This window comes from Nyctereutes procyonoides, unplaced genomic scaffold (genome assembly GCF_905146905.1).
Source record: "Nyctereutes procyonoides isolate TBG_1078 unplaced genomic scaffold, NYPRO_anot_genome, whole genome shotgun sequence".
Classification (NCBI taxonomy): Eukaryota; Metazoa; Chordata; class Mammalia; order Carnivora; family Canidae; genus Nyctereutes; species Nyctereutes procyonoides.
In genome coordinates, this window is record NW_026575047.1 from 45,286,720 (window position 1) to 45,358,808 (window position 72,089).

The window sequence follows — 72,089 nt, forward strand, 5'->3', positions numbered from 1 at the left end:
GGAAAATGATTCCCTCAACCCCCTGACCTTTTATTGGTTGCTGTCAGCCTGGGGCAGCACTTTGTTTCTAGCTGTTCTTAAAAGCTACTTGTCCAGCTTAACCCTTTGAAGGCTGGCAGGGGTGAACAGGGCTGGAGGATGGGAGTGGGGAGGATGAATTTACACATCTGTACCCCCAGGCCTTCAGGTCAGAGTGAGCCACCCTTGACACAGTGGCGGCTGAGAAAATTAGAGCATCCCCAACTTGTTCTGTTGCAAATAACAACAATTTGAGAAGCTCTAATGGGGGTCGATCTTTAATGTCCATACAAAAGGAGCTATGAGTAGTGAAAGCAATGCTGAATTACTGAGAAGAACTTTTTAGAGCTCGGATGTATTCATCCCAGATGTCTCATCTCCCCAGAAACAACAATTTTGAATTTCAGGATTCTTGGCATTCTTAGATGTCACCTAAGGCCGTCCAGAATCCTACTGGATTCATGAAATTCTGTATTAGTGAGGGTGCTTCTGGCTGTAAGCTACAGTAGATCCAAATCAAATTAGCTTAAAAGATAATAGGAATTTTCATGTAATTGGAGGGTCCAGAGATAGAGTTGATGCCCAACAAAGCTTGATCCGGAAGCTCAGCATGGTACCGGGACTGGATATTTTTTCTTTTCCTTTGCTTTCCATGGCACGCAGATAGCCTGCTTCACAGTCTGCCCCAAAGACACTCACCACTTCCTTTTCTTGTTTCCTGGATGTCTTATCTTTTCTTCCATCTTGCCACCTAATTGGGGGTGTCCTGTGTGCTATGTGACATGAATTTATCACAGTAGCAGTCAGATTCCTCTTTCTGGACAGAAAAGGACCCCTGAAGCTGAGCCTGAGCAGATCTCAGGCTGGGCACAGCACAGGCGGAGGGACAGCAGACAGTCAGTCTTTGAGGGGAAGCCAGATGGGGAACTCAGTGCCTGGTTCCAGGAAAAGGGAGGCTGAGGGCAGGGGCAGGAGGCAGCAGCCAAAGGATGGAGGCCTTGGTGCTAACTCTGGAGAACCAGCATTGGGTGGCCTTAAGGCAGGTGCTAGAACAACTCCCTGTGTCTCAGGGACATGGTGCATGTCTGCAGCCTGGAGAGGGAGCCCTCCTGACCGGAGCTACCCTCGCTTCCTCTGGAAGCCTGCGATTATGCCTAAAGGAACATGAGGCCCTGGAGGCCAAGAGAGAGAGTCAGGGCTTCTCCACCAGACTCTCCTGCCAGTGGCTGTGTGATCTGGGGAAGGCGCTTTCCCTTCCTAGACCTGAGATTCTCTGGGGGTTTGGAGGCCCGTTTGCTGAGAACTCTCGGAGTTCTGCAAGCTGAAAGCCTCTTCTGAGGGGTTAATTGTTAACTCAAGTGTAAACTGTTGATGGCAGTAGGTGTGACCCCCTCCTGGGTTATTTGCATTTTATAATGCACTCCTAGGAGACCAAAATTCTTTGAAGACCCTGAAAGAATGGAGTCTTAATGGTGGCATAAAGGGTGTGTGTGTGTGTGTGTGTGTGTGTGTGTGTGTGTGTGTGTGTGTGTGAACGAGGGTGGGGAGGGAGAGTTAAGAGATGGTTTTGTTTAAAATTCCTCACATCTCGGATCTGTCCCAGCTATATTGAAGGATCAAGTTTTTATGACTCATCTGTGATGTTCAGACCTAGGGGCACTCCTGGTGGGATGTGCAGCAACTGTTTAAAATATTTTACTGAACTGCAATAATTCTGTAGGAGCTAACTGAAGCATCAGGGATTGAGTCAAGGTGATCCTCATGTCACGGTCATTCGGGATTCCGGGGGTGTGGAATTACCAGGTGAGGGCCTGTAGGTGATGCCCCAAGTCTCTTCAGCAGTACGAGGTCGCCCTGTGAGCCAGGGCTGGCTGGCATTGGTTCTCTCCTTTCCTACCCCTTAGCTTCACCAGAGGGCCCCACATGTGTTCAACACCAGAACATAAGCGCTCTCAGGCCAAGCCTGGTCTCGCTGGTTTGCTGCTGGGACCTAGCGCCTGGCAGTGCTCAGTGAACCGTGGTTGAAAGCTGCTGCTACTCCCTGCTTCACAGGTGAGACATGGGAGCCCCCAGGAAGTTCCTTCAGCTGGAGAGTGGTCTGTGCAGGCAGCTCCCTGAGCTGGGAGGCCGGAAGGCCTCTCTCCCAGGCAGGTGGTCACAGGACAGGCCGAGCTTGCCCTCTGCTGCTGAGTGAGGGGCCTGAACCAGGGCTTCCCTCCCCTCCAGCTCTGGTACCTGCAGCCTGGCAGTGTCCGCTGCTGGCCTTGGTGGGTTTTCAGGACAGCCTTTGAGAATGAGAGTAAACCACTTTACCTACCTCCCATCCCAGCACCTCCCACCTCGCTTTCTCTGAAATGAATAAAGTGAGCTTGTCACTTCAAAGAAAAGGACTGAAGGTATGTCAGTGATATGATAACAATTCTTGCTTTCAAGCAAAAACGAGAATTTTGGAGAACTTGCATCCACCGTCGCGAGCTTGGTAGCTTCCTGATACTTCAAGAGTCTTCTGCGGAGATCGGTAGTGATATTGACAACGGTGTCTTTTTTGATACCGTAGAATGAGATATGTCAACATTTGGAAGATCTGTACAACTCTGTGAATTGATAATTTCCAAATGATCAATGAATGATGCTACAAAACCATGCACGGATAAAGATCCACTGCAAGTGTAAGACAGGCCAGTGAGATTTTACAGAACAGTGTACAAAAGCTCATCGCTATCATTTTGGATTCCACACTGCAAATAGCCTTTAAGAAGCTACTGTGTGTGAGCTGTGGTATGTTATCAAAGAAGAATATCTAAAATTATCAGCAAAGGCTATTAAAATACTACTTTCTTTCCCAACTACGTATCTTCATATATATATTCAAACAAAACCATACATCACGACAGACAGAATGCTGTATCTGTCTTTTACTAAGTCACACGTTAGAAAGATTTGGAAAAATGAAAACACAGTTCTCTCTCCTCATTAAATCACTTGTTTTAAAGAAAGGATACTTATTTCTTGTAAAAATGTTACTTATGTTTCTATATAATGAGTTTCTTATTGTTCTTTTTAAATGAGTTAAGAAATCTTTAAAAATGTCTTGTTTTATTTTCTAAAATGGTAAATATTGATGGACGTAACAAATGTAAACCAGACCTCTTATTTTAAGTTCTTTTTAAAAGCGTAACCAGCAGCTTATCCTCCTGCTCACGATTTGTGAACTACTGATCTAGAGTACAAAGAACGCCCTCAAATCAATAATGGGATAGGATCCCAGCAGAAGAAATGGGCCAAGGATTGAAACAGGTAATTTATAGAAAAAGCCAACAGGCATATGAAGAGTTGCTTGGCCTCATTATTAATCAGAAAAATACAAGCAAAATTGTGACATTACTTTTTTTTAATTGAAGTCTATTTGCCAACATATAGCATAACACCCAGTGCTCATCCCGTCAAGTGCCCCCCCCATTGCCTGTGACCCAGTCACCCCAACCCCCCGCCCATCTCCCTTTCCACCACCCCTTGTTCGTTTCCCAGAGTTAGGTGTCTCATGTTCTATCGCCCTCACTGATATTTTCACTCATTTTCTCTCCTTTCCCCTTTACTCCCTTTCACTGTTTTTTATATTCCCCACATGAATGAGACCATATAATGTTTGTCCTTTCCGACTGACTTACTTCACTCAGCATAATACCCTCCAGTTCCATCCACGTTGAAGCAAATGGTGGGTATTTGTCGTTTCTAATGGCTGAGTAATATTCCATTGTATACATAAACCACATCTTCTTTATCCATTCATCTTTCGATGGACACCGAGGCTCCTTCCACAGTTTGGCTATTGTGGACATTGCTGCTATAAACATCGGGGTGCAGCTGTCCTGCTGTTTCACTGCATCTGTATCTTTGGGGTAAATCCCCAGCAGTGCAATTGCTGGGTCATAGGGCAGGTCTATTTTTAACTCTTTGAGGAACCTCCACACAGTTTTCCAGAGTGGCTGCACCAGTTCACATTCCGACCAACAGTGTAAGAGGGTTCTCCTTTCTCCACATCCTCTCCAACATTTGTTGTTTCCTGTCTTGTGAATTTTCCCCATTCTCACTGGTGCGAGGTGGTATCTCACTGTGGTTTTGATTTGTATTTCCCTGAAGGCAAGTGATGCGGAACATTTTCTTATGTGCTTGTTGGCCAGGTCTATGTCTTCCTCTGTGAGATTTCTGTTCATGTCTTTTGCCCATTAATGATTGGATTGTTTGTTTCTTTGCTGTTGAGTTTGATAAGTTCTTTATAGATCTTGGATACTAGCCCTTTATCTGATAGGTCATGTGCAAATATCTTCTCCCATTCTGTAGTTGTCTTTTAGTTTGGTTGACTGTTTCTTTTCTTTCTTTTCTTTCTTTCTTTTCTTTTCTTTCTTTCTTTTTTTTTTGTTGACTGTTTCTTTTGCTGTGCAGAAGCTTTTATCTTGATGAAGTCCCAATAATTCATTTTTGCTTTTGTTTCCCTTGCCTTCATGGATGTATCTTGCAAGAAGTTGCTGTGGCCAAGTTCAAAAAGGGTGTTGCCTGTGTTCTCCTCTAGGATTTTGATGGATTCTTGTCTCACATTTAGATCTTTCATCCATTTTGAGTTTATCTTTGTGTATGGTGTAAGAGAATTGTCTAGTTTCCTTCTTCTGCATGTGGCTGTCCAATTTTCCCAGCACCATTTATTGAAGAGACTGTCCTTTTTCCAGTGGATAGTCTTTCCTGCTTGTCGAATATTAGTTGACCATAGAGTTGAGGGCCCATTTCTGGATTCTCTGTTCTGTTCCATTGATCTATGTGTCTGTTTTTGTGCCAGTACCACACCGTCTTGATGATCACAGCTTTGTAGTACAACCTGAAATCCGGCATTGTGATACCCCTGGCTCTGGTTTTCTTTTTTAATATTCCCTTGGCTATTCGGGGTCTTTCCTAATTCCACACAAATTTTAAGATTATTTGTTCCAAGTCTCTGAAAAAGTCCATGGTGTTTTGATAGGGATTGCGTTAAATGTGTAAATTGCCCTGGGTAGCATTGATATTTTCACAATATTAATTCTTCCAACCCATAAGCATGGAATATTTTTCCATCTCTTTGTGTCTTCCTAAATTTCTTTCAGAAGTTTTCTGTAGTTTTTAGGGTATAGATCTTTTACGTCTTTGGTTAGGTTTATTCCTAAGTATCTTATGCTTTTGGGTGCAATTGTAAATGGGATTGACTCCTTAATTTCTCTTTCTTCAGTCTCATTATCAGTGTATAGAAGTGCCACTGATTTCTGGGCATTGATTTTGTATCCTGCCACACTGCCGAATTGCTGTATGAGTTCTAGCAATCTTGGGGTGGAGTCTTTTGGGTTCTCTATGTACAGTATCATGTCATCTGCAAAGAGGGAGAGTTTGACTTCTTTGCTAATTTGAATGCCTTTTCTTTTTGTTGTCTGATTGCTGAGGCTAGGCCTTCTAGTACTATGTTGAATAGCAGTGGTGAGAGTGGACATCCCTGTCGTGTTCTTGATCTTAGGGGAAAGGCTCCCAGTGCTTCCCCATCAAGGATGATTTGCTGGGGGCTTTTTGTAGATGGCTTTTAAGATGCTGAGGAATGTTCCCTCTATCCCTACACTCTGAAGAGTTTTGATCAGGAATGGATGCTGTATTTTGTCAAATGGTTTCTCTGCATCCATTGAGAGGATCATATGGTTCTTGTTTTTTCTCTTGTTGATATGATCTATCACCTTGATTGCTTTACGAGTGTTGAACCAGCCTTGCATCCCCGGTTAAAATCCCACTTGGTCATGGTGAATAATCTTCTTTTTTTTTTTAATAAATTAATTTTTTATTGGTGTTCAATTTACCAACATACAGAATAACACCCAGTGCTCATCCCATCAAGTACCCCCTTCAGTGCCTGTCACCCATTCACCCCCACACCCCGCCCTCCTCCCCTTCCACCACCCCTAGTTCGTTTCCCAGAGTTAGGAGTCTTTATGTTCTGTCTCCCTTTCTGATATTTCCCACACATTTCTTCTCCCTCCCCTTATATTCCCTTTCACTATTATTCATATTCCCCAAATGAATGAGAACATACACTGTTTGTCCTTCTCCGATAGACTTACTTCACTCAGCATAATACCCTCCAGTTCCATCCACGTTGAAGCAAATGGTGGGTATTTGTCGTTTCTAATGGCTGAGTAATATTCCATTATATGCATAAACCACATCTTCTTTATCCATTCATCTTTCGATGGACACCGAGGCTCCTTCCACAGTTTGGCTATTGTGGACATGGCTGCTAGAAACATCGGGGTGCAGGTGTCCCGGCGTTTCATTGCATCTGAATCTTTGGGGTAAATCCCTAACAGTGCAATTGCTGGGTCATAGGGCAGGTCTATTTTTAACTCTTTGAGGAACCTCCACACAGTTTTCCAGAGTGGCTGCACCAGTTCACATTCCCACCAACAGTGTAAGAGGGTTCCCTTTTCTCCGCATCCTCTCCAACATTTGTTGTTTCCTGCCTTGTTAATTTTCCCCATTCTCACTGGTGTGAGGTGGTATCTCATTGTGGTTTTGATTTGTATTTCCCTGATGGCAAGTGATGCAGAGCATTTTCTCATGTGCATGTTGGCCATGTCTATGTCTTCCTCTGTGAGATTTCTCTTCATGTCTTTTGCCCATTTCATGATTGGATTCTTTGTTTCTTTGGTGTTGAGTTTAATAAGTTCTTTATAGATTTTGGAAACTAGCCCTTTATCTGATATGTCATTTGCAAATATCTTCTCCCATTCTGTAGGTTGTCTTTTAGTTTTGTGGACTGTATCCTTTGCTGTGCAAAAGCTTCTTATCTTGATGAAGTCCCAATAGTTCATTTTTGCTTTTGTTTCTTTTGCCTTCGTGGATGTATCTTGCAAGAAGTTACTGTGGCCAAGTTCAAAAAGGGTGTTGCCTGTGTTCTCCTCTAGGATTGTGATGGAATCTTGTCTCACATTTAGATCTTTCATCCATTTTGAGTTTATCTTTGTGTATGGTGCAAGAGAGTGGTCTAGTTTCATTCTTCTGCATGTGGATGTCCAATTTTCCCAGCACCATTTATTGAAGAGACTGTCTTTCTTCCAGTGGATAGTCTTTCCTCCTTTATCGAATATTAGTTGACCATAAAGTTCAGGGTCCACTTCTGGGTTCTCTATTCTGTTCCATTGATCTATGTGTCTGTTTTTGTGCCAGTACCACACTGTCTTGATGACCACAGCTTTGCAGTACAACCTGAAATCTGGCATTGTGATGCCCCCAGATATGGTTTTCTTTTTTAAAATTCCCCTGGCTATTTGGGGTCTTTTCTGATTCCACACAAATCTTAAAATAATTTGTTCTAACTCTCTGAAGAAAGTCCATGGTATTTTGATAGGGATTGCATTAAACGTGTAAATTGCCCTGGGTAACATTGACATTTTCACAATATTAATTCTGCCAATCCATGAGCATGGAATATTTTTCCATCTCTTTGTGTCTTCCTCAATTTCTTTCAGAAGTGTTCTATAGTTTTTAGGGTATAGATCCTTTACCTCTTTGGTTAGGTTTATTCCTAGGTATCTTATGCTTTTGGGTGCAATTGTAAATGGGATTGACTCCTTAATTTCTCTTTCTTCAGTCTCATTGTTAGTGTATAGAAATGCCACTGATTTCTGGGCATTGATTTTGTATCCTGCCACGCTACCAAATTGCTGTATGAGTTCTAGCAATCTTGGGGTGGAGGCTTTTGGGTTTTCTATGTAGAGTATCATGTCATCGGCGAAGAGGGAGAGTTTGACTTCTTCTTTGCCAATTTGAATGCCTTTAATGTCTGTTTTGTTGTCTGATTGCTGAGGCTAGGACTTCCAGTACTATGTTGAATAGCAGTGGTGAGAGTGGACATCCCTGTCTTGTTCCTGATCTTAGGGGAAAGGCTCCCAGTGCTTCCCCATTGAGAATGATATTTGCTGTGGGCTTTTCGTAGATGGCTTTTAAGATGTCGAGGAAATTTCCCTCTATCCCTACACTCTGAAGAGTTTTGATCAGGAATGGATGCTGTATTTTGTCAAATGCTTTCTCTGCATCTAATGAGAGGATCATATGGTTCTTGGTTTTTCTCTTGCTGATATGATGAATCACATTGATTGTTTTACGAGTGTTGAACCAGCCTTGTGTCCCGGGGATAAATCCTATTTGGTCATGGTGAATAATTTTCTTAATGTGTTGTTGGATCCTATTGGCTAGTATCTTGTTGAGAATTTTTGCATCCATGTTCATCAGGGATATTGGTCTGTAATTCTCCTTTTTGGTGGGGTCTTTGTCTGGTTTTGGAATTAAGGTGATGCTGGCCTCATAGAATGAATTTGGAAGTACTCCATCTCTTTCTATCTTTCCAAACAGCTTTAGTAGATGTAGAGGTATGATTTTATGATTTAGTAGAGGTATGATTTCTTCTTTAAACGTTTGATAGAATTCCCCTGGGAAGCCATCTGGCCCTGGACTCTTGTGTCTTGGGAGGTTTTTGATGACTGCTTCAATTTCCTCCCTGGTTATTGGCCTGTTCAGGTTTTCTATTTCTTCCTGTTCCAGTTTTGGTAGTTTGTGGCTTTCCAGGAATGCGTCCATTTCTTCTAGATTGCCTAATTTATTGGCGTAGAGCTGTTCATAATATGTTTTTAAAATCGTTTGTATTTCCTTGGTGTTGGTAGTGATCTCTCCTTTCTCATTCATGATTTTATTAATTTGAGTCTTCTCTCTCTTCTTTTTAATAAGGTTGGCTAATGGTTTATCTATCTTATTTATTCTTTCAAAGAACCAACTCCTGGTTCTATTGATCTGTTCCACAGTTCTTCTGGTCTCAATTTCGTTGAGTTCTGCTCGAATTTTAATTAACTCCTTCTTCTGCTGGGCGTCGGGTCTATTTGCTGTTTTTTCTCTAGCTCCTTTATGTGTAAGGTTAGCTTTACACTAAAGGAGTTCTTTCCAGTTTACACACTGAGTTACACACTTTACACACTGAGTTCTTTCCAGTTTTGTCGATGTGATTTCCCCCTCAGGACTGCTTTTGCTGCATCCCAAAGATTTTGAACAGTTGTATCTTCATTCTCATTAGTTTCCATGAATCTTTTTAATTCTTCCTTAATTTCCTGGTTGACCCTTTTATCTTTTAGCAGGATGGTCCTTAACCTCCACGTGTTTGATGTCCTTCCAAACTTCTTCTTGTGATTGAGTTCTAATTTCAAGGCGTTATGGTCTGAGAATATGCAGGGGACGATCCCAATCTTTTGGTATCGGTTCAGACCCGATTTGTGACCCAGTATGTGGTCTATTCTGGAGAAAGTTCCATGTGCACTTGAGAAGAATGTGTATTCAGTTGAGTTTGGATGTAAAGTTCTGTAGATATCTGTGAAATCCTATCTGGTCCAGTGTATCATTTAAAGCTCTCGTTTCTTTGGAGATGTTGTGCTTAGAAGACCTATCGAGGGTAGAAAGAGCTAGATTGAAGTCACCAAGTATAAGTGTATTATTATCTAAGTATTTCTTCACTTTGGTTAATAATTGGTTTAAGTATTTGGCAGCTCCCACATTCGGGGCATATATATTGAGGATTGTTAAGTCCTCTTGTTGGATAGATATGAGATAGTGTCCCTCTTCATGTCTCACTGTAGTCTTCGGGGTAAATTTTAGTTTATCTGATATAAGGATGGCTACCCCTGCTTTCTTTTGAGAACCATTTGAATGGTAAATGGTTCTCCAACCTTTTATTTTCAGGTTGTAGGTGTCCTTCTGTCTAAAATGAGTCTCTTGTAGACAGCAAATAGATGGGTCCTGCTTTTTTATCCAGTCTGAAACCCTGCACCTTTTGATGGGGTCATTAAGCCCATTCACGTTCAGAGTTACTATTGACAGATATGAGTTTAGTGTCATCATGATATCTATTCAGTCCTTGTTTTTGTGGATTGTTCCACTGAACTTCTTCTTAAAGGGGAATTTTAAGAGTCCCCCTTAAAATTTCTTGCAGAGCTGGTTTGGAGGTCACATATTCTTTCAGTTCCTGCCTGTCTTGGAAGCTCTTTATCTCTCCTTCCATTTTGAATGGGAGCCTTGCTGGATACAGTATTCTTGGCTGCATGTTCTTCTCATTTAGGACCCTGAATATATCCTGCCAGCCCTTTCTGGCCTGCCAGGTCTCTGTGGAGAGGTCTGCTGTTACCCTAATACTCCTCCCCATAAAAGTCAGGGACTTCTTGTCTCTTGCTGCTTTAAGGATCTTCTCTTTATCTTTGGAATTTGCAAGTTTTACTATTAAATGTTGAGGTGTTGAACGGTTTTTATTGATTTTAGGGGGGGATCTCTCTATTTCCTGGATCTGAATGCCTGTTTCCCTTCCCAGATTGGGAAAGTTTTCAGCTAGGATTTGTTCAAATACATATTCTGGCCCTCTGTCCCTTTCGGCGCCCTCGGGAACCCCAATTAAACGTAGGTTTTCCTTCCTTAGGCTGTCATTTATTTCCCTTAATCTGTCTTCATGGTCTTTAATTGTCTGTCTCTTTTTTCCTCAGTTTCCCTCTTTGCCATCAACTTGTCTTCTGTGTCACTCACTCGTTCTTCCACCTCGTTAACCCTCGTCGTTAGGACTTCTAGTTTGGATTGCATCTCATTCAATTGATTTTTAATTTCTGCCTGATTGGATCTAAATTCTGCAGTCATGAAGTCTCGTGAGTCCTTAATGCTTTTTTCTAGAGCCACCAGTAGCTGTAGAATAGTGCTTCTGAATTGGCTTTCTGACATTGAAGTGTAATCCAGATTTTGTAACTCTGTGGGAGAGAGGACTGTTTCTGATTCTTTCTTTTGAGGTGAGGTTTTCCTTCTAGTCATTTTGCTCAGTGCAGAGTGGCCAAAAACAAGTTGTATTGGGAAAAGGAGAGAAAGAGAGAGAAGGAAAGAAAAGAGAAAAAGAAAAAAGAAAAAGAAGAAAAAAAGGAAAAAAGAGAAGAAAAGAGAAAGAAAAAGAAAGAAAGGTAAAAAAGGGGGTGGGGGAAGCAATCAGAAATCAAAAGAAAAGAAAAAAAAAAAAACAAAAACACGGGGGAGTATCTTCTGATTCTGTAGACTTTAAGTCCCTTGACTTCCCCTGGAACTGGTCCGTCCAGCTGGTCTTCTGGGGGAGGGGCCTGCTGTGCTGATTTTCAGGTGTTAGCACTTGGGGGAGCTGCTCTGCCCCTGCCTGCTGCAGGGCTCAGCGGGGGTTGTTTACCCCGTGAGGCTCCAGGAGGAACAGCCACAGTGGCTATGGCAGCTCTGGAAGCCTGGATTCAGCCTCCGCAGGAACTACTGGGGCTCTCTCCGTCTGCAGGGCCTGGAGGCTCCGGGGCGGGGCCGCTGATCTGCTCAGCTCGGGGCAGGAGCGTCCTTGCTGTCCTGGGCCCTCCCGGCCTCTGCCTGTCCCGGGTGAGGCCGGATCCTGGGCTGTGTCCCGGCGCCCTGTGCTCCGGGGCCTGCGCTGGTGGATTCGCGCTCCCGCCCCGCAGCCCCCTCCCTGGAGCCGCCGCCCGAGCCCCTCCGAGCTGCTCCGGCCCCGCCGTGCGCGCTGCAGCCCTTAGGGAGCTCGGCGCACTCTCCCGGGGCGCAGGTGTCTGTTAGTGTCCCCGGGAGCCCGAGGGCATCCCCGCCCTCCTGGGTCCTGCTCCAACTCCCTGCGAGCCCCTTTCCGCCCGGGAAGGTTGGTGCAGCTCCTGCTCCTCCGGGACGGGGCTCTCCTGTCCTGGGGACACTCGCCCCGGCCTCAGCCCGGCTCCTCGCGGGGCCCCTCCCCCTCGGAGGCCTTTTGTTGCTTTATTTCTTTTCCCCGTCTTCCTACCTTGATAGAAGCGCGAACTCTTCTCACTGTAGCGTTCCAGCTGGTCTCTCTTTACATCTCAGGCCGAATTCGTAGATTTTCAGGATGATTTGAAGGTTATCTAGGTAATTTGGTGGGGACAGGTGATTTGGGGACCCTGCTCTTCCGCCATCTTGCCCCTCTCGTGAATAATCTTCTTAATGTATGGTTGGGGTCATGGTGAATAATCTTAATGTACTGTTCGATCCTATTGGCTAGTATCTTGAGAATTTTTGCATCTGTGTTCATCAGGGATATTGGTCTATGATTCTTTTTAGTGGGATCTTTGTCTGGTTTTGGAATTAAGGTGATGCTGGCCTCATAGAATGAGTTTGGAAGTACTCCATCTCTTTCTATCTTTCGAAACAGCTTTAGTAGAATAGGTATGGTTTCTTTAAATGTTTGTTAGAATTCCCCTGGGAAGCCATCTGGCCCTGGACTTTTGTGTCTTGGGAGGTTTTTGATGACTGCTTCAATTTCCTCCCTGGTTATCAGCTTGTTCAGGTTTTCTCTTTCTTCTTGTTCCAGTTTTGGTAGTTTGTGGTTTTCCAGAAATGCGTCCATTTCTTCTAGATTGCCTAATTTATTGGCGAATAGCTGCTCATAATATGTCTTTAAAATTGTTTGTATTTCCTTGGTTTGGTTGTGATCTCCCCTTTTTCATTCATGATTTTATTAATTAGAGTCTTTTCGCTTTTGTTTTTAATAAGGCTGGCTAATGGTTTATCTATCTTATTCTTTCAAAGAACCAACTCCTGGTTTTGTTGATCTGTTCTACAGTTCTTCTGGTCTCTATTTCATTGATTTCTGTTCAAATCTTTATTAACTCTCTTCTTCTGCTGGGTGTAGGTTTTATTTGCTGTTCTTTCTCCAGTTCCTGTAGGTGCAAGGTTAGCTTGTGTATTTGAGTTTTTTTCCAGTTTTTTGAGGGATGCTTGTATTGTGATGTATTTCCCTCTCAGGACTGCTTTTGCTGTATCCCAAAGATTTTGAACAGTTGTATCTTTGTTCTATTAGTTTCCATGAATCTTTTTAATTCTTCTCTAATCTCCTGGTTGACCCTTTCATCTTTTAGCAGGATGGTCTTTAATCTCCACGTGTTTGAATTTCTTCCAAATTTCGTCTTGTGATTGAATTCTAGTTTCAAAGCATTATGGCCTGAAAATATGCAGGTGACAATCCCAATCTTTTGGTATCAGTTAAGACCTGATTTGTGACCCAGTATGTGGTCTATTTTGGAGAATTTCCATGTGTACTTGAGAAGAATGTGCATTCAGTTGCATTTGGATGTAAAGTTCTGTAAATATCTGTGAAATCCATCTGGTCCAGTGTATCATTTAAAGCTCTTGTTTCTTTGGAGATGTTGTGCTTAGTAGATTTGTCATTTGTAGAAAGTGCTGTGTTGAAATCTTCCAGTATTAGTGTATTATTATCTAAGTATGTCTTAACTTTGGTTATTAATTGATTGATATACTTGGCAGCTCCCACATTAGGGGCATAAGTATTCATGATTGTTAGGTCCTCTTGTTGGATAGAACCTTTAAGTATGATATAGTGTCCCTCTTCATCTCTTACTACGCTGTCTGGGATAAACTTTAATTTATCTGATATGAGGATGGCTACCCCTGCTTTCTTTTGAGGACCATTTGGATGGTAAATGGTTCTCCAACCTTTTATTTTCAGGCTGTATGTGTCCTTTGGTCTAAAATGAGTCTCTTGTAGACAGCAAATAGATGGGTCTTGCTTTTTTATCCAGTCTGAAACCCTGCACCTTTTGATGGGGTCATTAAGCCCATTCACATTCAGAGTTACTATTGAAAGATATAAGTTTAGTGTCATCATAATACCTATTCAGTCCCTGTTTTTGTGGATTATTTCTTTGGGCTTCCTCTTTCTTTTACAGAGCCCCCCTAAAACTTCTTGCAGAGCTGGTTTGGTGGTCACATATTCTTTCAGTTTCTGGCCTATCTTGGAAGCTCTTTATCTCTCCTTCTATTTTGAATGAGAGCCTTGCTGGATACAGTATTCTTGGCTGCATGTTCTTCTCATTTAGGACCCTGAATATATCCTGTCAGCCCTTTCTGGCCTGCCAGGTCTCTGTGGAGAGGTCTGCTATTAATCTAATAGTTCTCCCCATATAAGTTAGGGATCTCTTGTCTCTTGCTGCTTTAAGGATTTTCTCTTTATTTCTCTTTATCTTTGGAGTTTGCAAGTTTCACTATTAAATGTCGAGGTGTTGAATGGTTTTTATTTATTTTAGGGGCGGATCTCTCTCTTTCCTGGATCTGAATGCCTGTTTCCCTCACCAAGTTAGGGAAGTTCTCAGCTATGATTTGTTCAAATATGCTTTCTGGTCCTCTGTCCTTTTCGGAGCCCTCTGGAACCCCAATTAAATGTAGATTTTTCCTTCTGAGGCTGTCATTTATTTCCCTTAACCTTTCCTCATGATCTTTTAATTGTTTTTTCTGTTTTTTTCCTCAGTTTCCTTCCTTGCCATCAACTTGTCTTCGATGTCACTCATTTGTTCTTCTACCTCATTAACCCTTGTTGTTAGGACCTCCAGTTTGGATTGCATCTCATTTAATTGATTTTTAATTTTGGCCTGATTAGATCTAAATTCTGCAGTCATGAAGTCTCTTGAATCCTTTATGCTTTTTTCCAGAGCCATCAGGAGCTTTATAATTGTGCTTCTGAATTGGCTTTCTGACATGGAATTGTAATCCAAATTCTGTAACTCTGTGGCAGAGAGTACTGTTTGTGATTCTTTCTTTTGTGGTGAGTTCTTCTTCCTAGTCATTTTGCTTAGTGCACAGTGGCTAAAAACGAATTGTATTGGAAAAAGGAAGAAAAAAAAAAGAAAAAAAACAAAAACAAAAACAAGGCGGGGTATCCTCTGGTTCTATATACTATAAATCCCTTGACTTCCCCTGGAGCTTTCCAGGGCTGCTCAGCCAAGAACTTGCTTTTCTCCTGTCCTTCCACCTGGCCTTCTGGGGGAGGGGCCTTCTGTGCTGATTCTCAGGTGTGTGCACCTGGGGAGCTGCCTTGCCCCTGCCAGGTGCCAGGCTTAGTGAGAGCTGTTTACCCCATGAGGCCCCTGTTCCTTGCGGCCCTGCTCCGTCCCAGGCTCAGGGTGACACCAGGAGGGACAACTCCCCTGGCAGCGGCCAGCTCTCCAGCCCTGGAGTCAGCTCCCCAGTAACTCCCGCAGCTCCCTGTCTGCGGGAGCCTGGATGCTCTGGGGTGGGGGGGCGCTGGGGTGCGGGGCACCGATCTGCACACCTCGGGGGCGCCTGGTGGCAGGAGCTCCTCGCTGTCCTGGGCCCTCCCGGCCTCTGCCTGTCCCGGGGGGAGCGCCGGATCCTGGGCTGTGTCCCCCGCGCCCTGGGCTCCGGGGCCTGCGCCTGGAACCCCCCCCCGGGGTGCGCAGCCCACTCCGCGGAGCCGCCGCCTGCCCGACCCGCTTCTCCCGAGGCCCCGCCGGGCACGCTCCAGCCCTCAGCCGCGCCCTCCCCGGGCGCACCTCCTCTGTTAGTGACCCGGGAACCTGGGGGCTCCACTGCCCCTCCTGGGGTCCTGCCCGGGTTCCCTGCTAAGGGCCTTTCCCTCCGGGAAGAACCCGGTGCGGGTTTTTAAAGTTCCTGCTTCCCCCCCGGGGCTGGGCTCTCCTGCCCCGAGGCTCTCGCCGCCCCCTGAGCCCGGCTCCTCGCGGGGCCCCTCCCCCACTGGATTCTTTTTCTTTTTCCGTCTTCCTACCTTGGTAGAAGCGCAGACTCTTCCCTCTGTAGCGTTCCAGCTGTCCTCTCTTTAAATCTCAGGCGAATTTGTAGGTTTTCAGGATGATTTGAAAGTTATCTGGGTAAGTTGGTGGGGACAGGTGACTTGGGGACCCTACTTCTCTGCCATCTGGCCCCGCCTCCTGTGACATTACTTTATACCTATTCCTCGCAGGTGTAGAAAGCCACGTAATGACAAGTGTTGGTGTGCTGTGAGGACAGAGGAAGCCCTTGCTGGAAGTGTGAAAAGTATAGCCATTCTGGGAAGCAATCTCCTCATTGTTATTTCAATTAAATAGGCACAGTCCTTCTGACCTAGCATTCCTACTTTTGGGTATAGGAACAAAAGAAGTTGTCATAAGAGTCATTTGACATTAGTGCAGATGTATATCACAGCTGTTTGTGGTAGCAGGGAGCTGGAAGCTTTCTGGGTGCCCCTCGCTGTGGGTAGATTGGCAATAGGTGAATATACAGTAGCAGGTTACATATGCCATGAATATATCACAAAGAAAATGCTACGAGACATGAGATGGAAGCAGGAGTGATCCCCAGTGTAATCTTATTTGTGTAAATTAAGATTACAGTCGTATGAAGCAATGCATGCTTTGCAAGAACATATGTGGAAGGGTCCCCATTGTATGAGGTCCATAGGTTGCTAGAGAATATCATGGACTATGTGACTTACAGAAATAGAAATTTATTCTTTCGAAGTTCTAGAAGCCAGAAATCTGAAATTAAAGTGTTGGCAGGGCTGGTACCTTTTGGAGACACTCTGAAGAATCTGCTTCATGCCTCTCTCCTTGCTTCTGGTGGTTGCTGGCAATCCTTGGTGTTCGTTGGCTTCCAGATACATCCCTCCAATCTCTGCCTTTGCCTTCCTTCTTTATATGTCTCAGTCTTTCTCTGTATCCAAATTTATCTCTTCTTAAAAGGACACCAGTCATGTTGGATTTAAAGGCCTACTCTGATCTAATATGACCCGACTGTGACTTCATTATAACTGCAAAAGACCCTATTTTTAAATAAATTCACATTCATACATTCTGGGTAGACATGAATTTTTTTGGTGGGGGGCACACTATTCAACTGCATATAAATCAAACATATGAGAATGGTTGGCTATACAGGGCAAGGGAGCAAGGATGTGAAATAGAGATGAATAAGTTTAAACAAGCAAACCAACAGTAAGCAAGCAAGGGATGGCCCTTTATATATTTTTTTGAAGTTTTATAAAAGGTAATTTTGTGTTTTTTTAATAAATTTTTTGTTGGTGTTCAATTTGCCAACATATAGAATAACACCCAGTGTTCATCCTGTCAAGTGCCCACCTCAGTGCCCGTCACGCAGTCACCCCCCCCCGCCCTCCTCCCCTTCCACCACCCCTAGTTCTTTTCCCAGAGTTAGGAGTCTTTCATGTTCTGTCTCCTTTTCCCACTCATTTTTTTTCTCCTTTCCCCTTTACTCCCTTTCACTATTTTTTATATTCCCCAAATGAATGAGACCATATAATGTTTGTCCTTCTCCGATTGACTTATTTCACTCAGCATAACACCCTCCAGTTCCATTCACGTCGAAGCAAATGGTGGGTATTTATTGTTTCTGATGGCTGAGGAATATTCCATTGTATACATAAACCACATCTTCTTTATCCATTCATCTTTCGATGGACACCGAGGCTCCTTCCACAGTTTGGCCATTGTGGACATTGCTGCTATAAACATCGGGGTGCAGGTATCCTGCCGTTTCATTGCATCTGTATCTTTGGGGTAAATCCCCAGCAGTTCAATAGCTGGGTCATAGGGCAGATCTATTTTTAACTCTTTGAGGAACCTCCACACAGTTTTCCAGAGTGGCTGCACCAGTTCACATTCCCACCAACAGTGTAAGAGGGTTCCCTTTTCTCCGCATCCTCTCCAACATTTGTGGTTTCCTGCTTTGTTAATTTCCCCCATTCTCACTGGTGTGAGGTGGTATCTCATTGTGGTTTTGATTTGTATTTCCCTGATGGCAAGTGATGAGGATGGGCCTTTATAGAGCCAAGGGATGTCCACACAGTCAATCCCACAAAAAGAAACGTCTTTCCATCAGTCATGGCTCCAGATTCAAGCATACAACAACAGCAGCAACAAAACCTAATAAAAAAAATAAACACAACGTCCCTTGAGAATTTTTAACTGCAATCTTGGCTTGGAGCTAGAATTTACACTAACTGAAGATCTAAAGACCCTAAGAAGATAATTCATTGAGTTTAAAGTAGTAATGATTTTGGACTCCCGGGTTTCAGTTGGTTGAGTGTTGGACTCTTGATCTAGGCTCAAGTCGTGATCTCATGGTCATGAGTTAGAGCCCCACACTGGACTCAATGTTGGCTATGGAGCTTACTAAATAAATAAATAAATAAATAAATAAATAAATAAATAAAGTAGTAATGATTTGGTAACACCTCCTGCCATTTGGCTTAAGTAAATACAAACACTCTTGGAAGAAAAAACCCTCTTTATTCAGGTCTTAAAGAACTTCCAGAGATAGAATTTCTCAAAAACCAAGAAAGATAAAATAGTGCATGTAACTTCTACACATTTAGAGGGAGAAAATCGAGTAGGACAAATTATAAACAATATTAAAGATAGCAAGCAGAGAGAAAAAGTAGGGAAGAAAACAACTTGCAGAAAGCACAAAGAAAGCATAGTGAATTCAAGTATTTTAGCATTCACCATATATACACTTTGTGTGTGTGTGTGTGTGTGTGTGTGTGTATTCTAAACTTGCTGGTTTGGACAGATTATCAGAATGGCTTAAAAATAAGTAAAACTCAGCTACATGCTTTTTTACTGAAAACATCAGGACATACAGAGTTTGTAAACACACAGATAGAAAAAGATTTATTAGCAAATAGTCCATAAGCCCTCATTCATGGAGCTGTGTTAATATCATGCAAAATATGCTTTAGAGCAAAAAGGTTTTACTAGAGTAAATCCTGAATGTAAGATTGACTTAAATGGGAAATTAATGGTATTCACTAGATTATGCAGATAAAGGAGAAAAAGCATGTGATCATTACAATTGAGGTAGAGAAATTATTCAATACAACTTAGCATTTATTCATGATATTCTTAGCAAACTAAGATAACTTTTAGATCTGATAAAGGCAATTCCCTAATCAATCTATAGCAAGACTCATACTTAATGGTAAACCTTTAGAAACACTTTTTTAATTTTTATTTTTTAAAGATTTTATTTATTTATTCACAACACACACACACACAGGTAGAGACATAGGCAGAGGGAGAAGCAGGCTCCGTGCCCGATGCCCTATGTGGGACTCGATCCCTGGACTCTGGGATTATAACCTAAGCCAAAGGCAGCTGCTCAACCACTGAGCCACGCAGGCATCCCTAGAAACACTTTAGAATAAGAAATAAGACAAGGATGCTTGCTCTAATTGCATCTTTTAAACTTTGTACTGCAATCCTAGACAAAGCAATGAATTAAATGAAATAAAGCCTAAGGATCTATACAGAAAACCTAAAAGATCTACAGGCAAATTATTAAAATTATTAATAGCTCAAGTGAATATAAAATGAACACAATTCAAATTGCTTTTCTATGCAGCCATTAGAATATATGATAGCATTTAAGACAAACAAACAATGTAAGTATGGCATCTGGGAGATAAATCTAAAAACAGATATCTAATATTTTTATCTAGCCAAAATACATAAATCTTCATTAGGTCTTTAGGAAAGACCTAAATAAATGAAAATACATACCATGTTTATGGATAGGGTAATTGAATATCATATAGGGGATAATGTTCGCTAAATTGATCTATAACAATTCCAAATGGACTAGCACAAACTGGTTTTGAACTTTTCTGTGGAATATCAGCGGACCACCAAGTCTTCCCAGAAGAAGAGCAACCTGGGAGGCTATTCATCTAATACAAAGATTTAAGATGAAGCTAGAATAATTAATATCATGAGGATCCTCTTGGATGGGACTTTTGGCTGGCTCTTCCCTGGAAACTACCACCACAAAATCCCACCTACCTTTGCCAGCCACCTGCAGAGGTAAAGCTTGCTCCAGTGCTGTGCCACCGGGCAGGGAGGATGAATTGTAATCTTTTGTTCTTAACTCTCCCCACAAGTAGGTGTAGATGCCAATCCTTATGACCCCTAAATGCTCTCTGTTAACACTTTTGCAGTTCCTTCACTCAGCTTGAGATCAAGTGACAGACCCCATGTCCTGTGGAGGTGTGTGGGAACCTCTACAGACTTGCTTAACTCCTCTGAAGAAACTTCCTCTCCCTGGCCATCTTTTGAAGGGAGAAGGTGGGTGACCAACTCACACAGACAGAAGTGGTGTTGTGCTTCCTGCATGAAAAGCCTGCTACATCTACCACATGACCTCATAATGGGGGCACATGGCACCACTGCTCTTTTCAGTCTTTGGGAGCTCTGCCAAAACTGAAACTCTGAGACAAAAGGAGGAGTTGCATGTCATATCCTGTTACAGTGATTCTAAAGTAGTTTGGGTTATGACAAATGGGACCAGATCAACTCCTGCTGACTCTGCTCATCTCTGTTTCCTTTGCGTGTGTGTTTTGCCCAGCCAGAACAGTGGTTATCAGCTGAGATCACTAAACTATGTATTGAAGCACAGAATTATGTGTGCTGGGCTCCCTCTTTACGAGATGTGATTTGTGGCTGTATTGAGAGAAGAATGGGAGGGGTCGAGTCCCAGACTTGGGAGGATTTGACAGACGTGGATGTGAATTCTGGCTCTAAGTAATTCAGCTGTAGAATTTGTGTTACTTCTCTGAGCCTCAGTTTCCTTATTCATAAAATGAGGACAATGATGCCTCCATGCAGGGATGTGTGTAACACTTTCAAAGTCCATAATAGAGGGCTGAGGTTATGGCTTGATGCACCATCTCTTCCCTTTGCTAAGTTTGGAAAAGAGCAAAGGTGTATGTGTGTGTGGAATGTGTGTGTATACACACATGTTCTTGTGTTTGTGTCTGTGAATCTGTATGACTCGGTTTCTCTCCATACTTTATGTACTGCACATAACCACTATCAATAGTAATCATGGTAATAGGTGGGATATTGGCCAAATAAAGTCATAAGCAAGTTGCTCTCATTTTTTTGACCATACCTGCTGAAGCTCACATTCTGCAACATGAAATACTTGATACCTCTGCCCTTCTCTTTCCTATTTGGCAGCAGCCTAGAATCTGGGCTTTATGTGGTTGAAGTGATCAATTGCCTTTTCTGCACGTGAGTGCAAGGCAACTAGGTGGGGAAGGGGAGAGGTGAGCACTGGGGAAAAGTTACTAAAACCAACAGTCCTAGGGTGTCATACTATATTCTTGGGACTATGGGCATTGTAACCGTGGGGTATTCTCTCTCCTGAGCAGAAGGCACCTGAGATTGAGTGAACAGTATTTTTTTTTATTGTGATTTCAGGGCTTTCCTTTGGTGGATGTGATGTCATAATACATTGGGAGTATATGAGCCTTGAAGAGCACCTCCCTGATCATACTTGTTCTATCCCTTCCCCAGAATCAGACATTTCTCTCAATATAATCACCTCACTTAGGACTCAGGCTGGTATCTCTGGATTTAGATTTCTTGTCCAGCTGCAAGAGGGCCTGAAGGCAGTGAGGGTGATGAAGCATCAAGGGACAGTTAGTGTGATACTCATGGGTGAGAAGCCTGGTATCCATGTGAAGGTGTCAGGCACCCAGGGGGATATGTTGAGATTCCTTCATCCAGCAAACTAGCTACAGAGAAGGGAACCATAGGGAAGTGATCTAAGGAAGGGATTTGAATCATGAGCTCTCTGCAGATGAGAAGACTACCATCAACAGGCAAAAATTTCCTTATTGGATGTGAACAAAAATGACATGGGGGCTATACAGTGGAGCTGTGGTAGGAGGGTCCCAATTGTCAGATGAGATGCTGGGTCAAATAGTTTTATTATTTCTTATCCACTCTTCAAGCAGTGACTCTAGGGTCTGGTGTTTTTCTTGCCCTCTTCCCCATTTAGGACTGCCCAGCCTTTCCTTTAGTCTTTGTGGGAAGGTTTTGGTTGGATCCTATTAAAGGAACTGAGGTACGTTTGGAGGAGACCCTGGCTGTGATAGTCTGTGTTGGAGTGTGATGCTTGGGAGGTTTCAGGGAAATATTTACCTGGAGGAGCTGTAATTCATGTCATTTAAGGGCTAAACTCAAGTCCTGGGAGCATAGTGAGGCCTTTCATAGGAAAAGGGAACAAAAGGAAGGGCCAGGAAGAAAATGAAGTTTGGGATGCATTGAGGTGAAGGGTTTGGGTCAATGTGGGGAGAGAGAAAAAGAAAGAGAGGGAAGACAGTTCCTCTGAGCAGTAGCAGGGACCCTGCAGGCTTGAGGGTTAACTCACAGCTACGTTTTTCTGGGGCAGTGGTCCCTGGACAGCAGTATCACCCTTAGACATTGGAGTGCCCTGGGATACCTGGGTGGCTCAGTGGTTGAGCATCTGCTTTTGGTTTGGGTTGTGATCCTGGGATCCTGGGATCGAGTCCTGCATCAGGCTCCTCACAGGGAGCCTGCTTCTCCCTCTGCCTATGTTTCTGCCTCTCTGTGTCTCTCATGAATAAAATCTTAAAAAAAAAAAGAAGTTGGAGTGCCCTGATCTAACCCATAAGGAGCGCAGGTCCTGTTCGAATGGTTTCATATGCTGTCCATGATGGTTACTGAGGAGCGGTCAAGAGCATTTCTGGATAATCTAGATGTGAACTCTCAAAGGTAGCACAAGGTCCAGGTGGTCCAGTTAGAAGACTGAGCAAGTCTTCAGGCCTGACCCATTTCCCAGTGGATAGTTAGTAAGAGCACACCTCTATGGCACTTTACCCGCTTGCCAGGCATTTTAGTGTCTATAATGTTTTGAGATGGCAGCTGTCTATCGTTTCAGTTTTACATTGGATGAAACAGACATGCAGGGAGCAGGAAAAGGATGGTCAGAGCCATCCATCCACTAAGCGGCCAAGCGGGGTGCCAAGTTCAGGTCAGCCTGACTCTGAGGCTGGTGCCTCAACCATGCTTAGGCCTCGGGGTCCTCAGGCCGCAGGATGGTCATGTTGGAAAAGACATTGAGAGTCTGTCTCCCAACGTGCTACTTTTACAAAGGGAAAATTGTGCCTGCAGAGAGAAATGCATGAATTTTTTTTTTTTAAAGGTTCACAGTTGGACAGAACTGGGATTTGAAGGTCTGGAATCCTGACCTGGGTCCACTGCTCTTTTTCTTTTTGTTTGGGTGCTGGCTTCTTACCCTGGTTCCATCATTGACAGCTGAGCCAACCTTAGACTGTTAGTCCTCCAGCATGGTGCACTCCCTCTCAGGTGCTGTTATTATCAGGACGGTCCCATGGTTGGGGAGCACAGAGCCTCTTCTTAGGGTAAAAGTCCACTTAAGAAACACTATTAACATTATTCATTTTTTCAAGTACCCTGATCTATTTGTAACCAGAAACTCTTAGAGTTATACATATAATTATATATAATATATAAATATATCTGTATGTTTAAAGGCAGAGAAGTGATCCAAAATTTAAATTACAATTCTTCCTGTCTTCTTGGTCAGCGTAAGGAATATTGAGTTTTCTAAGTGCTCATGTAAGATACGAAATACCTGGGCAGCAGAAGCAATTTGCTACTGAAATTGAAACCTTGTGAATCAATTATCAGGAACTAGAGCATGCATTTTCTCCTAAGTCAAAAAATTTATTCTTCAAAATGACATTTGGCTGCTCACTGCATGTCATAATCAGAGGGAGCTCCTGCAAGGTGGCTCCGCATTCTGATGAAAAAAGAAAAAAAAAGAGAACAAACCTTCTTTTTTAAAAATATTTTTTAAAGATTTATTTATTTATGATAGACATAGAGAGAGAGAGAGAGAGAGAGAGAGAGAGAGAGAGGCAGAGACACAGGAGGAGGGAGAAGCAGGCTCCATGCCAGGAGCCCGACACGGGACTCCATCCCGGGACTCCAGGATCGCGCCCTGGGCCAAAGGCAGGCGCCAAACCGCTGCGCCACCCAGGGATCCCTGAGAACAAACCTTCTTATCTGAAAAGTTGTGAATCTTTTAAGGTACATGATTCTATATTTTCAAGACTGAAACAGTCTTAGGAATTTGAGGAGTTTAAGAAAGCAAAATTAACTCCAGTTCAGCCCCTAATTGAATCATGGAAAGCAAGAATCCCAAGTTCTTCTGAGTGACACTTCATTGCTATTTCAGCAAGTCCAGAGCCTGGGGGGAGAGAGAGCTTCAGAAGGCTGGCCCCACAAGGGCTGTCTCCAGGCACCCAGTGTGGCCTGCTCTTCAATGCTATGGGGGATATTTCATAATACAAGAGTGAGAAAGGGGATTAGGATTCCTTGGTAGGGTGATTTTCAGTCCTGGCTGCATAGTGGAATTTCCTGGGAAGCTTTTATTTTTATTTTTTATGTATTCATGAGAGACACAGAGAGAGAGAGAGAGGCAGAGGCATAGGCAGAGGGAGAAGCAGGCTCCTTGTGGGGAACCCGATGTGGGATTCAATCCCTCCACCCTGGGATCACGACCTGAACCAAAGGCAGATGCTCAACCACTGAGCCACCCAGGTGTCCCTTTGGGATGCTTTTAAAACCCATGGATGCATGGTCCCTACCTCTAGAGATTGATTCAATTGATGTAGTTGGGAGCTCAGTACCTGTATTATTTAAAGAATCCCCCCCCCCCAGGTGATTTTAATGTGCAGGCAGGATTGTCACCCTGGCTTCTCACAGAGAAGTAATGTGGGGATAAAATGAGAAAAATAAGAAAAAGCATACCCAGAACAGTTCCTGGAATCTAGGTGCTTAAACATGGTGGCTTTCCTTCCCTTGTCTCCTCTGGCCACCACTGTGTTTGCCCCACCCCCATTGCACTGATACCCTCCATCCCATTGTTCATTCCCTGTCCTGTCTGGGTTCCTGATGAATGTAAACAAAAACCTTTGCAAATCCCATCTAAGTGCTCTCGTGTGTGTACGTGTGTGTCTGCACAAGCACATGTGTGCAGAGTGGGTTCCATGCCTTCCTCAGAGGCAGGTGGTTGGGTGGGAAGTGTGGATTCTTTTTTTTTTTTTTTTTAAGATTTTATTTGAAAGAGTGAAAAAGAGAGAGCATGGGCAGGGGTAGGAGCAGAGGGTGAAGAAGACTCCCTGCTGAGCCAGGAGCCCGATCTCAGGACTCTGGTATCATGACCAGAGCCAAAGGATGCGGGACTCAATCTCAGGACTCTGGTATCATGACCTGAGCCGAAGGCAGACACTTAGCCAACTGAGCCACCCAGGCACCCCAGAAGTGTGGGTCTATGATTTCTAGCAGGGTGGAGGGAGCTTATCTTGCCTACTGGAGGAACTTCTTGGAGCATTCACTGTCATTGTTACTAGGGGGTCTAGTCTGCAAGTGTAGACTGTCCTAGACTGGAGACAGGTGGGTTGAGGTGGGGGAGAGAGTTGCATGCTCCTGTGGCCTGGAGACTCACACTTAGTGGGAGTTAAGGGAGGGTCATTCCAGGCCTAAGCTCAGCATTTGGAAACTGTCCAAATGCCCTGCATGGGAGTAGTGGGCAATCCTGAGTCCTATTGGGTGGGAACAGGGCAGCAGAAGCTAGGAGGTCCAGGCATGTGTAGTCAGTTGGCCCCAATGCGCCTTGCTACTTTTTCTTGCTACCTTTTAGGTTCTTGGGCCGTGTACCTATTGCATATTTAGGCCCACAGGGCAAGGAGACCTGCACTGAAGTTTTCTTTTCCAGGGTGCGGCTTGGGCTCCAACTCTCAGAGGGTCACAAAAGAAGCCACTTGAGCCAGAGTTTGAAATGTTCTTGTTTCATCATGACTGGTCTTAGGGAGCGGAGGCAGGCAAAGCACTGGCTGCCCCTTCTCAGATTATTTAAAATGCTGTGGCAAATTGAATGTGAGTTCTTTTCAGGGTTGCAGTGAAGAATTGGTTTCTCAGTTGGCTAGCTGCACTGGCCTAGAGAGATCTTAGCCAGGCTCTTCAAACATAGTGAAGGGGAATATAAGGGAAGGGAGAAGAAATGTGTGGGAGATATCAGAAAGGGACACAGAACATAAAGACTTCTAACTCTGGGAAATGAACTAGGGGTGGTGGAAGGGGAGGAGGGCGGGGGGTGGGGGTGAATGGGTGACGGGCACGGAGGGGGACACTTGACGGGATGAGCACTGGGTGTTATTCTGTATGTTGGTAAATTGAACACCAATAAAAATTAATTTATAAAAAAAAACAAAAAACAAACAGCTGAAAGACTGCCCTACATAGCTAGCTGACCTTGGCCTGGCCCTCAGATGCCCTTCTCTTCAGGTACCAGGTGAGGGACCTTTCTTGGAACTGCTAATCTCTCTCTCGATATGTAGCTCTCCATATGTATGTTTTCCGTATATATAAGTATGCTCTCTGTATAGAAATTATCTTATAAATCTCATGTTAAACATATTTATTTGGTGATTTGTTTGCTTTTGTAGTGAAGTGGCTCTGCCTCTGCCTTTTTCCTTTGAAATTGTAGAGGACTTAAGAAACCAAATAACCTTGGAAGTCAATTTGAAAATGAGCTTAACTTTTTATTTAAGATGAGCTTTAATTGACCATAGAAATGAAAAGTTCTTACCAAAGACGGATATTGGAAAGACATACATCAATGATTTTATTTCCCTTATTTCTGTTTGTATTGGAATTAACTCTTCCAAATGAAGAGTGTAGGAGTAAAATTATGGACCACTTCTGAGATTAACGCCCCTAATATGGTGCATCTGGACATAGCATGAGCTTTTCATCAATACCCTGCCAATAGAAGTCTTGCTGCCCTCCAGGATGAAACTGCCCGGCCTAGGAGAGTTAATTTGATCTTGGAGTGACTTTAATCAATGTGCTTCTGTTAAGCAAATATTTCCAATTTTTCAGCAGGTTTGTTTGCTGTGTAAATTTTTTTCTCTGCCAATATGCTGAGCTGGCACCATTAATTTCCACAGGTGGGACAGGGTTGTTGGCTTCCCTGGGTTCCTTCTCAGCATGTTGGGGAGCTGGAAGGATAGAATTTCATGAGCCATTCCAGCCAGCTGCTGAGCACCTGGGGCAATGGTTTACAATGACTTGGGGTGACCACTCTCTAACGCCAAGTGCCCCCCACGTTGCTGAGGAAGGTTCAGTCGCCTGAGGTTTACTTTGGACGCATTTTTAATCAGAGTGGTTGGCATAGACAGGAAGTCTGGGGTGGGAATGAAATATCTGAGAGCCACAGATGTTCAAGCTCGGGGAACTTTCTGGAGTGGCTTCTCCTGCAGATTCTGCCGAGGGCAGCGGAGGAGATTATCTGAGGTCTGTTCCTGAGTCAGTAGCTTAGGAAGCAGAATATTGAGATTCTGTGCCCCATGTTTCAAGCTAGAGAAACTGACTACATACAAATTGCTAATGTGCTGTTTAATGCACTTCCAGCTGCTCTAGTTTTAGCCCTCAGTGGGCAGAGAAAAATTTTTCAATGTGTCTTTAAATGTATGTTAGGAGAGAAAAGCAAAGCTGAAGTTCCATTAGAGGGAACAGGACATGGAAATGCTTGTGCCTATGTCCCCATGTCATACCCATACAGAGTCATGCCTGACCCAAGAGGCCAGCCTGACTCCACTGGGTGCTGTTTGGTCAACTTTTATCTTTTTCTGATAATTTTGCCGGTGATAGGGAAATGACCCCCCTCCTCCTCGTGCTGTAGTGTTTTCCTGTCCAGTTCCCCTGCTTCAAATTTTGCCCATCTTCAAGGCTCACCCAAATGCTAGACTTAGTAAGTCCAAGACCCCCTATTTATTTCTCCTATGGCACTGGGCATTGGCTGCCTTGTTCCATTGCCTTTGGTAACTATTTTGAAGACAAGGACTCTCTTTGAGTTGGGTTCCCAGCTCCTAGCTCAGTGTCTTGCAGGTGGAGAAAGCCCTTCTGCCTGAGGCTCTGAGTCACCAACCATCTCTGGCCCATGCTCACCTCCAGCAGGTTCGCTCAGCAGCTGGTTTGTCCACTTCTATAGTCATCACCTGCAGCAACAAATGCATCTTCTCTAGGTTGGTGGGTGACTGGCCATAATTACAATGGAGGCCAGGTTTCTATCAACTTTTATAGAAAATAATGCAAACTCGAGAGCATAATGGCCATAATATAGCTTGGTCTTTTGACCCAGGCCTGGGGTGAGCATTTTTCACTCATGATAACGGTGATAGCAACTTCTGAGTGCCATCTGAGATGGCCAATGTTTTCAAGAATATCCTCTCATTTAATTTTCCCAACAAATCTATGGGGTAGGTGGTAAGAGGCACACTTCACTAATGAGCAATTAGGTTTTAGAGGTGAAATTAATTTCCAAAGCTAGACCCAGACCCAGTGAAATTGGGGCTGCTTGGTTTCAGAGCCCTTGCTGCCCTCCATTCCAGGTGTCCAATACTTGGGTTCCAAGGGATATGGAAGCTGGAGAGAAAGACCAAAGTTCTACTGATAATGTATTGATTCTTCATAATGTGTGAGATTTGGGTTAGATTTTTGTGCACAGACTGGGGCTCATTCTAATCTGGCTTCTTGGTTACACTTTTTAACAGTGGTCTACAGAGGATTAATCCTTCTACAACTAATTGAGTTGAGGTATGCTCCAGACCACTGTTTCTGTTGGATATATCAATAAATACTAAGAGTTTGGTTCTTATGATGGGCAAGGAAGAAAAACTAATTTTCTATTTTCCCTAAACCTCTATTTCTCTTGTTAGAGTACTTTGGTAACTTTGCTGCTATAGGGGAGACATTTCTGATCTGATGGACATAGAGCTGGACTAGAGTGTTTTGTCCCCTAAAGCCAGAACAGCTTATTATGTGTGATTTCCAAATTGCCAAAGCAAATTGACTTATAGTACTTGGGTCTATAAATAATTGGTTGGTATAAATTAACAGATAAATGTTCCTGACATAAATGATGCCAGCTCTATGGGAGAGCACACAACAGCAACATCAAGAGGGTTTATATCTTGAAGGGGGTATTTGAAATGAGGCCAAGAAACATTAAACAGCACACACACACTGGCAGACACTGCCGTAAATACCCAGGAAAGAACTTAGTACTTGCTGGCAGTAATAAAGGCCCTGATTAGCAAAACAGGACACTTTATTGGAAAGTTCATGGCTCTCGCCATCCCCGCCACCCCCCCCCCCCACGCTAGTCCTCACTTCCAGCGTTATATGTCATAAGCAGGACTTTTGGGGAAGAGAACAATCTGCAAAAACACATTTCTCCCCTTCTTGATTTCCACTGGAAAATAAAATAGGAGCTATCTCAGTGCTGTAGTGTGGCATCCACATTCTGGAAACTTTGAGGAATTTCTGCTGCATGGCTATTCCTGGATCAAGGAGGAATTTGCCTGCCATTTCACTCACTTAAGAGCTTGCTTGGGAGGGGAGTTAGGGGATGGGGGCATTAAGAGATCTCAAGCTCCTAGTTTAGGCCTGAGATCCCATATCTGCAAATCCAAAACATGAGTGAATTTGAGAAAGCACAGTTTGGACTTCAAAATTGGTACCAAGATAGATTTGGCTGCAAAATCTAGCCTCAGCTGTAATGGATCAGAGTCATGACATTGTGAGCATAGGAGAAAACATTCCCACAGAGGAAGTGTGAAGGCTTGGGACAGCATAGACTTACCCATGGGAGACAGCAGCTGTTTATTCAAGGGGAAACTGTTTGGGTAGAAACTTGTGGCTAGTGAGAGCAAGGGCACAGGGAAAACTTTGAAAAACCATGCTTCATGGGGTTGGGTCTTCACCAGAGCATTTGCTCCCACCTCAACGTTGCCTGCCTCTAACCCAGTCCTGAAAAACACCCCCTCACCTCATGGGGCAGAAGCTGTTAGCTTAGTTTGAATCAATATGCATTTGAAGTTAACACTGAATACTCTTCAGAAGAAGTGCTAGAGAGTGCATACTTATCCTTCAGACTCATGTATGGCTTTTTATATACCACTCATACCTCAAAGGGCCAAAAAAAAAAAAAGGTGTTACAATATTTATGGCCTATGTCTCATTATTTCAGTAGTCTTTAATAATATACATTATGAAAAAAATCTCCAATGTGATTATTTTGTACCCATTATTCCACTTACTGGGGAATCTTCCTATTTTTTTTTTTTTAATAGCAGAATAATGTATTTGATTTCAAGAGGTTGCCTGAAACCTGTCTGTAATGTCCTGTGATACCTATGTGGTGGGCAAGGTCAGTGTTCTGATCAGAAATCCTGGTATCTGGGATCCCTGGGTGGCGCAGCGGTTTGGCACCTGCCTTTGGCCCAGGGCGCGATCCTGGAGACCCCGGATCGGGTCCCACGTCGGGCTCCCGGTGCATGGAGCCTGCTTCTCCCTCTGCCTGTGTCTCTGCCTCTCTCTCTCTCTCTCTCTCTCTCTCTGTGTGACTATCATAAATAAATAATAATAAAAAAAGAAATCCTGGTATCTGTTTTTATCATTTCATTTTCGTATGCTTTTATTTCCCAGCACTGGAGACCCAAAAACTTTCCTTAGAGGACTTCCCTCAGGCACTGGAGCCTACTTTGCTCCTGCATAGTTGAAAGTACTGAAAGTACTTAAGAATTCATGCCTTATCTTCCCTCTCCTTCACTCTTAATCATCTACTGACTGGATACCCAGCTTCCCTGTCTCAAGTAGTACTTCATGGAGATAGAACTTACATTCCCATTGCCCATCAAGATACTTTGCTGTATGGTGACCTTCTTCTGCCTCTTTCTAAATTCTGAATTCTGAAACCCAGATGGCCTCAAGGGATGAGAAAAAGGATTGAAGACCTGTGTCCCCTTCCTTGGAGGGATTAGGACTGGCAGAGAGTGTAGGCCACAGAGCCTTAGACTCATCTCAATTTCACCCTTACCTCCTGGTTGTTTAGCAGGCACTTTAGTACATATGGCCTGGCAGCCATAGGAAGCATATGTTTCTTGTCAGTCCTGGGTGTGGATGGTCATGCAGTGAATGGCTAACACCTATCAAGGGCAACTTTTTCAGACAATGAGTGGCTCATCTGGCCTGAGTGATTCCTGGTTGCTGCTTAAATACAGACAAGATTTTCTGGATCATGCTTATGGAGCTCCTTTCTCTCACAGCTGTTGATTCTGGAACCTCCCTGCTGTACCCTTGCTGGCTTTCAGAAGATCAAAGTAACAGCATACTTTATTCAAAATGTCCCCTCTTCTCTTAATTTGGGCTGGAATGACTAGAGAACTTTATGTTCTCTGATGGAACTTGTCTCAAATGCCAATGCTGGACAAGCAAAAACTTTCCTCTATAAAGATAGGAAAAAGGAGTAAAACATTACTAGCAAGTAAATAAATTGCCTTTGCAAAGAAGATGGTTACACTGAGGAATCAGAATGAATGAATGCCCATGCTACTGTTGCTAAAAGATAACTTTGGAAACATGGGTTAGGGATGCAGCAAGATTAAGGAGAGAATTCTATCTCTCTGATGATTGTTAGGAAGAAGAAACAGGTGAGGGCAGCCCTGGTGGCCCAGCGGTTTAGTGCCGCCTGCAGCCCGGGGTGTGATCCTGGGGACCCGGGATGGAGTCCCACATCGGGCTCCTGGTGCATGGAGCCTGCTTCTCCCTCTGCCTGTGTCTCTGCCTCTGTGTGTGTGTGTGTGTGTGTGTGTCTCAATGAATAAATAAATAAAATCTTAAAAGAAAAAAAGAAGAAACAGGTGAGATCAAGAAATCCTGCACAGGGATAAAAACCTTGACTGTTGACTTAAGAATGGCAGAGAAGGGGGAGCCTGGGTGGCTCAGTTAGATAGGCTTCTGACTCTTGATTTGGACTCAGGTAATGGTCTCAGGGTTGTGAGATCAAGCCCTGTGTTGGGCTCCGTGCTGGGTGCGGAGCCTGCTTAGGATTCTCTCTCTTCCTCTCCCTCTATCCCTCCCACCCTCACAGCTTGTGCTTGCTCTTTAAAGAGATTTTAAAAGAAGAAAAAAAGAATGGCAGAGAGGCAATGAACAGCAGATTGGAGACTCTAAAAACTGTCAATAAAAATGCTGACCTGAGAAATCCTCCCAGGAGTCAATCTAAAATGATGGGAGGATGGATCAGAGTCATAATGGGAAAGTGGATCAGAGTCATGGATGGAGTATTTACTTTGTAATAAGTTACAATGTACATAAATAGTCACACCAAGCCAAAAAAAAAAAAAAAAAAAAGAAGAAGACACTTGCCTAGTTGAAGGTTTAAACACATTGGAGCTCCTCCTGCATATTAGATGAAGTTAATGATAATCATCTAGACTTATACTAGTAGTGTTTTGAACATAAAGAATAAAAAATTTCAGGATCAAAAGATTGGGTCAAACACCAAGAAACCAAAGCCATCATTTTCTGAATCAATAGCAATGAGAGACAACTGAATGATATCAATAGAGATTTGAGGAGGAAGATGGTGATTTAAGCTGACAAAGTCTTTGTGGGTCCCTTCCTCCACAAAAAGCTATTAAAATGATATCTGTAGAAGTTAATAATATCCAGGCTGGATCATATTAATTTTTTCTCCCGATTTTTAAAGAAAATATTTTTATGTGTCCCTAATAATATCTTGGATCCTTGTGCCTACTGAGTATAATGGAGAAATAAGCAGTCCTGTACCAGGAATTCTTAGACCTGCTGTGAGGACCCAGACATTTGAAAGATTATCAACTCTTCCTGAAAAATTGAAATGCTTTCTCTCAGTCTTAGACATATAATCATCCCAAGGCTGAGGGAATTGTGGTTTCCTAGAATTGTCAGTGAGTAATGAAGCTTATAAGATGTATAAATAAATTCAAACTGTTATTAATATAATTATAATACTGCAAGTGCCACAAATTATTCCTTAAATAGATAATGTTAAATATGTTAAATAATATGCATCTAACATCCTAGATTATTAAAACCAAATATAGAAAATTATGAAAGCTAGTAAGAAAAGAAAAAGCAGGCCAAATATCATCACTCACAGGTAGGGCTAATCAATGAATGCCATTTAATCTTTGACATTGGCAGAGAAAAAGGAATTCAAATATGGATACAGGGACACCTGGGTGGCTCAGTGGTTGAGCCTCTGCCTTTGGCTCAGGTCGTGATCCCAGAGTCCCAGGACTGAGTCCTGCATCATGCTCCCTGTGGGGAGCCTGCTTCTACCACTGTCTAGGTCTCTGCCTCTGTGTCTCTCATGAATAAATACATAAAATATTTAAAAAAGAATATAGATACATATTTCTAATTAAAGAAATCACTTGTAGAAAGAAACAATCACAACTTTTAAATCAACGGGTGAAAGAAAACATACCATTTAGCATAGAAAAAATGGAAAAGAGTAAGCAAGGATAAAAAAAAAAAAACCATAAGGCAAAATGACTGAGGTGTCACTAAATTTTATGATAACAAATTGGTTATAAAACAATACAATGAAAGTATGCACTACTTTAGAAGCCTAAAAATTACATATTCAAGTTAAAGGGGAAAGAAATGACAAAAATAGATGTGAAAAATACAAAGCAAAAAAGCACAGATGGTATTTTTAATATTAGACAAAATAGAATTTTGGGCAAAAAAAATGAAATGGAATAAAGAATTAAAGACTACAAGCCACAATAAACATTTAGAAATCATTTACTTTGGTATGATGAATAACAGCACAAAAATATAAAGTAATAATTTAAAAATGTGAGGAAAAGTGAAAAATGTACTAATAACCAAATGTGTCATTCATCTCTAGTATATAGGAAAAGCTTACATATAAAAAATTTGAGTAAATTAGGTAATAGTATTGATTTAATGTATATAAACTATATTCTGTGCCCTATAGGATACGTTTTTTTTCAAACTACTGTCAAAATTTTAAGAAAAGTTGATATTAACCCAGGCAATGAATGAAACTTCAGTATGTTAAAATTGGACCTTTTGGTGATTCTGCTCAAAAATTTAAAAATTAAGGAAGTTTTAAAAGTACCAGTGTTGCAGCCCCGGTGGCGCAGCGGTTTAGCGCCGCCTGCAGCCCAGGGCGTGATCCTGGAGACCCGGGATCGAGTCCCAGGGCTCCTTGCGTGGAGCCTGCTTCTCCCTTTGCATGTGTCTCTGCCTCTCTCTCTCTCTCTCTCTCTCTCTCTCTCTCTGTGCCTCTAGGAATAAATAAATAAAATCTTAAAAAAAAAAAAAAGACAAGGCATGCAAAGAAACGAGAAAGTATGGCCCAGTTAGAGGGAAAAAAAATTAACTCCAAGTCCCCCGGGGGGAGGCCCAGACATTGGATTTACTAGATGATGACTTTGACTTTAAATCAACTGTCTTAACTATGCTCAAAGGGCTAATGGGAACCAGGAGAATGATTTCTCACCAAACACAGAATGTCGATAAAGAATTAACAACTATAAAAAGGAACCAACCAGAAATCCTGTGGCTTTAATGTATAATAACTGGAATGAAAGTTCACTAGAAGTTTCCATTTTGCTTCATTTTTAAGAGTGCCTGGGTGGCTCAGTTGGTTAAGCAGCTTATTTGGCTTAGGTCATGATCCTTGGGTCCTGGGATGGAGCCCCGCATCCTCCTTGCTCAGTGGGGAACCTGCTTCTCCCTCTCCTCCCCACTCATGCTCTCTCTACTCTCTCAAATAATAATCCTTAAAAAAACAAGATATTTTAAAAATCTCTAACACTATTAGATTTACAAGCAAATTCTCACAAATTAAAACCTGCATCATCTTTTGTTAACTATCTCTGGCTTAAAAAAAATCAGACAAAAGAGGGGGAAAGTAACACTGTAGAAAAGTATTACTTATCAACAATGATACAAAATCTTAAAATACCAAGATTTAACATTTTGAAGTGACTAAAAAGGATTTACACAGGAAATGCATAATGATTGTTGAATGTTTCTATCAACAAGAGTAGGTTAAATCATATGCGACGCCTGACTGGCTCAGTGGTTGAGCGCCTGCGTTTGGCTCAGGTGGTGTTCCCGGGGTCCTGGGATCCAGTCCCGCACTGGGCTCCCTGCTGGGAGCCTGCTTCTCCCTCTGCCTATGTCTCTGCCTTTCTCTCTGTGTATCTCATGAATAAATAGAATCTTAAAAAAAAAAAGAGCAGACAATAATAGTTGGTGTTCCAAATCATTTGATAAAACAGAGCATCCATATCAAATAAACTTCAGAAAATTGGGGATGGGTACTTACACAGAAAGGTAGTGAAGAGTTTTTCCATGAAAAAAAAAATGAGTTGTTCCTGAAACATCCTGTATCCAAACTTAAAAGTGAAGCATTCATGTTATCCCCATTAAAGTCAGGAGCATAGGTATTTTAGAAATAACATTAATGAAACAGTCACCCCAAACTCCTTTGACTTTACTAAGAGTATAAAAGGGAGTCAGGGAGGAGCTGAGAGAAAAAAAAAAACAATAGTACACAATGGAAAAGAATCCCAAGACAGAAGGGGTAGGGGACTCTAAGCAAACGGGAAGTCTTTGAACCTCTTTATTCCCCTTTACTACCCACACTGAAGCTACAAGCCCCTAGTATTATGGTCCAACTACATGTCCTTGAACGTCCTGTTTTTAATTGACCGCAGACCTGCCCAAACATTTCAAAGGCCTAGGACAAGAGTACCAAAGGCGGCTCACATACTGTCTGACAAAATATAAGTTACAAACCAAGCTAGCAAACTATCAACGCTTACTCATTTTAATGATCACCTGAAAGGCTTGGTTCACATTTAGAGCTCTCAGGACTCTTGTATTTGTATATCAGAACATTGCCACACAGGGAGAGATGGCCCCTGGCCTGACTGCTCTTTTTCTTCTCACCCCAAACAGCAGCCCATGCAGCAGAGAACGAGTACTCGCCTGTGAATGACCCAACCTCAATCCCATGCTTTAACTGTACCTTCCTTTCTTGCCCCATGGACATGGCAGGTTCCTACTGGCAGTGTGGTCTATCTTCAGGACAACAGACCCAGGGAAGAGACTCTTGCTGCTGGCCCCAGAAGTGGGCTTGGGGTTCATTGGACAAGCAACTCATCCTTCCCAAGTACCCAGAGTGCGGTCCAGAAGTGCAACGGGAGGCTCAGGCTCTAGGCTACCTGTTCTCCTGGCCCCATACTCTCCTTGTCCTGTACTTGCCCCATCAATGCCCATCCGTAGGAGGGTGTCTTTGTGTTCTGAAACCTCCATAATGACTTCAGCACAGCCTCTGAACTCTTAAGTGTCAGATTATTCATGACAAAATTAATACCTGCCTTATCTTGGAGAGTTGCTGTGACAACTTATTAACTTATGATCTATGAAAATGCTCATGGAATAAATGCTCCAACTACATGTAGTCTGATGGGACTGTTACTACGAACACTTCCCTGACTGTTTGTTGTACCAACGTGTGGTCTGTGGTCGGATGTGCTTGCACTCTGTTGTTTTGTCAGAAAGTTCTCGCTCTTCCTAGCGTTTCATGCTTTCCTATAGACTTATTTCTGAAATGCTTAAAAATTACTAAAAACGCTATCAGTATCTTCCAAACTGCTAGGGGACTGTGTCTCATATGTTAGTTGTTACGCATTCATTGTGTGTGAGGTTTCTAATCACCAGGATATTGATGGGCTGGCTCTTCTTGGTTAAGCTCTCTTCTTCTCCACCCCAGAGGGAACTCTGGTGGTTAATGCAGGATTTTGTTAGCACCACCCAAGATTAGTGAAGAGTAAATGAACTTACACTCTATGTGAATTATATATATATTGACTAATGGTTAACTAAAGCAAAATAAAAAACACATAAAATATTGGTATAGGTACAGCATAGGTGTAGTAAAACTGAATTCTTTCTCAGGATAAGGTTAGCAAAGAAACCAAATGTGCCTAAGGGAACACCTCTCTCCTGGTCTGGTTCCTTGTCTTTTGTCATTTTGTTCAGTGTTATTCTTCAGTTAAGGTACAATAACAAAGTGAACTTCACAGCGCTCATGTAACCAGTCAAGATGTAGAGCATTTCCTTTACCCTAGAGCAGGATTTCTCAACCTCTGCACTATTGACATGTGGGGCTGGATCATTCTTTGTTGGCAGGGAGCTGTTCTGCGTAGGGTAGGATGGTTACCAGCATCTGTGCACTAGCTGCCAGAAGCACAATAATCAAATGTCAACATTCACCTTGCTGGATGTTTCCTGGGAGACAAAATTACCCCCGATTAGAACCACTGCCAGAGAATATTCCTTTCTGGCTCTTTCCAGTCAATCCCTTTCTCTCCCAGAGGTAACAACTTTCTGATTTCTAGCTCTACGGGCCAGTTTGGACTATCCTTGAGCTTAACATAAATGAAAGCACACAGTATGTACTCTTCCATGTCTGGCATCTTTAGATAAAACATACTCTCCATGAGATTCATCTCAGTCATTGTGCGTATCAATCCCACTATGTTAATACCAAGAGATGTCATCCATTCCCTTGCTGATGGACATTTGGGTTGTTTCCAGTGCTTGGTTATTATGAACAAAGTGGCTGCAAACATTCTGGTATGAGCCTTTGTGTAAACATGTGTGTTCATTTCTCTTGGCTAAATACCCAAGTCATATGGTAGGCGAGTGTTTGATTCTGGGACAAACTGCCAGACTGTTTTCCAAAATGGTCACAGCATTTTATACTCCCACCAGCAATACACTGAGAGCCATAGTTGGCTCATCATCCTCACCAACACTTGGCGTCATCTGCCTTTTTAATGTCAGGCAGTCTTGAGGGCAAGTGTCATCATTGTGGTTCTAATTTGCATTTCCTTAATGACTAATGATATAGAGCCCCTTTTGCATTTAGTGCAAATATACACAGCTGACAAAGGATTTGCATTTAGAATATATAAAAAACTCTCAGAAATCAATAATAAAAAGACAAAATATCCAATAAAAATGGGCAAAACACTTGAACAGACACTTCACAAAAGAAGACGATATGAATACTATTATCTTTGGCTTTGTATCTTTTTCTGATTCACACTTATCACTTGTGTGCTGAAAGTTGCTCTGTGTTAAACAACAGTGCTTAAGTGTGCCAAGCCATGTTCTAAGCACTTGAGAATGTTAACTCATCGATTCCTCAGTATGAACCATTCTAGTTTTCAAAGCAGCCTTATAAGGTATTACCTTCATTTTACAGAGGAAGAAACTAAGACATAATGGGGTTAGGTTACTTGCTAAAGATCATAGCTGGTCAATGGAGGATCCAGTTTCCAGCCCAGGTAGCCCGGCTCCAAACTCTTAACCACTACATGTGCTTCTCACCACAAGTTGGATGCTACAAGGGATCTCGATCACTCTGCTACAGTTTTTCAAAATGAATTTTCAAAATTTTATAAGAACAGGAGCACTAGGGTTCAGACATCCAGAAGGCAGGATCTTTATTTTTATTTTCATGGTTACTCCTATTGCTGTTTGCAGTTATACATATTTTCAAGAGACTCTCTGTCTGAGGGCTGCTCACACAAGGCTCGTTTACTCTAATTCAACCCCCTTTCCCTCCATAGCATTTTTCAATATCCTTACAGATCCTCCTCACCCCCACCTCCTGTCAGCAGTAGCTATGGAGGTAAAAAGCTGCCTTTGGGTGGCAAAACTCTGGTTCACCTGGGCTTTCTGCCTTACTGCCTTACTGCTCCATCCCTATTGCATGGGGGAATGTAACCACCATTTTACTGGCAACTACTAGCACTTTCCTAAAACTAACAGAAAAGAAAGATTTTGTGAGTCAGACTCTTACGAATATTCTCACTCTTGAATTTGCCTCATCTTAATACAGCAAAATTTAAATTTGTACTTAGGACAGATAAATATCTAAACATAGATTTTTGGATAATCACAAACTTGTGCACACGTAAGAGCAGGGAACTTATTCACCCGAGTAATCCAACTAACATTTATCCTGCACTTGCTAAGGTGCCAGGTACCTTGGGGAGAGACAGATGGGAGCATAATTTAGCCCCTGCCATCAATATGGTGGAAACAGAGTCAGGTATGTCAAATATCAATTACCACTGAGTTTCAAAAGTTCTTTACCAGTGAAGGGAGGTGGCAGGGAGGGCTTCACGGTGGGCATGGTGGGCGTACTGTGGGTAGCCTTTCATGGCACAGCCTTCCATGCCAGCAGAGGAACTGTACTTGGGAGAGACTGGTTGGATTTAGAATAGTGACAAACAGGCAAGTGTGAGGCAATTCTGCAGGTGCCTAGAGGAGTGCTGTTAAAAGCCTGGAGTCGGTTGTCCAGTTTGTCTTCACCCAGGTTGAGAACTGGGGAGATGGGGGCTGATAGCATGGAAGGTTTGGAGTGGCACTGGGCAAGGGAATATTCCATGGCAGACATGCACAGACCACTCCTAGGGTCCCCGCACAGCAGGGAATTGAGAAGTAGAAACACATCTTGCACATCCTCCAGGATCACTGTCTTTGGAGGTCACTTGTGAATATTATGAAGGCTTGAAAATTCAGGGGGTAATGAAGTTACAATACAGAGGATAGAGATTCTCTCCAATTAGGCATGATCTCTAGTGCTAAAGAAAAAATGGAGAAGCTGTTCAGGCTCCTTCTTCTGACACAGGCTTCGGCCTATTTTTTGTTTTTTCTTTGAATATTTTGGAGGAGGTGTTGACATCTGAGATTTTTCAAAAAACAAAACAAAACAAAACACCAAATATTGCCACGCAAGTGGATATGGTCAAGGAATTGGTTTTGTGTTCTGGACTGCTTCTAAAAGGGCCCAAACTTCCCCAAAACCTATTGTGAAGGGCAAGTCGATTTGGCATAAGACATTGAAATTTGGTAAAAGGAAATGCACGTTGGAGTAACCAATGACCCTAAATCATGAACAACTGAAATAATTCCCTCTCCACCCTGAAGGGTCTGGTTGCACCACGCCCAATGGCCTGGTTGTTGTAGGCTTCATATGTGCTATCATTTTTGGCTCACAGAACATTGCAGGAATTCCTTCTGGTCTCTGATACAGAGGGAACAACTCTGGTAGCAACACCATCTTCTCCAACCTGTGCCTTTTAAGATGAGGCTCTTCATTGACCAATGTGGGCCACTTCTTCGAGGCCTCATTTGAGTGAAGACACAATCTGAAAGGTGGCCATTTTACTCTACCAAGCAGAGGGTTCATTTCTGTAAGACATCCTGATCCCTGCATTTGTCCACAGGACCAGGTAGCCTGCGCTTTGCATTGACTCCCAGTAGAAGCCCTTCCCGCCATGGGGGTAAGGCCCTGTGGTGGGCAACATGAGCTCAAAAACACATATAGTGTGGCCTCTGAATGTGGAGATCACATCCTGGAGTTGGAGGAGAGACATACATCTGGAAACACACTTAAGATTTACCAGAGTGGTATGAACTGGAGGTGATGAGAGCAGAGGGCCTGGGGTGGTAATATTTGATCTAGGCAGCTGGGAAATGCTCCCATGTTGAAAGGACACTAAGGCTGGGATTTGTAGGAGGATCTGGCTTTTACCAGGTGTGGAAGGAGGAGCATAATAGGTTGAGAGAATACCCAGTAAATGAGAAGATACAAAGTACCATGAGTTTGGGTGACATGAGTGGGGAGGCAGGAAGAGCTGAAAGATGAAGTTGGCAAGGCATTGCCTTGGGGCCATATTGTCAGAGGTCTTGTCCTAGGAGATAGGATTTAGACCTGGTCTTTCAAGTCTCGGGGAGACACTGAACATGCTATCCAGGGAAGTACGAGGAGCATAGTACTTCAGACAGCCTGTGGTAACAAAGGGGTGGGGGCTCTGACTCAGGGCTGGGGCTGGGAATAAGAAATTACTTTGGGAAGATACTTGTGATTAAATGTCAGTGTTGTGTAGTGGGAAAAGGATGAGCTCTGCCCCCTGACATCTTGCGTTTAAATCCTGGCTCTGCCAATTACTCTTCCCCTATTTTTTTTTAAGATTTTATTTATTCATGAGACACAGAGAGAGAGAGAGACAGAGAGAGAGAGAGAGAGAGAGAGAGAGAGAGAGAGAGAGAGGCAAAGACACAGGGAGAGGGAGAAGCAGGCCCCACGCAGGGAGCCCGATGTGGACCTGATCCCGGAACTCCAAGATCACGCCTTGGGCCGAAGACAGGCGCCAAACCGCCGAGCCACCCAGGGATCCCTCTCTTCCCATATTCTTAATGCAGGTTATCTCGTCTCTCTGCACCTTGGTTTCTTTATCTATGAAATGGGGACACTAGGACTTATTAGAGCAGAGCCTCTCAAACTGGAATACGAACACCCATAAGCTTATGACAATGCAGATCCTGACTGACTTGGCCTGGAGCGGGGCCTGAGATTCTGCAGCTTTAATTAGCTCCCAGATGGTGGTGATGCGGCTGGTTCACAGACCACACTCCGAGTGATAAGGCTCTTAATGGTTGTTTTGAAGATGATATGAATCAACACAAGTAATAAACACCAAGTTTTCTAAAGACATGTACTGGGTACCTAAGCTCCCTTTCTGGACAGATAGATACCCACAAAGTAGATTAGTATGGCTTCGTTCTGGAGAGGGAATCCAAGCCACCCACAATGATAGGCCTTATGATTCAGCCATGGGAAAAATAACCCCACGGTTGACAAAAGTATGACTACAGCTCTTCCAGGTCCCACATACAGGTGGAAGACAGGACTTAGCCTTTCTTTCCTGAGGACATGGAATATCCAGGTGCAAAGAGCTTCAGGAAGAGGTAGGTGGATGGTCGAAGACCCTTTCAAACCATAGGATCTGGGCTCCACAGGTCCAGGACAACCTTGAACAGCTTCTACCCTTTTGTTTTTGCAGGAATTTTAGCTCCAGGTACCACTGGGTTTGGGATAGGCTACCTGTTGACTTTGTCTTAGAATAGGGAAAAAGGAATAGGAAGCATAGTGAAAAAGCATGGGCTTGACTTCTGCAGAGAAATTGGAAAAATGGGCATATGAGACTGGATAACAAAGAACAAATCAGTCAAACTTCGTTAAGTACTTGAGTTTTCTTCGCAAAAGTGAGATTCTGGCCAGAAAAAAGACCCTCAAGTCTCTCACACCCCCTCTGCCAATCATCCCCATTCTCGTGTTCATTTGCTCTTGCTTCTGCTGTGGAGAGTAAGCTCCCTGTGGGGAAGCAAAGAGTGGTTCTCCAGTAAAGAACTTCCAGCAAAAGGACATATCAAGAATTACTTTAAAAGCCATTATATATGGGAAGGAAAGATGTTTTAAGCAGAAATTCCACAATGTGTACACCTGATTCTTTGTGAAAAGCCATGGCTGCTGAAAAGAAAAGGAAACATTCTACTAAGAAATAAAGTGTGATTGGTTCTAGAGATCCAGGCCACAGGTCATTTCTCTACAGTATTTCTGATTATGTGTAAGAAAAAGGAAAATAGGAATGACCTGGGCTTGCAGTTTGGCTTATTTTCTGACACCTGACTAGAAAACCACGGTCACTTAACCATGTTACCTAGCCTTAGTGTTAATGTCTGCACAACACAGATTAAATAAAAGACTCACTGTGAACATTACTAATGCTCCTTGTATGCTGGTGAATTCTAGGCACTCCAAAAATGTTTGTTGAATGAATGAATGAATGAATGAAGGGATAGATGGATGGATGGATGGATGGATGGATGGATGGGTGACTGGGTGAATAGATGAAACTTCCTAAGCAGTACTTTGCTTAGGTAAAGCCCTGTGTATCTTTAAAGGTGAATTTTATCTTATTTTTCATTTTTATTTTTGAAAGGCTAATTTAAATTTCTACTTCCGCCAAGAAGTCCCTTGCATTTTTCCCTGCCCACCTTGCCAGATCTAGCATGAACTCCATCTTCACACTGTATCCATAGTGATAACAGCGACTCTTCATTCAGTATGTATGCCAGCCTCTGTGCCAGGGGCTTTGAATACGTTATTTCAGTGCTCACAAAAAAGTGAGAAAGTCATCCTGTATTATGGGCAAAGAAACAGGCCTCAAGGAATTAATGTCTCTTACTCAAGGTCAGCTGTCGGTGGGTTCAGTGCCCCCAGATTCAGGTCTGGATGATTCCCAGACTCAAGAGAACCTTGACACTTTTGCATGGAGGTGCAGAGTCCACACGTGCGCTGTGTTTTGGGGGGCAGGTGTTTTGCTGCCATCCCCACCTGCCCCATCTCTCCTTGCTCAATTTCCTCTGAGAAGTCTCTTGAGTGCATGGGAGGTGATCTTTGGGTCTGTAGATGCAGATTATGCTTGCGATGTGGGGAAGGCAAAATTTTTCCATGTTCGCCTCCGGAAGAACCCACACTTCCTTGTGCTCTGTGCAGTGAGACACAGAGCCCAGGCGGGTGACAGGGTTCCAATTTGTCCTTTTGGGGAGTTTCCCTAATGCGAGTTTCTCCCTCTTGCCATTCTCCCACGATATAAGTGGCACACTTGAAAGAGAGGGGGCTGACCAAAGAGGAATTTAAAGAAGGCTTGGAAAACCTCAACTCCTTCTCTCCTGGTTAAAACTTGGTTACTAGAGTGCGGAAAAATCTGACTTTCCCCGTAAAAAGAAAAAAACAAAACAAAAACAGAGAGCTGGTTAAGGCTCCCATGCTTGCTTTTTTTTTTTTTTTATGAGAAATCTTCCTTGCTCCTCTTTTACTCATTGTATTATTATCATGCCTCAATTTATTTCCTCTCTCTTCTGCAGAATTTTACCACTGGCATCACCATTTCACTAGTGTTTTTTCTGCCCTTGGCCACATCTCTCTCAAAACCACTCTATAACCTATAACCCTGACTCAATATTCAGCCTTTTCTTCTTGAAACTCCCTCCTCCCTTTACTTCCATGATCCTTCTGGTTCTCCCTCTGCTTCTCTGCTCTGAGGCCAGCCTCCCTCCTCTAAGGGATGGGGCTTCTCCAGAACCACAGCCTCAGAGCCCCGGTCACCTTTCTCTCCTAGGCTCATCTCATATGGGCCCAGGGCACTTCGCCAACGCATCAGTTCCCCCAGACATCTTCCCAGCTGCTTGCCTGAGTGCTAGCCCCATCTCTGCAGGTGCTTTCACCTGGCTGGATGCCATTGGTTGGCACACCCATCTCAGTGGCACTGAGTCCACTGCCAGTCTTCACTCCTCACATCTTTTCTGTCTGTATCCCTTTAGTTCCGTGGTACCACTACTTCTCAAAGACTGTTGCCTAATTAAAACATGTCTCAAATATTTAAGTCATCTCTTGAGGTCAGCTGTCTGAAAGTGTGTGTGCTCGTTGGAGGCAGAGAGGAAGACAGCGTCCCGCCCTCAAGGAGCTCACAGTCTAGCGGGGGCGGCAGACATGCCAGCTGTAGGGCCTGCCTGGGTGGTGGGTCTGAGCAGGTTGGGGACGGTGGGGTGGGGAGGGGTAAGGAGGGCAAACAATCATCCTGTCCAGGCAGGGCCTCTCTGAGGACAAGGGCATGCTGCCTGTGGACGGGGGCCTCCCAGGTGTTGTAAGGCCACATTTTCAGTATTGGTCAAGGCTCTATGGGGTTTGAAACGCCCTCTCCCACACAGAGGTTTGCATGACCATGGAGGGCAGGACTCTGTGATTTGGCTCACTAAGACGGAGCCAGTCTCACTTCTGAATTTTTTTCTTCTTCATAGACATCGCCGGCCCTGGGGTATTTTGTTTTGTTTTGTTTGTTTTTGTTTGTTTTTGACTATAATGCTACTCTGACCTCAGGTGGAGCTGTCTGGGGTCACCTAATGCACTTTTGAATCAGACATTTTCTGTGAGGGTAACTTTCTCATGTTTCTCAGTGTATTAAATCCAAATCTGTTTCCTTAAAAAAAGAAAATTGGCTTCTTTTCTGAGAGAGGCCTTTAAGAGCGCTTGAAGGCCTGGAGTCCCATTTTACAGATAAGGACACTGAGGTCCACAGAGATGCATTCTTTACTTACATGTGGCCAGGGACTGGACCGAAGCTGAGGCTCAGGAGGAGGTCCCCTCAGCTACTCATCTACATCACCTTCTAGGGATGGGCAGGGTACTAAGTGCCATATGCAGATGCATGGGTGCCTGGCCCTGTGTCACTCCCTGGGTGAGGGTGGGATGGCTGACAGGATGGGGCCCTCCTGCCCTGGCCGGATAGGTGGGGAGTTGAGAGAGCCCAGGTGGTGTGTGTTAAGGTCTGAGAGAAAATCAGCGCGGATGATGTGTGTCCAGAGGAGGGAATCGCTTCTCCTCACATGGGGGAAGCTTCCGGACTGTTAACAGGCCCCATTTATTGAACCCTTACCATGAAGCCAGCATAGGTCAAGCAAGGAATGTGTATGATCCTCATACCATCCCTGTGAAATATGGGCTGCTTTTGCTTTACAGAAGAGGAAACTGAGGCACAGAGTAGAACCTTAGAGTCAGCTGCAGGGCTGGGGTTCAAAGATAACACTCATCCCTCCTCCGGTGGACACTGCCCTCTGGGAAAGGGCTGCACCTCCAGTCTTCATTTCCAACCCCTCCTTCTCCAGAAGGTCCTCACTCAGCCTCTTGGGTCACCTCTTCCTTCCTGTCCTCTGCCCAGGTGGCTGGCTACTCTGTCTCCTTTCCCCTCTGCTGCCTCTGCTTGCAGACCAGTGGGACTTTGTTTGGGCCAAGAGTCTGAGACCTTTCTTGGGCACTCAGGCCTCTTGGTTTCTTGGAGGCAGTTCGTCCTGCAGGACCACTGCTTTCTGGAGCCCCACCTGTGACTTTGGTCATGCTACTCTAGTGGGGGGGGGGTGCAGAGTCAGGCCTTAGGCGGGCGTGGTACGTGCCACTTGACACGATACTGTCACCCCTGCCATACAGAGGTGTGTGCTCCCATCTCCCCCACCTCCCCTTCTTGTTTCACCATTGGGGCCACGTTCCTCCCAGGCGATCCTGTTCTCTTTTCCCCGAGGTACTGGTTTGGGGCAGGTCTTCGGTCCCTGGGTAGGCGGTGGGGGGTTGGTGGGGGGAAGGATAAGGAATCTGTTGGTGGCTCTCACTGGAGAATTTTATCTGAGAAATAGACAGTTGTGGGCCATTGCCATGCACGGCAACCTGGGGATCTCCCTTCTGCTGCCCATGTGCGAATATGCAGGCAGGAATCAACGCAGCTCCTCTGCCCAGAGGGGCCTCGGAGCAGACCCGCCAGTCTAGCAGGAGAGACATGGAGATGCTGAGACTGCTCTTCCAGTTTCTGTTCTCTGTTCTGTGATAGTCTCCTTTCTGCTTAACAGGAAGCTCTCTTTCACTAGTGCTAGTCTGGCTGGATTTTGGGTTTCTCGTTCTATCACTGCATTAAGCCTTCCCAAGGCGCCCTGTGATCTGGCCTCGTGGTCTGCCCGGGCAGACAGTGGCATCCTCTGTGTGCTCTGGGCTTGGGGTGGGATGTTCCCTGCTGGGGATCCTAAGGAGTCTGTAGGTCCTCAGTGGGGCTTTTGATTGGTGGCTGCCTGGGCTTCCCTGTGAGAGGGCTCCTCTGCCTGCGGATACCCAGTTTCATCAGGGAAGCGTCACCAGCCGATGGTTACTTGGCCTGACCACTACTTGTTGCCAAGAGCAGGTCACAGTGTCTCCGATGGGGTCTTCTTATTTCCCCTTCATTCTAGAAAGGTGAGGCCCTTGTACCAGACTCCTGTCGCGGGGTGCCGTCAGAAGGTCTTCCATTTGGTTGGCTGGACAGTGCTTTCCCAGAGTTTGTGTTGCTGAGCAAGAAGAGGGCTGGTTTGGGGCTTGGCCAGGCAGAGAGGGCTGCCAGAACACAGCTTGTCGGAGGGCCAGGGGGCCAGGCCAAGAAGACCCTGTTTTGTGTCATTTGGAAATGAAGATGGGGATGGTTTCCAGAAGCAGGTGCTTTGCATTTTTCATAAGACCGACTCTTGGGGCTCTGCCCCTCACTCAGGGATGACTGGGGAAAGGCCCCTGGAACCCAGGCTGGGGAAGGGTTGACATAGGAGACTGAGCGGGTAGCAGAGGGGGCAGCACACCAGGTTCCTGGTTGTCAGATCCGGTTGAGGGGGAGGATAGCAGGATGACGACCCTGGGAAAGATGATCAAGGCAGCCAGGACAGTGAATTGGGAAGAAGTTCTGAGTGGAAGACATCCCTAGGAAGGACTGGAAACCAACATCACTGTCCCAGTGAGGAGGGCAGAACCCTGAAGCTCCTTGGAGGCTCTGATGGAGCAGATCAGAGGGAATTCCTAAGGGGGAATTGGAAAGTTGGAGACCATGAGAGAGAGAGGGAGAGAGGGAGAGGGAGAGGGAGAGGGAGCATGAGTGCAGCATGTGGGGGTGGGTGGGCAAGGGGGAGGCTCGGTGAACTCTCTAGTTCTACTTTCAGGATTCTGAAATATACTTAAGTCCAACTAATGCCTTCATTTGATGATTCTGAATAAAAAGAAAAAAAAAACCTAGCAAAAACATTAAGAACCCTTAAGGTCTTTGATTCCTGCTCTGATAAACATCCTTGAACGTTGGGCAGAAACCACCACCCGTGCTGGAATTGTGTGTATGAATTTACTTCCTAAGCCCTGTTTTCAGAGCTCAGGGCAAATTCCTTATAGGTTTCTGCATAAACCATCTTGCTCCTGTTTCAACAGTGCTTCAGTGAGCTGGTTCCAATAAAACCTGTGCCACCCAAGCTTCGTGTTGTCTTTTCCATGGTGCAAAGGGACAATTGCTGATTGTACATAGTTTTGTACCCCAGGAAAAGCAAAAGAGAGTCGAGGCCAGCTATGCAAATATCTTTCCCTATTAAATCTAAATTCTCTTTTTCTTTGCTGAAAATATTCTAATCAGCCAAAACTGTCACACTAGAAGATACACCTTTATATGGCTCATAGCAAATAGCAAAGACATTTATGGAAGGAATGGTCATTCCTATGACCCCTGTCCCTCATGGCAACTTCTGTCCCCTGCTAATTCGAAGGTGGTGGTGTAGGTCCCTGGCTTAGGTTAGCCCCTCCGAGATGGATCCATTTGCCATAGACCCTCCTGCTCCTGCATCTTCACAATTAGACTGTGAGCTGCTCAAGGGCAGAGACTGTTGGTAAGACCACTCTCCATCCTTGCACGTGGTCCATAAGGGGTATGCAGTAAGTGTTGGCGGAATGAAAATGCTTTGCGAATTCCACAAGTGTTGGATTTGAAGCTCTGACTTCTTGCTTCAGAGTACACACATTTTTAAACGAAGTTTGATTACAAAAAACAGCACTAGGCCTTGACCTAGCCATATGGTGTTGTCATGTTCTGCCCCCAGAGGTATTTCTGAGAATGGGGGAATGGAGGGCCACTGAGGTCCCCACAGGGCAGTTTTCTTGGTCTGAGTATTGAATTGCAGGGGAACTTGGAGACCATTGAGAACCCCTCCACCTCCCATCCTTCTAATTTACATGAGAGGAAAAAGGGCCTATGGCTTCTGTGATTTTTTTTTTCTCTCAGCTAGTCTGACAATAATGCAACTCCCAGCATAGCTGGAGTATTTGCACCCTAATCTGTACATATTGTGCAAAGGAATATCCAGGCTGGGGACTTCTTTGCTTCTCAAAGTCAACCATGGACACCCATGATTTCATCCCCTTTCTTCCTTCAGAGGGTGATGAGAGGCATGGGATCTTGGCACCAGCAGTAGTCGAGTCCATCCAGATATAAAAACAATTCTGAGAGATTTATATGGTGGGGTGCTTGGGGAAAGGTAGCCTGAGTTATTTTCTAGAAAGGCAGCTGCAGGTGCCTGACTCAAGAGGACCAAGAATCTGAGGGCTGGACCTCCTCCCCCAGGGCTCAACATGGGATGCATCAGCCCATTCAGGCTCGATATGAGGACCAACACATCATCAAAGTCAAGTTCATTAGAAAAGACACAAAAGGCCCCACTCTCAAGATACTTTGCCTTGGAAAGAGCAGCTCATGAACAGAAGACTAGGGGCTGCTGTGGCTTCCTGGGGGTTAGGGACTCATCCAAGGGTATCTTCTTCCAGGTCATTTCATTTGGCTGGACCTCTTCCCTCAGTGCTCAACGTGTGCATCAGCCCATCCAGGCCTGATATGAAGACCAACATATCATCAAAGTCAAGTTCATTAGGAAAATGTTAACATTTAGATATGTAAGAAATTATACGACAGACTCCATTCTGATTGCTAAAATTCTGTGCCCTGGGTTGTAAACATATACATGGGTTTGGAAAAAGACTGAGAAGAAGGGAATGTCAAGAGCAAGGACCCAAAGCCTTCTAGAAGAGGCGGCTATAGTCTAGGCTGTGGCCCTGGCAGGAAATGTCGTGATGCCCAATGCTGAGGATTTCATGGGACAATGAAGCCTGGGGTGGGATGTGTGGATGTATGCCAAGGAAAATAAGAGCAATGAACAGGATCAATATCATTCTTTGTTTAGTTCCTGTCATCTCATAAAGGCAGAGGAAAAGGGAGTTGTTGGAGAAGGAAGGGGAAGATATTCACCCAACAACAGAACATGCAACTGCATAGGCAGGATTCTAGGTCATTGTTGGTTGGAGAAGGAAACTCAAAGGATCGGTGGTGAGGATGCAGGTTTGTGGGTGATAACCCGGCCTCCTCTGGACTCTCAGGGTCACGGATGGCCTCTGTTGCGGAAGGGATCGTCTGGGTGCAGAAAAGGGGTTGGGATCTGAAAGATGAGGTCCTCTGCCTGGCGGGAAGCCAGGGGAGCTAAGCCTGGTCCCCAGGCTGCCGTGCCTACAGCTGTCCTGGGGCTGGGGTGGCACCTTCCCTTCCTCCAGCTCACGCCCACCTCTCCCTGCCCGCTCCCCTCCCACCAGAGCTGCGGGGACCCCAGCTCAGCTGCTGTTCACGCCAGCAAGTCATAAACGGTGGGAAGAGAGGCAGGTGGGGAGGTTCAGGGAACAAAGCCATGAGAGGGATGCGGGTCAAGCCCTCCCACGCCCAGCCTGGCCCCTCTGACACTTTGCTGGGAGCCCAGCTCCCTACACTGGAGACCAGCAGGAAGCCTCACAGCCTCTGTGAGGGATGTGGAAGGGGTAGAAGGGTCTCTCCAATCAATTGAGACTCTCTATTCCTTAAAAGAAGTCAGGTTGACATGCTTCATTTCCTTGAGCATCACAGCTGAGTCCTGCTCATTTTGGAGTAAAACAGAGTGGGGCCACTCCCAGTTTGGGAAGGGGTCATGACAGAGGAACAGAGCACCTGTCTCCTCCTGGAACAGCTTAGCTGTTTTGGGCCTGTAGGTCCTCTTGCTTACACTTTCTAGGACCCAGAAAGCCTGGGTTGGGAAGGGCCATGCCCTGGTTGCTTTAGGGGACCTTGTAGTTTAGCTGTGAGTGCACATGTGACCCACAGTGTCTGTTTCCATGGGGTATTGTAGCTTCTGGTATGTGTAAGCTGGACGAAGTGAGCTGCGTGCTTGAAGGGAGTAGGTGCAACTGGTTGGATTTGGGGGAAGATAAGGTGAGGCTCTCAAAATCTGAGGGATGTGTATAACCCTGGGCTGTGTGGGGCTGGTGGCTGGGAGCCACCGGGGAGCTTGTCATGAGGAGTGCTGGCAGGTGACAGCGTGGGCATATTTTGGGGGATGTCAGAGCCGACTGGTAAGTAGGAGCGGGCAGGAGGGCCCGGGGCTGGGAGTAGAGGGCTCTGTCTAGCAGTACCTGCTCTCATCCACAGGCTGTCATGCCTGCATTTCTCAGACTCTCTTTTTCAAACCATTGCTAATCCCCTCCCTGTCCCTCATCAACCCATTTAAATATGGCTTGAATGGTGGTCATGTTCATGGTTCCTATTCTACAGCCTGGAGTGGCTAGAACATCTGTTCTCTGGTAGACGTGACAACTTTGCCTTCCAGATGAATCTCACCAGGAAGTTTTCAAGTTCTATAATGGACAAGGCTGCGTATTAATTAGTACTACCACCCCAAGGCGTATTTAGCTGAATTTACATCATTATAATTTACCCCATTTAGCTTTCCAGTTATCCCGGGTTCTTTTGTTTTTTCCTTTTATCATTTTTGAGGATGTCTTTAAGCAAATCACTTTACTTTGAAGATGGGCAAATTAGTCAGTAGTTAGCAACCTTAGTTACAAACTTAGGAGTGGAACTTTGTCAATATATATTATCCAACTGTTTCATAAGCATCTAGGAATGCAATTATTTTTGTGGAAACAAATTTATCTTACTTTCTTCTTGACTATCAGTTCTCAGCATTGTTGGGAGTGCTTAGAAAATGCCTGTTATGAGATGAGTGAGAAAATGATCTCTTGTCTTTATTCTGTCCCTTTCTCTAACTTTTGGCAAGCCATTTAAGTGTTCTAAGCTTTAGTTCTTTATTTGAAAATGAGATGGTAACCCGACTCTTCTACCTTGATATGTAGATTTGGGTTGGAGAATTATGCACACTATACACATACACAACAAAGCTGCTGTGCTCAAGATGCCTGGCATTTTTTCCTCCATAACTGATGCCAAGGGAAAGAATGGGGATTCCTTAATACTGGTGGATTATGGTGTGTGACCCCCTTGCTTATGAGTATACATACACTCATCTTTTCCTAGGATGTGCACTATTGGGCCTTCTGTATTTGGCTCCTGCCACAGTCTTGCCTTTGGCTGCCTGGACTTTTGCCTTCAGCATCAAGACCAGGATAATTCAACATGCACTCCAAACACAGACATTTCACCTGATCTTTAAGAGTGCCCATGGTTTGTCCCATGTCTGCCCCCTGCCCCCAGCATCATTTCCCCCAGGCCTCTCAGAGCTCCTGACCTCTGGCCCACTGTGGGCATCCTAAGTCTGCCATGTTTTCTTCTCAGGTATCACTCCTGCCAATTCCTTCTACCTAGAACACTGTTCCTCTCTCTTCCCATTTCACCTAGGCAATTCTTACTCATCTTTCAGATTCTAGCTCCAATGTTCATGGAGAAGCCTTACAGCTAGATTAGGGCTTTAAGCTCTCCCAGGGCTATGAACTGCGCCTTTAAAAACACCTACCACAGAGAAGTATTAGTTACTTGTCATCTCCATGGGCTGTCCTTCTGCTCACTATTATATTCCTAATGTCCAGCCCACAATAGGTGCACAATAAGTATTTGCTGAAAGAATGAATAAGTGGGTTTAGTATTTGAAACTAGTGTTTGTGTCTATAGAGATGATGCATCTGGACTTGTTGTCCTGATTCTCAACAAACACCCTTAGCAAAACTCTAGAGACAAAGGCAGCCATGGTTTCTGCCTGTTGAGCAGAGTCTGTTAGTAATTCAATGGCTGGGGAAGAGGCTGAGCCTTTTTCTTTTCCATGGTAGGCCCCCAGCAGAGCCATAGAGGGGTCAGTTTGCCTTCTGGGCCCTCAGCCCCTCTAGGTCCTCGCCCCCTCAAGTGCCCTGGACCCTCAGATATTCTTTCATATCCTGGCAGGTTCCTTGCCTGCATCTTTGTTCTTTTCTGTCTCCAGCAATCTTTTCCAGCCCTGGCTGCAGGGCTTCCAGGGGCCTCCCCCTTACTGAGCTCCTCTTTGAAGGATCTGTGCCCTTCCCTGGACTATAATTTCTGTCCTGCCCTGGACCTTGGCTGCAACTGTTGCCTTCAACTGCCATCAGAATGTTCTATCCTTAAAATTCTCAGGGGTTGGTGCCTGGGCTCTATAGCTGGGTAGACTACAAGATCTTGGGCACAAGGTCCCGGCTTTCACCTTCTGAGTTGGCTCAGCCTTCAGTATGCAGTAACCACACAGCAAAGCATGGTGATTCGATTTTCTCATCAAATCCTTACTCAACTTTTCAAGGCAGTCATGGCTGCCTGCCTGACCCCTTTGGCATGGTGTCACAACCTCACTGGACTCTCCCCGCTTTAGCTGAGAAGAACCGTCTCTCTCGTTCATCAGTAGACCCAGCTGAGGGAAACTAGGGGCCAAAGTCCTTCCTGCCACCTCACTCAGCCCAGGCCCCAAGGCAACTCAGGCCTTTGGCTGCAGCTGCTCATGGTGGCAACTGCCCCAAAGCCACTCTGGCTTTAAGCCTATAACTATTTCTGCTTCTCTGCCCTAAGGCTAGGGCTAGGCCTTGATGGGGAGGGCAGACCATGCTCATGGCTCAAAGAGACAGTGCAAAAGTGTCACAGTGGCTTCCCCTTGGTCACAAATGTGTTTATCTTTAAGAAGTATGAACTTGTGCTCCTTACCCCCTCCTCCTGAAATCACTTAGGCTTAACCAGCTCTCTTCTGGGCTTGTGTCGTAACTGGGAAAGTTGGGGCTTCCTTTATTTGGTTGTGTCTTTAATAAAACTCTGATGGTTGATACCTGGGAGCTAAGGGCCCATCCAGTACAAGCTGGCTTAAGGCTTTAGCTCTAGGTGCTTCTGGGACTGGGCATAGTTTGCTCTTCTCTCATTCATTTATCCATTCATTTGTTCATTTAATATATGTTGAACACCTACATGCCAGGCATTAGGTAGGGGCTGAGGCTGGGGATGCTCAAAGTGTCAGGCAAACAGAAATGGATGCTCACCCTTAAGAGAACGTCCAGTCTAACGGGCCTCCTGTGTGAAGGGGACACTTGGCCACAGGGAGGTATATGAGCTAATGGTGTGTAAGCTGAGCATGGAGACAAAAGCCAAGGTGCCATGAGAACTTGCATACCAGGCTTAGAATTCTAGTTTTTGTCCTAGAGAAGTCTTGGGGAGCCACAAAAAGGTTTTCAGCAGAGGAGAGACATGGCCACATTTGGGGATTTTTGAAAAGGACATGAGAAGCTGTGTGGAACACCACTTAGAAGAAGGGAAGTAGAGATTGGTCAGGAAGCCCATTGGGTGGCTATAGGATTGGAGGGGCTTGGGGAGAAGTGATTGAAATGTGACCCACGTGGAGGGGGGTGGCAGACCATGGGCATAGATTGAGGAATCCCGAATGCAGACACTGGAGGAGGGACACAAATGTAAATAGGTTTGGGGAATATTGAGTCGAGGTGCCTTGGAAGGGAGGGGATGTTTGGGTAGGGACCTCCTGGGAGAGGTGTGGCCTGTAGATAGCCATTGGTGAATGATCTGCTTTATGGAATTACTCCCTAGGAGTGGTGGAGCTCACCAGGGGGAAAGACCACAAAAGAAAGGGCACCTTGAGGGGCAGACCTCACAAAGGAGGCTAAAGAGGAATAGCCAGAGAAGTAGGGGAGATGTCAGGGAGTTGTGGCATCACTAGAGCCTTGAGAGAGTATTTCTGTTTCCCGCCATAACCATTTGCCTTCATGACAAACATATCTCCTTCCTCCTGAATGTGAGATGTAGGGAGCAGAGTGGGAAACTAGTATGAATGCCCTCTGGGAAAGGTATTCAGGCACTCAAAGTCTGGACAGGAGGGTCAAGGAAGGCCCTGGTAAACTCCATTAGAGTTGGTGGCAGGGACAGGTATATCTGAGAATCGAGAACTGGTGTGAAGAAGCTCGTGGAAGTTCAAGCCTGGGTGGGAGCACTTTCTCTGTCTACAGGTCCATGGGCTGTGAGTTTAAGGACATTATAAAGAAAAGGAACAAGAAAACCAAGGTACAGGAGATGGTCTCCTTGGATGTTGTGGGGATTAAGAAGCCTGATTTGGGGGAGGTGGTCAGAGGTGAGAGAAAGGCTAGCTCTGACCACTGGCCTCCAAGAAGTCCAGCTTCCATGGCCCATTGGGTCTTGAGAGAGGAAGAAGTGTTTTTTTTTCTTCCCCCCTAGCATAGGTATGTTTCTTAGGCAAGAAGCAGAAGGAGTTTGTCACTGTCAAAAGTAAGAGAACAGTTAGAGGGGAGGAGAAGGAGAGCTAGTGAGGCTCTGGAGGTCCCTGAGGAGATCAGGTCAAGGATAAGGACTGTTATTCCAAAATTATGCAGACTCCAAGAAAATCTCTGAAGTCCATCCAGACTTTTTAGAGCTGCTCAGAGCACATAGGCCATACATAGGGCCTAGAGTAAGGGGGAATGGGGAAGCAGGCTGAGAGAAGCTGGGAGGATCAATGAGGGCAACAAGTTAAGACAACCTCAGCAGATAGATGGGCTTTATCAGATCCCCTCCACGACTCTCTGGGCCAGGATGCCACAGCTAGAGCAGGCAGGCTCCTTCACTCCCTGCCAAGGCACTGGGTCTGGCTGCTGTTTTGTGCCTGGCTTTTCCAGACAGCCCCCAACTGGAGTCCCTGATGGTAAAGCTCTACTGCATAGAGGCAGGGGCCATCCTGCCAAGGTGCAGGCTTGAGGTCATGGGGAGAAGGTGGAGGGTGGGCGCAGGGCAGAAAGTGCACTTTCAGACCCCCTTAGATGTGATGTATGGCTTCAACATGCCTTCCAAGAAAGACATATGTTGAGACAAAGAAATAGGGTTTCAGGGGGAAGCAGGACACTCAGTGTGGGTACCAGAGGTGGCCACCATGACACTGAAGGGATAATTTTGTAATGGTTCTCCCAAGGATGGGGGGTGGACAGCATTGTACCTCCAGGCCTCGATTTACCCATTTATAAAGTGGGGATAATAGAATAGTCTTTATTCCAGAAGATTGTTGAGGGTTCAAGGAGTTAAATTTTGCATAGAATGCTTAGAACAGCCAGACACATCACAAATGCTGATAAATACAATCACGATTTCATGAGGCATTGTCAATTTACATGAGACTCTTGGACTTTGTGGGCATAAACTCCATCTCCTATTGATATGACTATATTCTGCTCAAAAATTAGGCATCCTAATTTAATGATTAAATAGTAAGGATGATAAGATTCAAGTTTAGGATTACATATTGGGATCAGTTTGAAGTTTCCCATGAATGCTTATTAGAGTGGAAAGGGTAGAGAGTTAAGTGTCAGGAGACCATAAATGTTTGTTCTAGCATCTTCCATATATGCTAGACTTCAGCAACCATCATGATGGCACTTGAATTAACAGAGCTAATTATTCTGTTGGGGAGACAGACACAAGTTTAAAAAATAATTACAAATTATGATTAATGCTATGAAGGAGAAAAACCCCAATGGGAATAAGAGGATGGAGGGTACCCAACTTTAGGTCATGAAAATCTTCTCTGATAAGTTGACATGAAACCAATGATTGGCCCCTCAAAAGTGGTTATGGAGGTGTTTGGGAAGTGAGGAGAGCATTCTGGATTAGAAAGTGATTTCCTTTCCCGGTTAGGTGATCTCAGGCAACTCTGTGAGCACTTATTTCTACATTTGTAAAATAAGGATAAGCCTGCCTATCCAACTGACCACAACAGAGCTGGTGTTCAGACAAAATGAAAGTAATCTGTTAACCACAGACAGATGTACAGACAAGGAATCCATGAGGAAAGAACTCACCGATAATTTCCTTTTGCCTTTTCTATTCCTTACATTTGGTTCCTGTGTATAACATGACTGTAATACAGAGAGGTTTCTCTAGGAAGGACAGTGTCTAAAGGTCATGTTGAGAAGACATGACCTTGGTGTCATGAATAGCAGTGCAAGGAGAGAGGGGTGTGGAAGGGAGGCAAGGGTGATTCTCTGGACAGGAGATGGCTGAACTGAACCATAGATGTTGGGAGAGTCTAGGTTTTTCATAAAGCTGAAAATCTGGAGAAAATTTTAGTGGAGTATGGTGGTACATATTTCTGTGTTCCAGTAGATACAAACCTTCTGGTACTGTCCTGGAGGAAGGTCATAGTTAATGTTACTTAATCTTCATCAAGCTGCCATTAAGTTACAGAAACAGAGAGGCAGAGGTGCTTCTCCCTGGATACTTAGAAATGTGACTTCCATTCACTGATCTACCACAGGGTAGATCATCACCAAATGTTTGATGCATTGAAGGATAGTCCAAAATGGGAAGTATCAGAGGAGAGCACCTCTAGGCTGGCATGGAATTTCTGGGATATAAAGGAGTCCATGAGAGCTGGATCAATGGGTTCTATGGGTTTGCAAAAATATTTTATTTCACATGCACAGTGAAGCAGGACAAGTGCTACAAATGAATGAATCCAGGAAGCGCTCTGCTCTGGGAAGAAACATCTCCCTGATTTGGACAATGAGGCATCAACGATTGCCATGTTTCCCCCTTCAATCTGAAACCCATGGACTATGCCACAAGGCTCATTACGTCATAGTGTCACTGCAGACATTGGTGACCAGCCAGCTGCTCTGTCTATAGCTTCTGAATGGAATTTTCTGATTGTTACTATATTGGTGGTTTCGAGAAAATTTAAGGAGGAACATCAACCAGTTGAGCAGGACATAGCAAGCTCACATCCTGATAAGGACATTTTCTAAGCCACACTTTTCATCTTGAAAGAACAGAAGTGCTCAAGCAGACATTCTAGTGGAAGGGCTGTCAGATAGTCTTCAGGTGAGGGGGTGAGATAGGAATCCTCTAGGAAGGAAAGAGGTAGGGACAAGAGGGTCTGTTTCATCCAGGAGGGGAAAGTCAAATGGAGAAGGGAAAGACTCTTTTGATGCCATGGTGTTCAGGTTTTCTATGGCCTGTTTGGGGCTATTCTCTGCTGAGTTTGGACCCCATGTTCAAGAGCACTTCCAAAAATGGTCCCTGGGAAACACCTTCTCAAGCTAAGAGAGACTGACTTTTGAAATCATAAATGCTAATTTTTATGAATGGCCTTGTATAGGTAAAAAGGAGAGATGAAGGCATTTGGAATAGAAAAGCATAGAAGGGGCCAAAAGAAACTCAGGGCTTTGAACAAGAAGGGGAATTGTGTCAAGACAGATCAAGAGTCTTGATGAGCAGATTCCTAACATCTCAAGGAAGTAAGCCAAACTCGTTCAGTGTTAGCAGAAATGACAGACTGGCAGTGGTAATCAGGAGGAGGTTTAGGTATGAGCTTCTCTCTACTTCCTGCAGGGGTGAGGAGAAGCCAGGAGGTCAGCTCAGAGCTGCTTGGGCTTTTAGGGGAGTATGTGCAGGGACAAGGGGCCCAGATGCGAAGGGTTTGACCATTTCCTGTCTTCCGTGTGTCTCTTTTTCCACTAACAGCCACCTGTCAGCAGTTTACGGTCAAGCTCCAGATTCAGCAGGAATTAAGGCAACTCACCGCATCTCATGGAGAGAAGACTTCACGCTGCCAGGTGAAGACTTCACGCTCCCCGAATGGATCCATACATTTGACACAGTTCCGATCAAAATAGCACTGGGAGTTTATTGAATTTGGAATAATATTTCTAATATTTATTTGGAAGAATTTATTTTGGAAGAACAAGTAAAACTCCACCCACACACAAAATAAGTAGCAAGTAAAAGCTTGTATCATTAGAGTTTGAAACATATTGCAAATCTGAAATAGTTTGAACAGTATGAAGCTGGTGGCCAAATAGGTCAGTGACAAAGAATAAAAAGTTCAGATACAGGGCAGCCCGGGTGGCTCAAGTGGTTTAGCGTCTGCCTTCGGCCCAGGGCCTGATCCTGGAGACCCGGGACCGAGTCCCACGTCAGGCTCCTTGCATGGCGCCTGCTTCTCCCTCTGCCTGTGTCTCTGCTTCTCTTTCTCCTCTCTGTGTATTCTCAGAAATAAATAAATAAATAAAATTTTTTAAAAAAAAGCTCAGATACGGGTTTCTCTTTGCCTTATCTGCTTTTTAGAGGAGTGGTATTTCCATTTAGATCTTTGAGTAATATAGACGCATCGCAGTTTGGGGAAAAGCAATGCAAGTGTCCCATTCATTGCCATCAGGGTGTCACTGGCCGCAAGATCCCCATTGATTTGTGTCATGTCACATCATGTTAAGCTGCTTAGCCATTTTCCTTTTGGTATTTCATGCTTTTTATAGCCAGAACCCTGGGATCTGCCAGAGTTCTGTACATGTTGGTTTGGTGCTCTTGATTTTCTTTAAAGATATGAAGACAAAGTTGAAGGAGGGCGGTGTGAAGGCTCTGACATCCAGCAGTGCCTGGGGAGCTGATGCGGTGTCTCCAAATGTACTTGCAGCTACTGCAAATGCTTTTCCTGCTGAAATTCATCCACTCGCTCTCTACCCCATCACCAACATGGTTACCCTCTAGATTATAAATTCAGGCTTGTATCCTTGAGCATCTCTAGTGGTGATTTCACTGAATAAATGTGGCATTCCAAATCAGTAAAATGTAAGTCATGCAATAGCTGACCCAGAAATCACCGAATTATCATTTTTCACTGAGTAATGATCAAGTGCCTGTTTGGGGGCAGGCCCAGGCATTGTTCTGGGTGCTGAAGGCCAGCGTGTGAACAAATAAGTCTCTGCTGTCCCAAGGAGCAATGAGTTTCTAGGGAAGGAGAGACTCAATGAACTAAGAACCAATCAGGTTCTTACAGGTGGCTGGTAAAATGAAGAAAAGTAAATCTAGTTGGAGAGACAAACTGCTGGATGGTCAATGAAGGCTTCTTGGATAAGGTAGCATTTGGGAAGAGGCCTGAAGACCCATGAAGGTCCATACCACGGAGTTCTCTGGGGGAGAATGTTTCAGGAAGTGGATGCAGCAAATACAAAGGAGTGGCAGGTGGATTGGCTACCTGAAGTGGATCAGTGTTTACACCTCTTCCTCTATACAGTGGTTATTGCCAGTATAATCATGCAACAACCAGAAATCATTTTGATTCCCTCTTTCATTTTAAAGTAATTTAAAGAACATTTTCAATACTAAATTTCAGTAAAATATTGCACAATGACCTTAACATCCCCCCCCCGCAAAAAAAAGAACCCCTACACCTTACAGAATCACTATGTTCACTGTTTAAACTTTAAACACAAATAAGTCCTCAGATGGAATGACGCTGGAAGTCAAATTTTGTTCTTTGTGTAATCATTGTACTATGATTGGGTCTTTTGAGTATACACTTAAACTCAGGGAAATGTGGTGCTGAGGAGTGGAGACACAAACTATACTCAAAGCAATTTCTAATTAATTCTGAACCCTTATCAACTAAATTGCAAAATGCCTGTCAGTGAATCTGTGTTTACATAGACCTAACCTTTATCTTTATGCCTGAGTGTGTGAGCATGTGTGCCCTCCTCCCAGCTCCTCAACTCTCCAAAATGTGCTCAGTCACAGCATTTGCCAACTTATGGAGTGTGCAGATTGTCCATGATCACATCTATGGCTGAAATTGGGTTAGGTCAGGTAACTCCACTGGCAGGTTCTTTGAACCTGTGTTTCTATTGCTCAGATTGGAAGGATGAAAAATTAGTATTCATTGAGCTCAGCTCCCTGAGTCTTTTGTGTTTCTGAATCTCCCACAGAATTTTACTGTCAGGGAGTCTATTTCCATACCACATCCTCTAACTTCTTACCTTGTCCTGGCTTACCTGGCTTACCTCCCTTACCTGGCTTACCCGGGCTATCTGTGTTCCTGTTTGCTGGGAGTTTTAGTACTCTACTGGAACAGCCAGATGAACAGAGGTTGGGGGTGAAAGTACCACTCTGGCCACCTTAAGGACATCCATTGTGCAGTAGAGAGGCAGCCATCTAATGTTTTGTTTGTGTGGATCCCATCCCTGATTGGGTAGTCCTGCAAGGGATGGGATTAAGTTGTTTCTACTTTTTTTTTTTTTTTTTTTTTTAAGAAGATAAGGCAGCATTATTTCATGTGGTTGTAAAATGCCAGCTTTGGTCATTTTCATATAAGTTTGCAGAAATTTCTACATGCCGCTCAATTTACCAAAAGACTACCTCTTGGTCATATTGTATGTGTGTCTGCGTGTTCAGCTTTTACTTTCTTGGGAATTTAGTAGAACAAGAGAGAGTGCTTTTGCCATTTAAAAAGATTTTATTTATTCAACAGAGAGATAGAGCCAGAGAGCACAGACAGGAGGAATGGCAGAGGGAGAAGGAGAAGCAGGCTCTCCGCTGAGCAGGGAGCCAATATATGACTTGATCCCAGGACTCTGGGATCATGACCTGATCTGAAAGCAGACGCTCAACTGACTGAGCCACCCACGTGCCATTTTTAAAAAGAAGTTCTGGGTGCCTAATCAAATCATTTTCTTGAGCCATAATTTATGTGAGTGCCTCTGCTGGGGAGAAGCCAGAAGGGGTGAGGTTGAGAGGGACTTTATATCTCTTCATGGCTTTGCTGGTGACAGAGAAGATGCCACCCCCCCCCCCAGGAATGTTACTTCTTTGTTTGCTCCCAGGCTGGGTAGTCAATGCCTTTAATGGAGGGGCTTCCCCAGAACATGACTGATAGGGGTATCCTTAGGGATGCTGTGATTGCTCTATTTCTAAAATGTCGAATTGTTGTTGGCTTTAAGACGAAGGGCTTATGTATAGGGGTCTGCCTACTTAGAAGCTGAATGTTGCATGATTTGGGATAAGCCAAATGGGCTGGTAGAACTTGCCTCAACCTCTAGATGGATCCTGGAGTTACCAGGTATAATGAGTATACTGGGAAAATAGCCCCAGGTTTCTTGGCTCTCTGACCACAGGGTTTGAAGGAAACTCAGGCTAAAAAAAAAAAAAAAAAAAAATTCTCAGAAAAATATGTTTACAAACATGCGCTCTGAAAAAGGAGACTTTGGTAGCCAGTGGAGGCCACTCTTTCCGTGCCTCAGTTGGACTGCAGAATGAAGTAAGCCTGAGGTGAAGAGCTTCACTTCTGCCCAGCCAGGACCCCCTTGGCTTCTCTGTCCATTGTGGGGAAGGCAGTGTTGTTTAGTGTTCTTTATTTTTCACTCACAGCCTCTTGTCCATTGGGTGACAGGAAAAACACCAACTTGGGTTTTGTGTTATTTACATTTTAAGATCCTAATTAAGCTCCATCTGGTGCTGTTTATGTAAAGGGAAGAGGCCTCTGATAAGCACAGCTGGGGAGCAGATTTTCTAGTGCTGCTGTGCCTGTTGTTTTGCTCACTTTCTCCCAGCACAGAGGACCCTCTAAAATTATCAGAAAAGTGAAAGAAGTCTGAAGACAAAAATGTATCTTTGGAATTTCACCAAGTCTTCGGATTTGGATGGAGATAGATGAATGGCATGAGATGGAACTTGACACCCCAGAAGATTCTGGAGAGTCTAGAACTCACTGCCTCTCCTTTAAATGCCCCTGTCCTTCCCTTTCAGCTCCATGCCAAAGTTCATTTGTGGCCCAGCCGAAGAGAAGAAAGGAAAATTGAAGTATCTGTGATCAGAATGCTGGGTCTTTAGATTACGGAAGAGCCTGAGAAGACATTCCACCCAATATCCTACTTTTTAGAGAAAAATCTGGGGTTTATTTACTTCCGTGACACAGCTGTATATTCTTCTTCTTCTTCTTTTTTTTTTTTAAAGAGAGAGAAGGAGAGAGAGATCATGTAGGAGCAGGGTGAGGGGCAGAGAAAGAGAGAGAGGGAGAAGCAGACACCCTGCTGAGCAGGGAGCTCCATGTGGGGCTCAATCCCAGGACCCTGAGATCATGACCCGAGCCCAAGGCAGGTGCCTAACTGAACCACCCAGGTGCCCCACAGTTGTGTCTTCTAAGTGACCAACACTGGTCTACAGATAACGTGTCAGAAATGCATGTGGTTGCAAAGGGCTATGGTTTTTAATGGCCAGAGTCATGTGGGGCAATGATCAGAATTCTCTGGCTCTTTAGTATCCTATATATTTTCTTAAAACATGGACTGGGTTAAAAATTAGAAATAAACCAGAGTCCTTATTTACCCTGTGGGTGAGTTCTCCTCCGTGGGCCTGGAGGCTGAGTCTGTGCCATAACCATATTTTCTGCTCATCTCAGGGTCCATGGAACTGCATTCCATGGCACAGGAGGTCATATATCCATAGAAGTCCAGGCAGCCATTCAGATAACTGTGACACTTGATGGGATGTGGTCATGGGTGTTCCCTGCAGAAGAGGATACTTATCTGATGTGGAAGGAGGGCACCATTGGAAAGGTCATTTGATGATGAAGCTGAATATCCCTTTCCTGTCATAAGAGACTTATAAAATGCTTAGGAGGAGCCTCTTTTGTGAGGGATGCAGGAGTTCCAGAGGCAGGGTCACCTGACAGTCATAAATAGGAGGGTGAGTGGGAAATAGTGGGTGAAAATGGAAGCTGGTGGCGGGGAGAGGGGGCATAGGAAGGATATAATAGGGTATACTTGGGAAGTGTGGAAGGACAGCAGGTGCTATGGTCAGGAGGCTTCTGAGGGGGGATACTGGAGATAATTAAGAGCCTAGGGATTCTTGGAGCAGGTGTAGTTACAATTTGAAGTGCTATGAGCCTCTGTTCGCATATCAAACCCATCATCCTCAAAGCGCCTGTATAACACGTTCACTCCTTGCCTCACTTCCTGACCTGGCCCAATACTATCTCCAAAGGGAACTCTTCTTATTTCTGGTTGAGGTATGAAGGCAATAGGTACTTCACTGGAACACAGGCTTTTTTGTGTGTGAGGTTTTTTTTTTTTTTTTTTTTTTTTTTTTTTAAATTCATGAGAGACACACAGAGAGGCAGAGACCTAGGCAGAGGGAGAAGCAGACTTGTGTTTTGAAGCTAAAATGTTATCAATCCAAACTGGATTGTTATAAATTTAGAAGATCAATTGTAATCTGCATGACATTTAAAAAAATAACTAAATATCTAAAATAAATATATAAGTATATATTCAAAAATATAAAGTAGAGAATCAAAAAAGTTCACAATAACAAAAATCAAGGAAGCTCCAAAGAATATGATACTGGAGTAGACAAATATAAGGTATGTAGAAATCAAAGAGAAAAATGGCAGAAATCCTTACGGTAATTACATGTAATGGGGAAAGCTCTCCAAAATGCAGTGACTGACAGAATGGAGGGGAAAACCAAGATCTAACCTTATCCTATCTACATAAAACTTGCTTCATGTGTAATGTTGAAAAAGATGAAAATGAAAGTATGAAAAAAAGTTATTTTATAAGCAGTAACAAAAGAGGCATGGAGTCTATATTTTAAAAAACTAGACTTTAAGTCAAAAACTCTTAAAATAGACAAGGGCATTATATATCGATAAAGGTGAATTTAACAAATACATATAATTTGAAAGCATATATCAAAAATATTCCCCAAATGGGTGCACCCGGCTGGCTCAGTGGGAGGAACATGGGACTCTTGATCTCAGGGTCATGAGTTTGAGTCCCATGTTGGGTGTAGAGGTTACTTAAAAATAAACTTTTATAGAGTAAGGAGAGAGAGAGAGAGAGAGAGAGAGAGAGAGAGAGAGAGTGTGTGTGTGTGTGGTGATCACTTCAGGTTAACAAAAACATGTACAAAACTTCATACATGTCACTTTAAGTAAGAACTACAGTGGCTGCCACCTGACTCTTTCCTGTTTGAGTGAAGGGTGAGAAATGTACCAGTCAGGTGTGGGTGGGTAAGCTAAGGCAAGGTGGCTGCTTTGTATGCATGCACTTCCAGAGTGTGTTGGGGCAAAGAAAACATTTCTGTGGACCATAAGTGGGTCCTGTTGAAACCAGATGTGAGGTTATCTAAGCACTTGTTTGAAAGGACTCACTGCGAAGGCAACTGGAACCCTTTGGAGAGAGGCTGAAAGGAGTGCTAGCTTCTGGGGGACAACAGAAGGAGGAAGTGGGCATCTGGAAAAGCCAAGCATATGAACCCATAAAAGAAAGTGAGAGAACCCTGCCGATGGTCCAGAGATGGATTCTAAAGGATCACAGAAGTGTCCCAGCAGAGTATGAATCAGGTCAAAACATCAGCCATGCCCAGAACAAAAGGCCAGCTTCTCACAGTGCCAGGTCAGTAAGAACTTTCCTTATTTCTCCCTTCGTTTCTTCTAACCAATACTGGAGGGGTCAGTATTGCATGTATTTTCCGGGAAGAGAGAAGGAGCAGAACACACACCATTGTCCTGTCTATGGTTTCTGCCTCTCTGCAGGCAGGGTGGCTAGGGGTAACAGCAGACAGGTGTTAATATGGATGAAGACTGAAATGTAAGGTATTATGGAACAACATTTTAACTTCTGGAATGGGACTGTTTTATGACAAACTGATCATATGACTCTGTGTTACTTAAGAGTGACCACAAAAGCATGCCTGGGTGGCTCAGTGGTTGAGAGTCTGCCTTTGGCTCAGGTTGTCATCCCGGGGTCCTGGGACTGAGTCCCGCAATAGGCTCCCTGTGGGGACCCTTCTCCCTCTGCCTGTGTCTCTGCCTCTCTCCCTTGGCATCTCCCGTGAATAAATAAATAGTGTCTTTAAAAAAAAAAAAAGAGTGACCACAAAAGTCGTGGGACAACTGACTTTTCTTCATGGGATAGTGAAAAATGACCCCTAATGAGAAGACTAGTATAAGAATTTAATAGAGTTCTTTTGTGATTACATCCAACATCAGATCTTGACAAATGAACTTACACATTTTGATGACTTCTCAGTCTAAATCTTGCTGTGAGCTTAGAAATACCATTGCAAAGTTCATTAAAGAAGAAAGAAAAATTGTAGTAATGAATAAAGAGGTGAAGCTTACCCTGCTAGAGGGTATGTAAGCAACCTAAATATTTACAGAAACTGACAGTACTGTTGCAATAATTGATCCAAGGATGGATCAAGAAACTAATACGGATAGTGCAAGAACAGATAACAGCTTATATGACAATTAAGGATATACAGACAATAGCACAAACCAGAAACATCTTTTGGCACCGTAACGTTCCAAGATGAATGGTTAACTATTTTGACAAACATAAATTTAGATCATTCAGAAAATAGACTCCAAATGATTAAATAGTTAAATATAAGTAATGAAACGAAAAAAGTATTACACAAACAAATAATGATTTCCCCCCCCTGGATCACTTGATGATAGCAGATATAAAGGAAAGGGATGCTAAAATGGACTTTGTTGAAATATTTTTGTCAAACAAACTACAGTCAAAATTAAGAATATGGTGATACTTAGGTTTCTGCCAGTATGATGAATGAGGCACCTTGACAGGCTCTGTTGCTGAAAACAGCTAGAAATTTTGGAACAAATATATTTTTTAAAATTCCCAAATGCATACATGATGACACAAAATATAAAGAATATAAAGCAAAAATAAAATGACCGTGGTATCTTTGAAAGATAAGTAGAACTCATTATCTGGCTTTTGATTTAGGTGTTGGCTTAGGCCACCACTTGCATGGTTTCCAGTGTCATGGGTAGGACTCATGTGCCCAACATCTATGCAAGCTGGAGTTTTGAGTAGGAGATACCATCCATAGAGCTGGGATTCTAAAGAAATGTATCATTTTAAGGGCAAAACTCACCTCCCACATCTGCAGGGGAGTGCAACAACATAACTATTTGACATAAAACTTGGAATTTTATGAGGAAATGGGAATATTTCCTGAGAAATTGTAACAGACTAGACCTTTCGCCTATTTGCTGCCTCCTAAACCTGCCACCTGAGAAGCCTACAAAAATCTCAGTTTGAGAATTTAGCTTAAGTAAGTCTGGCAATTTCCGTAAATGCCTGGCAGAAGCAAACACTGGTTCCATCTGGAAGAATTTATTCTAATTCTCAATTAAATTCTGGGAAAAAAAAATCAATGCACAGTAAACAAAATTGCAAAGTCACAAGGAAACGAACTACCTTGAGTGAAAGCCAGCAGACACAGCGAAACATCAGATTCTTGAAGATTTCAGATTGAAATTATCAGATGTAGAAAAAAATCTGTTAAATAAACTTCAAAATATAAAAGGGCAACCTGAAACTGAATACAGAACAAAAAGGTTAATAAAGGAATATTCTAGAATTAAAAATAATTGAAATTTGAAACTCAAGGGTTAGATATTTCTTCTTTTAGTCAAAATTGAATGAAACGTACCAGATTTTTATACTTTTGCCTTAAACAACTAGAAAACCAGGCAAAACACATGAAACAACAATTTTTAGACATTGAGTAATAGGCAGACAGGGACTTCCAGCACTCAACAAGGTTTGGAATAATTTGGTTCCCACCAAGTGGAGTGAAAAGCACTCATGATACATGAGACATCAGATAAATCCTCAAAAGGGATCCTTAATAATGGATCTAAATTAATGTTAGACTAAATGCTACCCTGAACCTACTCTAACAAAGCCTGAAAATAAGTTTTGAAAAGATACAATTGATTCCAAGCAACCTAACTGTAAACCAGAATACAACCCACATTTTTTATTATTTTTATAACTATTAATTTATTTTAGAGCGAGAGTAGAGGGGGGAGGCTTGGCAGGGTCTGAAGGAGAGAGAGAATCTCAATCAGACTCCACAATGAGTGCATGGAGCCCAACATGGGCCTTGATCCCATGACCCTGAGATTATGACCTGAGCCAAAATCAAGAGTCTGTCGTTTAACCGACTGAGCCACCCAGGTGTCACCATACAATCCACAGTATTTAAAGGGAAAAAAAATCCAGGAACCAACAATTTAAATTTTCTAATGTCTGGCATGCCCTCAAATTTAATGTGCATGTAAAAAGCTATAAAATATGAACCATAGCTAATATAAAAGTCATTGAGTAGAAACACATCCCCAAATGACAGAGATGACAGAAATAGCAAAGGTCACCGAAAAAAGGGATGACAATCCATGAGTTCAAGAAGGTAGAGGAAAACATCAGCATGGTGAGGGGAGAAATGGGAGATAGAAAAAAAGACTCATATGAAACTTTAAGGAATGAGAAATCTCTGAAAGGAAAAATGATACACTAGGTGGGATTAATAAAAGATTAGATACTGTGAAAGAAAAGAACAATGAACCTGAATACATGGTGTTAGAAACTATTCAAACTGAAATGCATGGAGAAAAAGTAAAAGATACTCTCTACTTAAAAAGGGAACAGAGAATTAATGATATGTGGGAAGATGCCAACTGGTTTCAAATAAGTAGAACTAAAATCCCAGAAAAAGAGCCAAGATGATGGGAAAACTATAAAAAAGAAAAAGAAAAAGGTAAAAAGATATCTCTCATTTTTAATTACTTAAAAGAATAATTATTTTTTAAAAAATAACAATCCATTGATAGGCTTACAGTATATGTTTAAAGAGGTGACAGCCATCGCAGAAAGGATAGGAGAGGCAGAAAGGATACTGTTGTAAGATTCTTGCATGATAAATTATGTGTGATATCATTATTTAAAGATGATCAATGCTAAGCTAGAGATAGATGTTGTAAACCCTATAGCAACCCCCCCAAAAAAGTAAAATCAAGGAGGCAAAGAGACAAATGGCATAAAAATAGCAAAAGGAGAGAATAAAAGTAGAAACAAAATGCAGTCAGAATAAATAGGAAACAAATATCAAGATGACAGATTTAATAATAATTTATAATTATTTAATTATAATTATTTAAATATATTTAATAATAATTGATAACTATATGAGGTGAAATGATGTAAACACTCCAATCAAAAGGATAGTCATGGAATAGCAAAAACAATGCCTGATTATATGCCGTCTGTGAGAAACACACTTTAAATATGATACAGCTAGTTTAAAAGGAAAAGGATAGAATAAGCTATCCTAGACCAACACTAATCAAACTATTAGGATTGGTATATTAATATCAGACAAAGTAAAATTCAGAACAAGGAATATTACCAATGATAAAAAGGCCCATTTTCATATTAATTAAGCAGTCGTCTCATCAGGATGATCTAACATCCCAAATGTGCATGCTCATAAGAACAGAGCTTCAAAATACATTACAAATGTAATGTACAAATGTATCGTATTGTACATTACAAAATCTATTAGAACTGAAAGAATAAATAGACAAATCCATGATTATGGTTGGAGAGTTTAACACTAATATTTCAGGAACTGAATGAACAAATAGACAAGACATCAATAAGGATATGGAAGACTTGAAAAATACCATCAACCAATGTGCTCCAACTGACACTTATAGATTGCCAAAACCAGAAAGACACACATTCATTTCAAGTGTAGGAGGAACATTCACCAAGATGTACCACAATACTGACCAAAACACCTCAATAAAGTTAAGGTATTAAAATCATACAAAGTGCATTTTCTGCCTGTAGAGCATGAAACTATGAATAAGAAATGGAAAGATATCTGAAAAAATTTCTTCAAATATTTGGAAAGTAAACAAAATTGCTCTAACTAAACCATGGGTCAAGGACAAAGTCACAAGGGAAATTTGAATTTGCTTTGAATGCAATTAAAAAAAACAGAACATATCAAAAGTTGAGATATGCAGCTAAAACAACATTTGGAAAGAAATGTGTAGCATTGCCTACTTACTGCTGTGGGCTGAATTGTGTCTTCTTCCCACTTTCCCTTCCAGTTCATATGTTGAAGTCCTAATTTCCTGTACCTCAGAATTTGATCATATTTGAGACAGTATCTTTAAAGAGGTAATTAAGTTAAAATGAAGCTCTTAGAGTCGGCCTTAATCCAATAGGACTGGCGTCCTTGTAAGAAGATATTAAGACACAGAACACGGGGAGGAGATGGCTATCTGCAAGCCAAGGAGAGAGGCCTCACAAAGAACCAACCCTGCTTACACCATGATCTTGGTCCTCCACCCTTCAGAATTGTGGGAAATAAATTTCAGTTGCTTATGTTACCCACCTTTATGGTGCTTTGTTTTGACAGCCCTAGCAGAACTAACATACTTATATTAAAAGACAATGAAAGGTCCCAAATCAAAGATCTAAGTATCCACCTTAAGAAAATAAAAATAGAAGAACAAATGAAACCCAAAGCAAGCAGGAAAAAAGAGATATTATAGGCAGAAATGTATAAAGTAGAAAAGTCAATAAACCCCAAATCTGGCTTTTTGAAAAGATAAATAAAACTGATAAATCTAAAAACCAATAAAACCAAAAGCTAGTTCTTTGAAAAGAATAATAAAACTGATATAACACCAGTCAGGGTGACCAAGAAACAAAATTAAAAACTCAGGTTAATGTCTAGAATGATAAAACATTGAGATCCTACAAAGAGTACAAGGATACATAATACTGTGAACAACTTTATGCCAAAATATTCAACAACTTAGATGAAATAAATTCTTAAGGAGACACAAGCTACCAGAGCTCTCTGAAGAAGAAATAAATAACCTGAACAGCTTTGTATCTATTAAATAATTGTTGATTTATGGTGAAAAATCTTCTTACACAGAAAATTCTTGGCCCAGAGGGGCTTCTCGCTTTACTTCAGTAAACAATTCTACACCAATCCTTAAGCAAATAAAACAGGAGGGTACAACCCCCCCATTCACTTTATGAGGTCAGCATGACCTCGAGACCAAACAATATAAATCCATCGCAAGAAAAATAAACTGCAGGGGCACCTGGGTGGCTCAGTGGTTGAGAGTCTGCCTTTGGCTCAGGTCATGATCCGGGGGTCCTGGGATCGAATTCTGAATCAGGGTACCTTCTCAACAGGGAACCTGCTTCTCTCTGTGTCTACATCTCTGCCTCTCTCTCTGTGTCTCTCATGAATAAATAAATAAACTCTTAAGAAAAAAGTAAATTACAGATTGATTCGCCTCATGGACATACATGCAAATGTCCTTAGTATATTTTGCAAATTGAATTTAGCGTTATATAAACAGAATGAGACATCATTACCAAGTGGAGTTCATGCCAGGAATATGTGGTTAGTTTAATACTCAAAAACACATTGTATTTCAGCCTATTAACCAAGTACAAAAAAAAAGTCTCTCAATAGATACTGAAAAAATGATACAGTTTAATATATATTCATGATAAAAATTCTTAGGAAACTAGTAATAGAAGAGAATTTTCTCATTATGATAAAGGACATCTATTATAAAATCTTTTCAGCTAGCATCACACTTAATGGTGAAAGAGTGAATGCTTTCTTTCTAAGCCTGGTAAGTAGATAAGGCTATTCATTCTTACCATCACTTTTATTCAATATTATTCTGGAGGCCCTAGCCAGTATAGACTAGGCAAAGCAAGGAAATAAAAGTCACACAGACTGAGAATAAAAAAATAAGATTGTTCTTATTCACAGAGAACATAACTGTTTATGTTGAATATCCTGGGGAGTTTATAGACATATTACTAGAAATAATGTGTTTAGCAAGATCTCTGGAAACAAAAAAAAATCCATTGTACTTCTACACACTAGCTAAGCATAATCAGAAATGGAAATTTAAAAAATTATCGTTTAAAATATTATCAATAGGGGATCCCTGGGTGGCGCAGTGGTTTGGCGCCTGCCTTTGGCCCAGGGCGCGATCCTGGAGGCCCGGGATCGAGTCCCACGTTGGGCTCCCGGTGCATGGAGCCTGCTCCTCCCTCTGCCTGTGTCTCTGCCTCTCTCTCTCTCACTGTGTGCCTATCATAAATAAATAAAAATTAAAAAAAAATAAAATATTATCAATATATAAAGCACTTAGAGATAATTTAAAAAATATATATACAATACCTATACACTAAAATGATGAAATATTACTGAGAGAAATTAAAGGAAAACTAAATAAATGTAAAAATGGTGTTCGTAGATTGAAAAACTACTATTAGATAATCAATCTTCCAAAATTTGGTCTGTTTGTATGTTCTTTGCAATCTCAAAGTCCCTGCAAGCTTTTTCAAAATTAGAAGTTAATAAGTAAATTCTAAAATTCATGTGGAAATACAAACCACATCAAATAGACAAAACAGTTTTGAAAAGAACAAATGGGGGAAAATTTCACAATTTGGTTTAAAGATTGGCTATAGGGATCCCTGGGTGGCGCAGCGGTTTAGCGCCTGTCTTTGGCCCAGGGCGCGATGCTGGAGACCCGGGATCGAATCCCACGTCAGGCTCCCGGTGCATGGAGCCTGCTTCTCCCTCTGCCTGTGTCTCTGCCTCTCTCTCTCTCTCTCTCTGACTATAATAAATAAATAAAAATTTAAATAAAAAAAATAAAGATTGGCTATAAATCTATAGTAGTCAAGACAGTGTGCTATTGGCATAAGGATAGACATATAGAATAATAAAACAATAGAGAAATAGACCCACTCATTTGGTTAATTTTTTACAAAGTTACCAAGGTAATTTAATGAGGGATAGGACCAATTTTTCAACAACTCTTATTTGAACCATTGGATATCCAAATTAAAAAAAAGTGAACCTTTCCTCTTATTGTGCACCAAATTAACCCACAGAGGAAAGTAAATCTAGATATAAGAAGAGCAAAGGTGACAAAGTATGTAGAAGAAAACACAGCAGAAGATTTTTTTTTTTTTTGTGATCTTGGAGTAGTCAAAGAATTCATAGTTTGGACATAAAACCATAAAAGAAAAAAATGATAAGTCACACTTCATCAAAATTAAAGAGTTTTGTTCCTAAATAGACACTGTTAAGAAAATACAAAGGCGATCAATAAACTGGACATGCCAACAGATACCTGATGATGTACTTGTATCCAGAATAAATTAAGAACATTTACAGCTCA